The sequence below is a fragment of the Ascaphus truei genome, chromosome 11 (assembly GCF_040206685.1).
Source record: "Ascaphus truei isolate aAscTru1 chromosome 11, aAscTru1.hap1, whole genome shotgun sequence".
NCBI lineage: Eukaryota > Metazoa > Chordata > Amphibia > Anura > Ascaphidae > Ascaphus > Ascaphus truei.
This window is the reverse complement of record NC_134493.1, coordinates 41,944,003-42,004,950: the sequence shown is the minus strand read 5'-3', so window position 1 is coordinate 42,004,950 and position 60,948 is coordinate 41,944,003. Positions and strand designations below refer to the sequence as shown.

At 48.1% G+C, this 60,948-nt stretch overlaps 4 protein-coding genes across 12 annotated transcripts in view; 3 read left to right on the top strand and 1 right to left on the bottom strand.

The window, feature by feature from the left end:
* The first annotated feature begins 254 nt into the window (after positions 1-254).
* COPS3 (COP9 signalosome subunit 3) lies at positions 255-9,600 on the top strand. Its single transcript, XM_075565856.1, has 12 exons — positions 255-433; positions 3,215-3,344; positions 3,984-4,096; positions 4,187-4,236; positions 4,926-5,018; positions 5,731-5,910; positions 6,090-6,230; positions 6,336-6,509; positions 7,057-7,143; positions 8,011-8,124; positions 8,271-8,351; positions 9,296-9,600. The coding sequence occupies exons 1-12, from the start codon at positions 379-381 to the stop codon at positions 9,347-9,349; spliced, it is 1,272 nt and encodes a 423-aa protein (XP_075421971.1). The 5' UTR covers positions 255-378; the 3' UTR covers positions 9,350-9,600.
* A 1,068-nt stretch (positions 9,601-10,668) lies between these two features.
* FLCN (folliculin) lies at positions 10,669-23,594 on the top strand. The gene is made up of 13 exons (XM_075565855.1): positions 10,669-10,876; positions 11,910-11,960; positions 13,625-13,896; positions 14,604-14,750; positions 15,104-15,325; positions 16,272-16,432; positions 17,308-17,399; positions 18,028-18,209; positions 19,032-19,145; positions 19,426-19,549; positions 20,441-20,572; positions 20,930-21,035; positions 22,877-23,594. The coding sequence occupies exons 3-13, from the start codon at positions 13,657-13,659 to the stop codon at positions 23,076-23,078; spliced, it is 1,722 nt and encodes a 573-aa protein (XP_075421970.1). The 5' UTR covers positions 10,669-10,876; positions 11,910-11,960; positions 13,625-13,656; the 3' UTR covers positions 23,079-23,594.
* Positions 23,595-24,818: 1,224 nt separating this feature from the next.
* On the top strand, positions 24,819-27,099 carry PLD6 (phospholipase D family member 6). The gene is made up of 2 exons (XM_075565857.1): positions 24,819-25,251; positions 26,179-27,099. The coding sequence occupies exons 1-2, from the start codon at positions 24,849-24,851 to the stop codon at positions 26,439-26,441; spliced, it is 666 nt and encodes a 221-aa protein (XP_075421972.1). The 5' UTR covers positions 24,819-24,848; the 3' UTR covers positions 26,442-27,099.
* A 14,294-nt stretch (positions 27,100-41,393) lies between these two features.
* The window catches only part of MPRIP (myosin phosphatase Rho interacting protein), a 123,214-nt gene continuing 103,659 nt past the window's right edge, over positions 41,394-60,948 (bottom strand). For 6 of the 9 annotated variants that reach the window (XM_075565846.1, XM_075565850.1, XM_075565847.1 and 3 more), the window contains 8 exons: positions 60,193-60,340; positions 54,951-55,068; positions 53,413-53,572; positions 52,090-52,203; positions 51,457-51,543; positions 50,763-50,925; positions 49,799-49,884; positions 41,394-47,924 (listed from right to left, as the gene is read on the bottom strand). In XM_075565846.1, the coding sequence (XP_075421961.1) occupies positions 47,853-47,924; positions 49,799-49,884; positions 50,763-50,925; positions 51,457-51,543; positions 52,090-52,203; positions 53,413-53,572; positions 54,951-55,068; positions 60,193-60,340 (948 nt within the window). In that variant the 3' untranslated portion in view covers positions 41,394-47,852. Of the gene's footprint in view, positions 47,925-49,037; positions 49,104-49,798; positions 49,885-50,762; positions 50,926-51,456; positions 51,544-52,089; positions 52,204-53,412; positions 53,573-54,950; positions 55,069-60,192; positions 60,341-60,948 lie in introns of all 9 variants that reach the window. The other 3 variants (XM_075565848.1, XM_075565854.1, XM_075565849.1) reach the window with 2 other exon arrangements.

Genomic DNA, 60,948 nt, shown 5'->3' with positions numbered 1-60,948 from the left:
GCTGCTCACACCTCAGGTTTGCACTATCAGCCTGGCCCTGCTTTTTATGGGAGTTCTGCGCCTTTAAGAGGAGGACGCCAGACGTCTTGTGACGTCATACGCATACCAAGCCGCGCCTCAACTCCACCGGTCTCCCAGAGCTCTCGTGAGAGTTGCCGCCGTGACTGTGCACGCCTGCTGTAGCTCTCGCGAGATGTGGTGCGGAAAGTGAGCGCGCCTTCTGCTGCTCTCGCGAGACCTCTCGCGGAGAGTGAGCGCGCCTTCTGCAGTTCTCGCGATACTTGCCACGGCCTGTGCTCCGCTCCCTCCCCGGGCTGCTCCGCTCACCCTCCCCCGCCAGGCACCGACCTCCCAGCGGAGGGAGGCGGGACCCGCAGCATGGCGTCCGCACTGGAGCAGTTCGTCAACAGCGTGAGGCAGCTGTCCGCCCAAGGTGAGGGGAGACTGGGGGCCTGAGGGGGAGTGAGTGACTGTGGAGCGGTGCCTGGGGAGGGTGAGTAGGGGATTGACTGGGGAGGGGAGTGACCGGGGAGCGGAGCCTGGGGCGGGGGGAGTGACTGGGGAGCGGAGCCTGGGGGGGAGGGAGTGACTGGGAAGCGGAGCCTGGGGGGAGGGAGTGACTGGGGAGCGGAGCCTGGGGGGCGGGAGTGACTAGGGATCTGGGGGGGGGGGGGGTGAGTGACTATATCTGGGGGGCGGATGAGTGACGGGATGTGGGGGGCGGATGAGTGACTGGGGATCTGGGGGGGGGGGGGTGGGGTGGTGAGTGACTGGGGAGCGGTGCCCGGGGGGAGAGTGACTGGGGGGGGGGGGGGGGAGGTGCAGGGTCTGAGGGGGAGGGGGGAGTGGCTGGCGGCCTTAGGTTACATTTCTCCCTGAGGTTAAATTTCTCCCTGTGTTTCTTGTTCTCGGGGGGGGGGGGGGGGGGAGGGAGGTTCTGTATAGGGCAAGGGGTTTGTGTGTCTGCATATACACAGCGAGGGATAGCTTTGCAATTATGTATTGGCTGTCATCTTTTTTTTTATTCACCTCAGCGATTGTGCTAATTAGATTTAACATTCCCATTAATGTTCTAGGAGAATTCCTGCTGCTTTCAGCTAGGAAACATTGCTAAAATACGCCCTGTCCTCACCGTGCAAGTCACCAGCATTCAAATTCATGTTCATCTTAACATTCGAACTAGCTACGGTAACCCCCATCCTAAAGGCTGCTGCCAGGCTCCGACACTTCACCAACCGTTCTACGTCTGCTACTTCACTATGCAGATCCCTACACTGGCTTCCCATACCCAGAACCACCAAATTCAGGGTTCTGATTCTCGACTACGAAGCTCTCGGCAACATTGCAAAAAGACACCCCTTCTGTCCCACACTACTACAACAATAATACATGCCCTCGTTCTCTCCCTTATGGGTTACTGCAACATTCTTTTATCTGACTCCCTTACAATCCATTCACACTGCTGCTGCTTGAACCACTTTCTAGTCTTTTCGATGCTTCTGTCCTCATGAAATCTCTGCCTGCTTCCTATACATTTCTGTGTAAATTATAAAATTCTCCTATCCTATGGCCCCAATGGCACAGCGTGCTCATGCGATCGCTCTCAAGAGGGTCCTTAACCCGCAAACCGAAGAGTAGCTCTCGTCCACTTACCTATACTTCACATCGCGTCCTGTGCGCCAAGCTGAAAAAAAAGCACTCTCTTTTTTGGGGCATGACGTATTCAGTACGTCATGGGACTCCTGGAGTGCCAGACCCCATGTCTTCGGGCGCTCAACGGGTTAAGGCGCTACACTCTTCTGCACCTCCATATATCTTAATTCTGATCTCTCATTACACCCCTACTTTCCTATTAAGCTCAAACTAAAGCGTTCTCATCTCTGCACCTTTTCCCGAAAGTCTTCCACACAATTTTCATCGAGCACCTTCACTTCCTGCTTTCAAAGCCCAGCTGAAAATTCACTCCTTTAAAGAAGCATCTCATTAAATGATCTGCACTTTTAATAACGAACTTTTACTCGTACAGTGTGTGTTAGTCTCCCCATATACCACTTAAAACTGTAAGCTCTTCAGAACAGGGGCCTTCCTTTTCCTCAAATTGTTATGTACTTGCTGCTCTTAACCCCACAGTTTGTACTTTATTTTCCTTACATTGTAATTTTGTCAAGCGCTGCATTCACCGTTGGCGCTACATATAAATAAAAGTATGCGTGACACAGCCCCTCCACATTTCCACTCTAACCCCCAAGTACTCTCTCACACACAGTCTCCACTCGGCTCTCCTACCTCGTTACTTCCCCTCCTCACCTCCAGGGCTGCACTCTACATGTTGGACTCCCTGGCCCGTGCAATCAGACTCCCCTACAGTCTGAGGTTACCATAGTGACGTTTAAACTGTGCTGGGTCTTTTGGGGAGAGCTCTATTTTACCCTTCCAGACACTTAATAATTCAGACCATCATGTTTCCTGAACGGAGCATCAGATTTGAATAAAATCCGTGTTGGAAAAGACAAGAACATATTTCTTAACGTAAGTAAAATAAAAATAGAGACGAGCACGGACTGCTGCTTTGGGCTGCGCTTATAGTGATGCGACATCGTGTCAAAACAAATGCCTTGCTGCCATCGCGTGCGCTTATAGTAAGCGTGACGCGGCGGCTTGGTCAAGATCGCTGGAAGTCATCCCAATTTGATTTTTCCAGCGATCGTAGCCTACCGTCGCCGACACTATAAGCTTAGCCTTAGAGACCTACCCAGCACCCCCCTGGCTGACGCACCTAGGGTTAATGCTACGCAGAGTGGCCTTTGTGCCCACCTGTTTTTGTCGTCATCGCACCCATACCATTCCTCGTAAATTGTACACTTCTCAGAGCAGGTACCTCATTACCGATTCATTATGTCTATGTATTTTGTGTTTTTAACTTGTCCTTACCCCCACACTGTGTTGTGCTGCGGAATACGTTGATGCCATATAAGTAAGACCTAATAGAGAGGGCTAAAACTTTAGGCGAGTGCCTATAACCAATTCCAAGATAAACTTTCAAGAATAATTGTAAGATTAAGGTTGCGGTACTAAATGGTTCGTGCTTTCAGTGTATGAGACGTGGGGCTGCTGTCTGAGGTGACAGTGTTGGCCTCTCGGAGTAATCCTGCTCCTTGTATCCATATGATAAACTCCTCTACACAAGGACTTTCTTTCCCAATGTGTTTTTCAGGACAAATGACCCAGCTGTGTGAGTTAATTAACAAGAGCGGAGAGTTGCTAGCGAAAAACCTCTCTCACTTGGACACGGTCCTGGGAGCTCTCGATGTGCAGGAACATTCTCTGGGGGTCCTTGCTGTTTTGTAAGTAACAGTTGAATTCATCTATAGGCACATTGGTTCTTTTTTTATTTTCTATTTATCCTGGCCAAGAGAAAATATAAGAGGGAGGGGTAGGTTTGGTGACATATTTTACACAACCAACGGGTAGTTTGAGGTGTGTAAGTGTTAAAACCTTGGGGCTCTTCAGATACTGCCGTGTGTGCAAAAGATCAGCAGTAAACACATTACGAGGGAGCACGGAGAGATTAACATTTTGGATAATGTCATATCGTCTTCGGGAGGAATAAGGATTTCGCACGGATGTATTTCCTGCTTATGGGTCGGTCTGTGATGAAACGTGTAATGCTGTTTTAAAGATTTTAAAACATGTAACGAGTTGCTGAACTAGTTATGGGGGGCTCATCTCCAGTCCTCAAGACCCCCCCCCCCCCCCTCCCTCCCCACCCAACTGGTCAGGTGTCTTTGAGAGCCACCTGTGCTGAAGCTGGGATATCCTTAAAACCTGGCCAGTTGTGGGTTCTCGAGGACTGAAGTTGAGCCCCCTGAACTAGATGAGCAGCACTCGCATTAAACTGTTTGTTATTTAGGTGTCTTCGTTTTGTTTCTCGTGATATTTTCAGTCTTCTTGAGGTCTAAAACTTTTCTTAATTGTTTCTGAAGGTTTGTGAAGTTTTCAATGCCCAGTATTCCTGACTTTGAGACCTTATTTTCTCAAGTCCAACTCTTTATCAGCACTTGCAACGGGGAGCACATTAGATACGCAACAGACACCTGTAAGTACTTTCATTTTGCAAGAGTTTGAGCTTCTTCCTTTAATGCAGAATACCTGACGTTGGCTTGTTCACTCTTATTTTTATACGTAGTTGCTGGTCTCTGCCATCAGTTAACAAACGCACTCGTGGAAAGGAAGCAGGTAAACGGCAATGATAATTGTATTACACGATTAAGCCATATAGTATTTCCATGAGGCTGATTGATCATATACTGTAAATCGGCATTAAACATTTTTAAAGGGTTTTCCACACATGCCATAAGTAACTAGGGTTCCTCTGGACAGAAGCTGGTTCATATTTGCCAGAGTTAAGGCCCCTCTCGCCTTCAGGCTGCTGAAAACATCTGTCTCCTTACTATTTGTTGGCAAGCGTCAGAATACCTAGAATACAAGAAATAACATATACACGTTCTTGCCTATTTCACTTTCTGTACATTTGTGTTGAAGTGTCTAAATACGGAGGGGAAAAAAAACAATGTTCAGAAATAAACTCCTCCTTGGAATTTTTGTTGTATTTTCCGGCAATCATTTGATTTTGTAACCTTGGCCATCAGAACCGGTCAGCAATGTCTGTGCCGTTTTTGTTGTATGGATTGTGAAGGAAAAAAAGTTATAAAAACCAATTAAGAAACGAAGATTAAAACTTTGATAGAAGTAACCAATAGTATCTTTTAACGAGCACAATCTGTACAGAATAAAATAAACAAAAAGTAAGAAAACTAATTGTTAAAAAGCGAAAATAATAAATGGTAGTTTTTGATGATTGCATGTGTGATGAATAAACGTGCATCTCTGTCATGTGTTCTGATAAGAAGTGTCCTTTCTGACAGCCCCTGCGAGGTATCTGTGTTCTCAGACAAGCCATAGACAAGATGCAAATGAATACAAACCAGCTGACCTCAATTCACGCAGATCTCTGCCAGGTAGGAAACACATTCACAGCTGATACCCTGGACTATGCGAGTAATATTAATAGTGCACAGTGTTAATAAAAGCTATTCCTGATGTGAGTGCACTTTGACGCCACTTTCTATAAGTCTTGTGGTGTCCTGTCTACTGTGCGTTTTAAAAATATGATTACAACGGTGCATTAAGGCAGGGGTGCTCAACTCCAGTCCTCAAGCCACAACAGGTCAGGTTTTCATGATATTCCTGCGTCAACACTGTCCCTGCTTCAGCATACATAGGTGGCTCAATCAGATGCTGAGCCTCAGATTGAGCCACCTGTGCTGAAGCTGGGATATCCTGAAAACCTGACCTGTTTGACGGGGAATTGAAGACTGGCGTTGAGCCCCCCTGTAGTAAGTGTTACATTTCAAGGCTTTACTGACTTGTACATGTGATTGTTCTTTCTGCTCCTAATTTACCCACATTTACTTTTGCTGCTAAAGCCATGTGGTGGCATCGTTTTTAAAATCACAGATCACATGAAACTGTACTCGGTAAAGCTTCCAAGGATGAATTAGTTCATGGTTTTCGTTCTGTTTGATTAAATAAGTCATACAATTTGGTGTTTTGTGTAATTGATTTGTTTCCATTGAACTGGGAGAGGGTTTTCTATGCAATTTTGACATGAGAAATCGGAATGACTATATTGTGAATTATTCCCTTATTCTCTTTATCCTCTCCTCACAGCTCTGTTTGTTAGCAAAATGTTTTAAGCCTGCCCTGGCTTACCTAGATGTGGACATGATGGATATCTGTAAAGAGAACGGTGCATTTGATGCAAAGCACTTCTTATGTTACTATTATTACGGAGGAATGATCTATACCGGTCTGAAGAACTTTGAGCGTGCGCTTTATTTTTATGAGCAGGTACAAATGGTTTAATTTACTAATACTTTATTTAATCTGAACCTTAAGTGTGATTTTGGCACCTTTGTCGTCCTGTTAAAACCGCACGCCCTGATGTGTACCCTTTACTAATTCTATTGAATGATTTGTTGCCAAGTTCCTTGTTCATGACGTTTCCTCCGCTCTTGTCTTTGGTTCAGGCGATTACAACTCCGGCCATGGCTGTTAGTCACATAATGTTGGAATCCTATAAAAAGTATCTTCTAGTTTCTTTGATACTCCTGGGAAAGGTTCAGCAGCTGCCTAAATATACCTCACAGATTGTCGGTCGATTTATCAAGGTAAGCTAGAGGGGAAAATGTGCCAACCTAATTGCAGCTTTAAAGAAGTACAAATGATTAAACTTCTTCTAATAATACTATTCTCCTCTTTCCTTCCACTTGCAGCCTCTTAGCAACGCATACCATGAGTTAGCACAAGTCTATTCATCAAATAACCCGGCAGAGCTTGGGATTCTGGTGAACAAACACAGCGAAACGTTTGTCCGGGACAATAACATGGGGCTGGTGAAACAATGCCTGTCATCTCTGTACAAGAAGAATATTCAGAGGCTCACAAAAGTAGGACACATCCTTCTAATCCGTCTTTATCACTGCAGATACAGAGTCATCAATACACTTCACTTCTTCTAGATCCTCTGCTGGAGTGGGCAAGCGGTGTAGTCAGAACAATTTGAGTGAAGAACACAGAGATTAAAGCAATTGTGTAGAAGAGAGCTAATAAGAATTCTTTATTCATCTGTGGTGTTTGCTGCCTCCCATACTATAGTCTTGTATGTTATCGGCTGCTTACAAAGATCGCTCTGCATAGCTTTGATGAGAAATTTTGCTGGTACCATGATGTAATAGTGCAGGAGCAGCCAACTCCAGTCCTCAAGGGCCACCAACAGGTCAGGTTTTCACAATATCCCTTCAGCACAGGTGGCTCAGTCTGCGACTGAGCCACCTGTGCTGAAGCAGGGATATCCCTAATACCTGACCTGTCGGTGGCCCTTGAGGACTGGAGTTGGCCACCCCTGTAATGGTGCATATCTACAGTGATGTGTATCAGATAACATAGTCGTCGTGTTTGACTTCCTTATCTTATAGCATTTGGTGTTTCTTTCAGACGTTTCTAACCCTCTCATTACAAGACATGGCCAGTCGAGTTCAGTTATCTGGTGCTCAGGAGGCAGAAAAATATGTTCTCCACATGGTAGGCATTTGTTTTGCTATTATGGTGCACTCCGTGAAATAATATACATACGAAAAAATCTAGTGCTGTGATCCTGCAGTAAGACCCTTCCCTAAACAGGACGGCTTGAAATCTTATTTCATTTTGTTTTTAATTAGCATGCATATTTAGAACTGCTGCTTTTAGACCACATTTAAATACTCTGTGAGACTTTTTTTGATAGTCTATTGCGGGGGTGGCCAACTCGGGTCCTCAAGAGCTAACAGGTCAGGTTTCCCTGCTTCAGCACAGGTGGCGCAATCTTCGACTGACAAATTCTTGAAAGTGCAGTTCTCCTCTAGGACAGAGATACAGAGTAGCGCTCTACTCACACGTTCATAATGAAGCTCTCCGTTTAATGTGGCAGCCAAGAGCAGTGGGATAACAACAACGTTTCAGGTCCTATATGGACCTTTCATTAGGTACATAGTAACACACAATGCACATTTACATAGTGTATTTTGGCACCAAAACCTCCCACAACAGGGTGTGCCAATTAAGTGTAAAACATCAGCATAAATACCGTAAAAACACACAACCGCATATCAAAAGTGAACAGTGCATAATTGTATCAGCATAACATGTTGCGACAAAAGAAACCGTGCAAAAACAAATTCCCAATGCCTTGGAATATCTAATGAAGTCCCTGCTTCAGCACAGGTGGCTCAATCCCTGCTTTCAACTGAGCCGCTGATTGAGCCACCTGTGCTGAAGCAGGGATATCCTGAAAACCTGACCTGTTGGTAGCTCTTAAGGACTGGAGTTGACCACCCCTGGACTATTGGCAGAAACATGTTTTTGCAAATGTTTTTTGTTTTAAATGAGATTTCATTTCCCCTGCTCTTTCAGATAGAAGATGGAGAAATATTTGCAAGTATTAATCAGAGGGATGGAATGGTGTGTTTTCATGATAACCCAGAGAAATATAACAATCCTGCAATGCTTCACAATATTGATCAGGAGGTAAAGAATATTTATGATGTGGGTAATCTGTGGTATTATTCTTACCTGGTATGAAGTGTAACTGTACCTACCTGCGACATTAAAACTGACAGTGTTTTCCTAGCAGTGTCGGCATATAAAATACAATCTTCCCCTCCCTCCCCCAGATGCTGCGATGTATAGACGTTGATGATCGATTAAAAGCAATGGATCAAGAGATCACTGTAAATCCTCAGTTTGTTCAGAAGGTAACTATTCACGGTCTGTGTCTGCTAGATTTATTTCAATTACTTAAAGCAACAGTCCAAGCTGACAGGGTTTTTCCCCCCTTTAAAATGTGCATCAATACAAGCCACACAATAAGTAATTAGCTAAGTTGCCGATCTGTTCTCATGTGATTGATCAGTGAAGATTCGGCTCGGGGGTTCACTAAATTGCTGTCGGTGCAGCAGTAGAGGACCAAAGATGCAAAGTTCTGTGGGGAATATCATGTGACTAGGCAGTCACTAGATACAATTGGTGCACTGCTAGAAAGGGCAGGGCTCAAAAAGGGGTGCCAGAGCCTGTTTCAGAAGAGCAAGGGGATGTGACTTTGTAAATGGTTGCAATAGAAACAAAACATGCTTGTAACATTGTAATACATCAAAATTAATTTAGAGGTTTTTTTTTTTTTTTTGTTTTTTTAAATGCTACAAGTATTTTCTTATGGTAAAAGACTGATTTATTTAAAAAAAAAAAACACGTAGGATATTGCTTGGTCTGCAGCTTTAAGGGGACAAACCATTTCTCAAACAGATGGCTGCTGAAGAGTTCACAATGAGGTGTGGTGTATGCATAAAAAGGAAGGTTGGGGCCATTGGGATATGGTAGTAATGGCACTGCAGGTGCATCTAATCCTCTGATTATTTTTAGCCCTATTAATGAGGTACAGGTTCTGTATAGTCTGCTATTTATTTGTTGCTGTACTTCTCACCAGTAGACTTTCAAGGCTAAATTTGTAATCCTTTTAAAGTACATCTAAAATTATGAAACCACCATTACAAATGGTAAAGGTGGTTTTAGCTGGTAGAGTGCTTTTACAGTGCTGCACTTCTAGTATGTTGCCAAGTAATGTTGTTTTAAAATCTATTTACCAAATAAAGCGTTCCATATTATTATTATTATTATTATTTATTTATTTATTTTTTAACAGAGCATGGGCTCCCAGGATGATGACTCGGGAAGCAAACCATCCAGTTACTCTTGAAGTGAAGATTCCCCTGTGAATCCCCCAACTCCAGGAAGTGAATGGTCCACAATGCAAAATCTTCAGAATTCAACCTAAAACATCTTTGAGAAAAAAAAGCCGAGAGAAATGAGATCTTCTGCTTGGACATTTACCTAAAAAAATGATAACAAATATTTATAAAGTCTTCTCTCAGTTCTATATGCGTTCACAATTACTCTCCAAGGAAAGGAAAAAACAATCCTAAAGAAATAAAGTCTGTTGTGAATTTATCTGAGAACTTCATTAATACACACACTTGCCTGGTTTGCTTTACTGTATTGGTGTGGGGCTGCTACTTAATGTTTGTAAGAATTAAAACCAGTTCCTAGAGTAAAAGGGAACTTACATTTTCTTGTGTAAAGTAAGGATACTGTTAGTGGGTTGATTTCCAATACATCCGTACAAACGTGTGCTGGAGAGACGTATGTGCCATCAACTTTTTGTTCTTGTGTTCTACATCAGTCTTGATGACTTGAGTTACAGTATCGAGAGATCCATACTCATGAGCTATTTGTTTTAAGAGTGGGGTGGGGGTGGGTCTGAAAATTGCTGCTAAAATGATATGCAGTGTGACCTGACAATACAAAAAAATGAAGGTATTTAAAAAAATAATATATATATATATATATATATATATATAGCCCTTTAATATTTCTCAGACTGCATTATTTAATCATCGGCTAACAAAACAATTTTTGTTTCTATGAGGGGATTCAGTAGCCGTTTTTGCATCCCAAGAAGGGACCCTGTGCGGTTTGAATGATTTGTATACGGCAAACCATTGTTGGTCCAACATCATAATCTTGGTGATAAGGATCAACACATAAGTGAGATACCAGATACGGTTTTCTTGGGTACTGTTGTACAATAAAACTTGTTTTTTTTAATTATACACAAATGGTAAGTGTAGGAAACGCTGTTATACAAAGAAAGGTTGTTGGGGTTGTTTTTTAACCTCACACTTGTACCAAGTCATGTATCTGTTTCTCTTGGAGCAAAACATTCCTTTTACATATGAGAAATGAACTAGAAAATTAAATTGCACTGAGTCTTGGGATTTAGCCATTAGATAGCTTATCTTTGTCCAGCTTGCCCCTGTCCCTGAGTGTCCTAGCGCAGAAATGTGTATGTATGCTGTAAACGCTGGGAAATAATGAGTACTATGCCCCAGGAAAAGGAAAAGCCTGACTGTGACTGACAGCAGCACGTGATAACCACGTGCTCAACCAGCTGACACATCAGGCGCTTCACGCTGATCTGTGGGATAAACCATCCACCGCCTGCACGGAGGGGTGTAATGGAAGAACCTCCTGTTAATACCCTAGATCCTATTCCCTGGGGTGCACAGCCTGGCCGCCTCTTCACACACAGCGGGGGTTGTAGTGATGTTGACACGCGCAGTGTAATATTAGCGACGGCTCTTTCACCCCCGGGGCACATGGGCTCTCCCAGAGAGCAGGAAGTCCCCCCTGCCTGTCATGTGATGTAAATATGGCGACCTAGTAGGTGAGTATGTGCTGCATCTATGTATATAGAGACATACTACAAGGCAGAGATATTCTAATATATAATACAAGGCAGAGATATATTTATAACAAGTAGTTACAATATAAGAGAACATATAATACCAGAAATATGTATATATTATAACGTGTGTGTATATATATATATATATATATATATATATATATATATATATACACATTAACAATGATATACTTATAACAATACAACACAATACAAGAGAAAATATAATACCAGAAATATGTACATATTTAAATATTATAACATTATATACATACACGCAGAGATGTGTTAACAGTGACATAATTATACCAAGTATATACAATACAAGAGAAGATATAATACAAGACAGATGTATATATTTATATATTATAACACTTATTAAGGTTATGGTGGGTAAAAAAGTGACAAAAACCCTCCACAGTAAAGCATATAGCAACTGTCACGTATACAGTATGTGTGTATCATATATATATAGATATATATATATATCAAAACAGCTATATTAACAGTGATAAGTATAACAAGTAGATACAATATAATAATATATAATAAAGATATGTATAAATATAACAGAAGAACTACTACAGGTTCTGGGATCTATATGGAATATCCTCAGCTGTCATATATTGTCTTTATCAGACATCTAAATCTCATGGGGGTCATGTCTTTCTGCACTTTGTGTAATTACACTAACACTCGCCATATTTTTGTGTTATTTGCATATATATTGTTTGCATTGCAGAATTGTTTTTATCATTTGCTACAGCTCATTTCTAAATATCAATAAAAAGAAAGCTCTTTCCTTGATGGAAATCTCAAACCGTTTTTGCAGTCGCTGCTTCTATGAATCCCACTTCCAGTTGCTGCAGGTTTCAGCTGCTGAATAAGGCAGGATTAGGCTCCCACGTGTTTAACAGCAGTGGCAACACATTCACCTGACTCGTAAAGTCAGGGGGGGGGGGGGGGGGGGCTCCTTTTTTGACTGAATGGCCGTGTCTTGTTTTTTTTCTAGATGGCCGGACTGAATAATTAATCTGACTCAAACTAAATGCTGTGAGAGAAGGTAAGCGGTTCCCCCAGAAACCAATACCGGTTTAACTAACTGTCCTGATAAATATATATATATTAGCATGTTCTTCTATAGCGCTGCTAGTTTTTACGCAGCGCTTTACAGAGACATTTTGCAGGCACAGGTCCCTGCCCCGTGGAGCTTACAATCTATTTTGTGGTGCCTGAGGCATAGGGAGATAAAGTGACTTGCCCAAGGTCACAAGGAGCCGACACCGGGAATGAGAGAGAGAAAATATATTCAAACATAAAAACAGCTCCAGAAGATGCATAGAACTGTATATTCATCAGGACTCGCCTGGGTACGCTATGGAGGCTGCGCTGTCTTCTTTTGCTTTGCAGTGAATCGTGGCAGGTGGTTGATCCTGCTGACCGCTGCATGGCATCTCCAGCGATTTATTTCCTATTTTGGCACATTTTTGCTGTTCTAATATCCTCTTGTTTCTGTTATCCATTCCCTTGTCACTTATCCTTGTCATCTACGGTTGTTTGTCTGTTTCTGTTTGTTTCATGTTGAGCTCATGGTCTGAAGCACTTGGCCATTGCTTACTCTCTCATTAGTGTTACCCTTCCTATATATTTGCGCTGTAAATGTCTTTCCTTTATTTATTTATTTGTGTGTGTGTGTATATATATATCAAAAACAAATAGATAATACCCTTCTGTGGCTAACAAAATGCTTTTATTTGTGCGAGTTTCGAGATACGCTGATCTCCGATCTCCTCTTCTTCCGGCGATGTTACAATGTATAAAGCAAGAAAGGTTTTTTTACTTAAAAACAGTTCAACTTGGAATGTTATCTGTGACTGAAGCCTATCCCTCCCCCTGTTGCAATTTATGACTTAAGGTGTTAAATGGTCCCTGAATGTTAGTGATGGGAAAGAGAGAATATATAACTTTATAAAGCGCGCACAGTGTATACAACGCTTTACAAAAGGTGTGTGTGGCGTGGGAGTGTATACCAATGGTGTGGGTAGGTGTAGAAATGTAAGCGGGTATTGCATTACTATTTGTGTGTGTAGATACTATGTGGTCCCTATTGGGGGGGGGGTGGGGGGTGTATTCTAGTGTTAAATAAAAATCATAATTTTTTCCATCTTTACCATGGTAACCTTTAGACGACAATGGGCTCCGGGGAGAGCTTCATTTTAACTTCCTGAAGGAAGCATCAGATCTAAAAAAAAAAATAAAAACCGCTTTTGGAAAGGGCAAGAATAGATCTGAAAAGAAGTAAGAATACACCTGTCGATCAGCGCTGCCTGCTGCTTTCTTTGCTCACCGTTCTTATCAAGAGAATTTTTGAATCCCCCAAGAAGGTGATCGGTTTCTAACGTCTACAACTACCAAATAATCCAAATCGGATATTAACATGGTGCCAACGCTAAACTAAGTGAGCGAGACAGACTGCAAGCATGGCTCCCTGGAGCTGCACCTGGCACGGATGGGTAGGACTAACTGGCAGTAAGGACAGTTCAATGTAGGGGTGTTTTTTTAAAATTATTATTACAAAGTACTAGTGTTAATCCTTTGATAATATGTACAAACAAATATTTTGTGTAACCCTGCAGCGCTGATCTGTTGATGTCCGTTCCAGGATTTATTATTACTCCCATGCGACCGTAGTTACGACACTCCCCAATTCTTACATTGTTTTAAAAGGTGCAGTCCCTGAATCCCGCCCGGCCCACGCCATGAACGCCATCGTGGCCCTGTGCCACTTCTGCGAGCTCCACGGTCCGCGCACTCTGTTTTGTACGGAGGCTCTGCACTCCCCGCTCCCGCAGGGGGCCGGCGGCATGGACAGCACGGGGCAGGGAGAGGAGGAGGAGGGGGGAATCCAGATGAGCAGCAGGATCAGATCACACAGCCCCTTGGAGGGGGTGAGCACAGAGTCCAACAGCCCCAGGCCCAAGAAGTCGGAGATGTGTGAGGCACGTACAGTATACCCGCTGCTGCATGGCTACTGTAACTTTATTACTATACCATTATTGGTTTGTATGGTGTTAGCACACTCGTGATTCACTCCAAAAATATTGTTTTCATTCCTATCATTTATTTAATGGAGAAAATAGACAAATATGAAGGACGAGTATCCAGCAAAAAACACCCCAACCGTCTGTACATTAGGAAAGTAGATACATAAAGACACAAAAAAATACGGCATTTGTATGTATGTCTTTATTTGTGTAGCGCCATTAACGTGCACAGCGCTTCACAGCAGTAATACACGTGACAATCATATAAATAACACATAATATAAATAACACATAATGGGAAGAAGTGCTTCCGATATAGAAGTGACATTTAGGAAGAGGAGTCCCTGCCCCAAAGAGCTCACAGTCTAAGTGGTAAGTAGGAAGAACGTACAGAGACAGTAGGAGGGCGTTCTGGTAAGGGCACCTGCAGGGGGCCATGGTCGATGTATGAGGTGTAAAGTTTCAGCCACGGAGTTACCTGTATGCTTCATTAAGCAGGTGTGTTTTATAGTGTAATGAAAATGTACCAATGCACTGACGACAGCAGGTAATTAACCCCTTCGCTGCAAGCAGTGGTTTGCTGTTCCTGGTTACAGTAAAGGGGTTGAAATGTAGGGCAGATTTTACCCGTCAGATAATGACGTCCCCTTCTCTGTCCTCAGGGCTGCCAGTCTCTGGCTGCAGGACACCCGGGCTACATCAGCCACGACAAGGAGACCTCCATCAAATATGTCAGCCACCAGCACCCAAACCACCCGCAGCTGTTCAGCATCGTGCGCCAGGCCTGCGTGCGCAGCCTGAGCTGCGAGGTAACGCCCGCACAGAGCACGTGGAGGGAAGGGTGATTAATGTCCGCACGTGCACAGAGGAACTCTGCAGTGCTGACACATTCAAACATTGGGACAGAAGTAGAGAATCGCCACGTTTTTTTGCTGTAAATAATTATGGTATGATTTCCCAGAATCCCTGGCTGCAGTGGAAGCACTATGCCAAGAGATAACGGGGAAGGGCAGGGTTGCAGACCTGTCTGAGACGTGTGACTGCTCACATGTGGGATTTGTATTTGCTATGATTTATTGGGATATCTTGGGGGTAGTAATTCCACTTTGCAGATTATTTGATAAGACCTGTGACCCCTGATGTTCCCCTCCCCTTCCCCAAGGTCTGCCCTGGCAGGGAGGGCCCCATCTTTTTCGGGGACGAGCAGCACGGCTTCGTCTTCAGTCACACGTTCTTCATCAAGGACAGCCTGGCTCGTGGCTTCCAGCGGTGGTACAGCATCATCGTCATCATGATGGACCGGATCTATCTCATCAACTCCTGGCCCTTCCTGCTGGCCAAGATCCGAGGAGTGCTAGACGAGTTACAGGGGAAGGCGTTCAAGGTGAGTTCGAGGCAGAGTGTCTGACCCTATATATATATAGATAGAGATATATATATCCGTTTATAATACAGCAGGGGTGGGCGACTCAAGGGCCCCCAGCAGGTCAGGTTTTCAGAATATTCCTGCTTCAGCACAGGTGGCTCAATCAGTACAGGTGATTGTGCCACCTATGCTGAAGCAGGGGTAGCCTGAAAACCTGACCCGTTGGTGGCCCTTTGGACTGGAGTTGGACGGAAAGGGTGGTGAATTGGGGGAACACCCTCTCAGCAGAGGGGGCAGAGACTAATATAGTAAGGGATTTAAAAAATGCCGACTATGAAAGAAAACCAAAGCATGTAACGGGGTCTGTGGTTTCACCACGGTTCGGAAATGTGGCAGACGGGGGTGGAGGCACGTGGTTTCCTATATGTCCCCTTACTGGAGAGGCCAGCAATGTTCTGGAAACACAGTATATATCTGTTCTCTATGTGAATCAATGTTGCTGTGTCCTCCTGCACTCACGGGGTTAAAGCAGCAACTGCTTTCATTTTTTTAGAGTAACCGGATTGACACAGGGGTCTCCGGGACCCTCCTGCTTCCCGAGATACTCACCTCAGTAGCGGGTGCCGGCAGCAGCTCCAGCTGAGCTGCGTGGGGCTATTGAAATGGCGGTTTAAATGTCCCGTGGGCCAATTGAAAGCAGTCATGTCATCCCTTGCAACTTCCTATTGGCCCACGTGACCAGGACAATTAATCCCGCAGAGAGGATACCGGCACCCCCTACCGGGTACGTATCTCAGGAAGCAAGGGGTCCCGGGGCTGAAATAACAGCACAGGGGAGACCAGGGACTGGCCTAATATCACACACGGCTGTAAATGATTCTCCAATCTGAGACTCCCACTTTAAGGGCAGCGCAGTGTTCCACGGTTGCCCTGTGGAGTCACAGGCCTGCTCTGTCACCCGCAGGTGTTTGACTCGGAGCAGTTTGGCTGCCCTCAGCGTCCCCTGCGGATCAATACGGCGTTCACGCCCTTCCTGCACCAGCGAAACGGGAACGCCGCCCGCTCCCTGACCTCGCTGACCAACGATGAAAACCTGTGGGCGTGTCTGCACACATCCTTCGCCTGGTAACTCACGTGTAACATGATGCAGGACACGCGACTGCTCTCCGTGTACAGGGACTTGGGAAGACTAACACGGACAGACGTGTGCCAGAGCAGAGGCACCAACACAGGGGTGGCCAACTCCAGTCCTCAAAGGACCACCAACAGGTCAGGTTTTCAGGACATCCCTGCTTCAGCACAGATGGCTTAATCAGAATGACTGCACCACCTGTGTTGAAGCAGGGATATCTTGAAAACCTGACCTGTTGCTGGCCCTTGAGGACTGGAGTTGGCCACTCCTGTCCCAGAGTATAACATTCAAACGTGTGTGTGTGCTTGTGCTTGTGCTTGTACATACACACACACACACAAAATACAAGATGTTCAGGGCACTCATCAAAAAAGTTAAAGGGAAGAATAAATGAATGATCTTGAGATCGGGGTGCTTGCAGAGCATCTGGGACCACCATCCAGCAGCGAAATAGATAGCACAAAAATCAAAGAATTCTGCAGCACTCTCCGGTAGATATAAATCAGGTTTAATGCATCAGGCAAGCATAAGGGGTCAGTACAAGAAAGGGGGAGCGACGTTTCGGACCTCCCGGTCCTTTATCTCGCTCCGAAACGTCGCTCCCCCTTTCTTGTACTGACCCCTTATGCATTAAACCTGATTTATATCTACCGGAGAGTGCTGCAGAATTCTTTGACTTTTGTGTGAGATGTATATATAGATATAGGCAGATAAGCATTTACAGGTCCATCTAATAAAACAGGCCTATAGATTGACAGTATAGATCTTAACTCCTCTGCTAGAGGGACGTTTAACGCTGGTGGGGAAAAGGTTAATGTCCCCTGAACAGAACAGGAGACGAGGTGCTCAGCGGTGTTATGTCCTGCAGGCTGCTGAAGGCATGTGGCAGCCGTCTGACTGAGAAGCTGTTGGAAGGAGCTCCCACAGAGGATACCCTGGTGCAGATGGAGAAGCAAGCAGGTACGTGTCAGGGTGGGGGAGTTCCACTGGAGCATGGCAGCCCTCTTCTGCTCCTTACTCACTATGTTACACTTCATGTGTCAGCTGGATGGAGGGGAGACCACAGATAACGCGATTAGTTTTACGTAGCGCTGATGGGTCAGATGGCAAAGGCTCCCTCCTAGGACCAAAGGTAAGTGGCATGGCATAGTTAAATAGTTTTGGTTCTGTGTAAAGCAGGGGTGCTCAACTCCAGTCTTCAAGATCCCTCCAAACAGATCAGGTTTTTAGGATATCCTTGCTTAGGCACAGATGGCTCAATTTACCTGTGCTGAAGCAGGGATATCCTGGAAACCTGACCTGTTGGTAGCCCTTAAGGACTGGAGTTGGCCACCCCAGGTGTAAAGTAATTACGATGCCGTCATCTGTCAAACGGACGAACATCGATAGCCGCCATCCTTGGAATTTAGTGGATCCGGAGAAAAGCGAAACGTATTCAATGTGATGGAGAATCCAGAAACGTAATCCTGTTCCTGCGAGGGCGGCCCAATCGTTCTAGGGAAGTGGTCTCCTCTGTGGCACAAGTTGTAAATCGCGATGAAAGGAGCTTTGTTTGTTTCCCGGGGGGGTCTTTGCTGCTTGTTTGCAGACTTGGAGGAGGAGTGTGCAGAATGGGAGGGTCCGGAGGGGAGACCCCGACCGCAGCCCGATGTGCTGGAAGGACGTGAGCTCTCCAAGTGTCCCACAGACTCTTCCGTGCTGTCGGAATGCAGCTGGAACGCCCCTGCCAGGAGGATGCCTCTGTTCCGATCTCTGAGACACATAAGGCAGGTGGGACATGAAACAGCGGAGCGGAAGCATGAAAGGGCAAGGCCAGCAGGTGCAGGGTGGGGAGGTCCCTTCTCCAGTCTTATGCTGATATGTATGTAAATCTTTATTTAGATAGGGCCATCAATGTATACGGTATAGCGCGTCACAGCAGCAATACACGGGACATCATAATATAGCACGTAAGCGCTTGAGACATAACAGTAACACTAGGAAAAGGAATCCCTGCCCCCAAGAGCTTACAATCTAAGGGCGCCTCCACAGGCATTCCGTCGCCACTGGTTCACCGCAACGGTAACGCCTAACCTTAACCCTAAAAAGCTTAACCTTCATCCATTACCCCAAAGAGCTTAACCTTTAAACCATTACTGTAGCCTTACTCATTAAAGCTTTCTTTCGCTGGTGGACAGTCAGCCGCCGGCGCAACGGCCGGCGGGTGACTGTCCTTGGCGGCTGAACGGCAGCAGCGGAGGCGGAAGGTCCCATTCCGCGATGGAGGGGGTGAGAAGCACCCGGGTTCACGGGCCTCATGATGGAACCTTAGCGCTCCTTAAAGATTTCAACTTCATCCACTAGGAGGCGCTGCAGTGTATTTAAATAAAAACACTGTGACCAAAACGCAGCCAGGCTTCCCACATCGGCAGCGGTGGCGGAGCGGTTCCAAAGCGCCAGAAATGTTGTTTTTTGGAAATCGTTCTATAGTCCTATTGTTATAGGGCCGCAAAATTGTACATCAGTGGGCTGTGTGGGTGTGCTGAAGCGTGCTGTGTAGTGGTACGCCACGCTGGGTTCTGATGCTGATAACGATGGACTCGCTGGTTTCAGGTGCTGGGCGCCTCTGCTTTCCACATGCTGGCCTGGCATGTTCTGATGGGAAACCAGGTGATCTGGAAAGGACAGGACCGGGAGCTGATCCAGTCGGCTTTTGACGTCCTGCAGGTGTGTGTCTGTTGTGGGAGAGGAAGGGTGAAATCCCATTGGGAAGTTGTGTAACGAGGAGTCACCTGGATATCTTCTCATTGTATAACAACTCAACCCCCACCCAAAATAGCAGGGACACCACCTCCATGATAAGAACCTCAGCCAATCAGGGTCCCCCATGCATGAGCTATAATGATGTCTGTGAGCTTCGCTGAATGTAGCAATCTGATAGGTCGGTGTCTGCCCTGATTGATCGCGATATAAGATCAATTGTGCCTCCCCTGCACCTCACTCCTAGGCCATGCTTCCCGTGGGCTGCGTTCGGGTGATTCCATACAGCGAGAAGTATGAAGACGCGTATCGCTGTAACTTCCTGGGGCTGAGTCCCTACGCAGAAATCCCCCCTCACGTACAGTCATCTGGTGAGTGTGTGTACCCTAAAATTAGGTGCCCCTTACTCCTTTTGTGCACAAGTGTGTCCCAGGGAACATGCTGCTGCGGACATGGGAGAGGCTTATCGCTGTATCTCCTTGTGCTATGGGCATCAAACATTAGACTGTTAGCTCTTCAACCAAGGAACTCATGTCAAAATGATTGTACTATATTGTGAAACTTGCAGATTCTCTCTATTTTCAGTTTTCAGACTCTGCAGATGGTTTCTGTGTATGTATATGTGTATATATATATATTTTTTTCAATGTATTATTATTTTATTTGACGGCACCAGGATGAATCCCACAGTTTGTGCATTTTAAGGCCCTCCCCTTTAAGCAGAAATCCAAGCAATTTTTTACATTTTTGGGGATTGAAGCAGGGGCCCCCGGAGCTGAACCTGGGATACTTCCTTCCATAGTACTGTAGGTGCCGGTAGTCGCTCAGCCAGCAGGGTTCACGTAATGGCGGCGTTTCAAAGCTCCCGCGTCAATAATAAGCCGTGACATCATCCGGTGCGTCTTCCTATTGGCCCGTGTGACGCGGGAGCTTTAAACCCGTTGGCCCAGAGGGCGCGGCTCCTGGCACCCCCTACGGAGGTATCTACGGAATCGGGGGTCCCTGGAGCCAAAATGAACGGGGTTCAGCTCTGGGGACCCCCCTGCTTCAAACCTGTGTTAAAAAAAAAAAAAAGCCAGCATGAATGGCTCCTTTAACCCCAGGTATATAGCCCGGTATATAGCCCGGTATATAGCCCGGTATATAGCCCGGTATATAGCCTGGTATATAGCCCGGTATATAGCCCGGGAAAACACTTCAGGCAGCAGCACAGACTGATCTGCACACATCCTTTCTCCCCACGCCTGTTCTTGCATCCCCAGAATTTGCGGTCATGGTTGACGTCCGCACAGCGCCACGCTCCAACCTGTATCCTGTCCTGTTTGTGGACGACGAGCCACTCAGCAAGTACGAGTTTGTGGTGGCCAGTGGGAGCCCGGTGGCCACTGATCGAGGTGAGTATACTGGGGGGGGGGGTTGGGGTGAGAACAGGCCCCGGCAATATCACCCACTCATCCTGGGACTCCCACAGCTGCAGAGCCCCTAAATAGAGGGATTAACCCATTAGCTGCAAGAGCCTGGGCCGTGCAGATGTTAACGGTTCCATTCAATAAACACGGGGTAATAAGGATATGGAGATGGGGGCGCACAGCAAATGCATAATGAACGTGGCCATTATGTGACTGGGAGCAATCTGATACAAGAATCTGTGTCGCTCTTAATTAGGGACCGTGTGGATCTGACAGGCGAGTGGTTACCTGGGGTCTCTGAGGTGACGAGCCCAGGTACCAATTCCTTTCTGTCTTTGGCAGTTGGACTCACCATTCTGAACAAGATAGAAGCTGCCTTGACCAATGAGAACCTTTCTATGGACGTTGTTGACCAGTGCTTGGTCTGCCTGAAAGAAGAGTGGATGAAGTAAGAACGTCTTGAGTATCTCCCTTCGCGGGTTAAGGGGTCTTATGTGGTATGAAGGGGTCTCATCAACGGGACTTGTGAGTTCGAGGGGAGGGGAGGGTGGCGGCCAGCTGAGATCATGACCTCCAGGAACCCTGAAAGTGACAATATTATCACCTGAGCCAGGATCTAACTCCAAGGTGATAAGGTCATTAAACTAGGGGTAACTGTTAATGTATGCATCTATCTATATATGTATGTATCTAGGTCTGTGCATCTTTATATGTATGTATCAATGTGCACACACACCTCCCTTCTGACATGTACTGAGAGATCAGAGCTAAGATATATGTAGGTGCAGACAAGTGTAGAGTCTTAACCCTTTGAGCGCCCGAAGTCTGGCACTCCTGGAGTCCCATGACGTACTGGATACGTCATGCCCAGAGTGCTTTTTTCAGTTTGGCGCACAAGACGCGATGTGAATTAGGCCTCGTACAGGGTGACGCTGAGCGGGCGCTCACGCTCAAACACATTGCTACAATGTGTTTGTCCAGTGTGTGCCCGTGAGCGCACGGCACTCAGTTGCTTGGCGAGACAAATCAATTTGATTTGCTGCTCGCTGGCGTGTCATGTGAGCGGTTCACCCAATGAGGGTGAACCAGCTGTGACATCATGGCCGCGCCCCCCCCCCCCCCCTACACACCAGGCCCAACCAGCAGGCCACGAGCAAAAACGTCACGAAGCTCGAGCACCAGCGCGCACGCTTTCACCCTGGCCGCAGCCTTATAGGTAAATGGACAAGGGCAGCCATTATATACAGCCACAAAAATACAGCTCAAAATCATGCAGGACGCGATGTGAAGTATAGGTAAGTGGACGAGGGCTACTCTTCGGTTTCCGGGTTAAGGACCCTCTTGAGAGCGGTCGCATGAGCACGCTGTGCCATTGGGGCCATAGGATTGGAGAATTTTATAATTTACACAGAAATGTATAGGAAGCCGGCAGAGATTTCATGAGGACAGAAGCATCGAAAAGACTAGAAAGTGGTTCAAGCAGAAGCAGTGTGAATGGATTGTAAGGGAGTCAGATAAAAGAATGTTGCAGTAACCCATAAGGGAGAGAACGAGGGCATGTATTATTGTTTTAGTAGTGTGGGAGAGAAGGGGTGTCTTTTTGCAATGTTGCCGAGAGCTTCGTAGCCGAGAATCAGAACCCTGAATTTGGTGGTTCTGGGTATGGGAAGCCAGTGTAGGGATCTGCATAGTGAAGTAGCAGACGTAGAACGGTTGGTGAAGTGTCGGAGCCTGGCAGCAGCCTTTAGGATGGGGGTTACCGTAGCTAGTTCGAATGTTAAGATGAACATGAATTTGAATGCTGGTGACTTGCACGGTGAGGACAGGGCGTATTTTAGCAATGTTTCCTAGCTGAAAGCAGCAGGAATTCTCCTAGAACATTAATGGGAATGTTAAATCTAATTAGCACAATCGCTGAGGTGAATAAAAAAAGATTGTCAGTCATTACATAATGGCAAAGCTATCCCTCGCTGTGTATACAGTACACAGAGGTAACCCCCCCCCCTTCCCCTAGCTGTATATATGCAGAAGTGCCCCCCTTTCCCCTCGCGTTGTATATGCAGGTGCACACCCCTCGCTGTATACATGCAGAGCCTCCCCCCACTTCCGGTATATACACGCATAGTCGGGTTTCTCAGGGGCGGACCCGCCCTGTTGCGGAGCGGAGAATACCCCCAGGGGACTCAAACAAGGGGATGGATATATATATATATATATATATATATGTATGTGTGTTTGTACACGTCACACACTGTGCATGCCTAACACTGCTTCTGGTTTCCTGTGCAGTAAAGTAAAAGTCCTCTTCAAGTTCACCAAGGTGGACAGCCGCCCCAAGGAGGACACGCACAAACTGCTGGGGATCCTGGGGGCTTCGGAGGAGGACAACGTCAAACTCCTCAAATTCTGGATGACTGGACTCAGCAAGACGTACAAATCCCACCTCATGTCCAGCGTACGCAGCCCCACCTCCTCCGAGTGTCGGACCTGAGACGCGCAAGTTCGACACGGCGAGAGCGCAGAGTTCTGGCACACGTGTGGGGGGGACATTAGTCCAGGGAGTAGAAGCAGTACAAATACAATCAATATTGTAGCACTATTCCAATGGTTCCATTACAACCCTGTGGAGACACCCCCGGTGCGACTCACTGAGAGACTCTCTCTACCCTCCCAGCTCTGTTCCTGGAGGGAGGAGGCGTGAATGTTGGCCCGTGTGCAATTATTTGATGACCTAATATTTTGGTACTTTATTCTCTCGAATAGATGAACCTTTTTTACGCGGTGCTGCACTTCCCTTGAATATAACCCACCGGGTTCTGTTCTGGTCTAATGATATCGTATAATATTCACTTACTGTGTTTTATATAAACTTCCATTAGCATCTTAATTCTAGTGTTTTGGCCAAAATAACAAAAACGTCATAACTATTTAACATGAAACATTTGGTTTGTTTTTGTCCAGTCCGTAAAGTTTATTAACTGGGAAATTAAAAGATATTTTTGTAAAATGGAAAACCTTGCAGCGTGTTACTGGCGGCGTGACTTGTTTCCTAGGACGCGGCACAGTCACTTCCCCAGGGTTCTGCGCTGAGGTTTATTCTCAGTCACCAGCACGGACTCCAATGCTTGATACGCGGATTTGAATATTATTTTGTGAGCAGCTTAGGCTGGTAAATCCTGGGAAAACGGAAGGCGGTTTCCATGGATTGCTGACGCTGAATCAGAGTTTCCCACGAGATCGGATAATGAGGTCACTGGAGGCCCCTATTCAGTATGCTGTGAAGCCGCTTCCCTGCGCTGGGGAATATTGGAATCCCGTTCATTATCTTCTCCATCGCTGGGAAGAAGGGCCTAAAGGGCGGACGGTCAGTGCAGAGGAGCAACACCGGCCGCTGAGAGCGCCTCTAACAATGAAAGTTACAGATCACAATCTCATTCTAATAAGAGCGGCCATTCTCCTCGCTCTCCCCCCAGGCGGTCTTCCTCTCCCTTTTGGTTCTCCCCCAATCTCTCTCCTTGGTTCTCCCCCCCAGGCTCTGTCTCTCTCCCTCTGGTTCTCCCCCCCAGGCTTTATCTCCCTGTCCCCCTGGTTCTCCATCCAGACTCTCTCCCTTTGGTTCTCCCTGAGGCGCTCTCCACCTTGTTCTTCCCCCAGACTGTCTCTCTGGTTCTCCCCCCCAGGCTGTCTGTCTCTATCCCCCCCTGGTTCTCCCCCCCCCCCCCCAGGCTGTCTCTGTCCCCCTGGTTCTCCCCCGCCACCCCCCGGCTGTCTCTCTCTGTTACCCTGGTTCTCCCCCACCCCCCGGCTGTCTCTCTGTCCCCCTGGTTCTCCCCCCTAGGCTGTCTCTCTGTCCACCTGGTTCTCCCCCCAGGCTGTCTCTCTCTGTCTGTCCCCCTGGTTCTCCCCCCGGGCTGTCTCTCTCTGTCTCCCTAGTTCTACCCCAAGACTGTCTCTGTCTGTCCCCTTAATCCCTCCCCTGGCTGTCCCACTGTCTCCCTAATTCTCCCCCCAGGCTTTCTCTCTGTCCCCCTGGTTTTCCCCCCAGGCTGTCTCTCTCTGTGTCTGTCCCCCTGGTTCTCCACCCAGGCTGTCTCTCACTGCCCCCCTAATTCTCCCCCCTGGCTGTCTCTGTCCCCCCTGGTTCTCCCTCACAGATGGTCTCTCTCTCCCCAGGCTGCCTCTGCACGTGTTCACTTGGAGGATGGAGCACCTGCGGCCGCTTCCTGTCACGTGGTGCTCCGCGCGCGCGCACGGTTCCGCCATGCTGCCCTGGGTGCAGTGGCGGGTGCTCGGCCTCGCGGCCCTGGCGGCCGCCCTCAGCCTGGAGCTCTCGCTGCGGCTGTACCGGCGGTGGCGGCGGCGGAAGTCGGTGCGGGAGGTTCTGTTCTTCCCGGTCCCGGTAACTTGCACGGAGGTTCTCCTCGGCTCCGGGGGGCCGGCCTGCTCCTGCCGCCTCCCGCACACAGAGAGCGCCCTGACCCGGCTCCTGCGCCGGCTCCTGGGGGCCCAGCGCAGCCTCGAGCTCTGCGTGTTCACCCTCTCCAGCACCCCGCTGAGCCGCGCCGTGCTGCTGCTGCACCGCAGGGGGGTGCGGGTCCGGGTCATCACCGACTCCGACTACATGGCGGCCACCGGCTCACAGATCGGGGCCCTGCGGAGCGCGGGTGAGGAGGAAGGAAGAACTGGTGAAGGGGAAGCCATGGGGGGGTCGAGTGGGCTTGGAGGGAGAAGGGGGATTGGGTGGGCTTGGAGGAGGGGAGGAGAAGGGGGATGGGGTGGGCTTGGAGGGGGATGGGGTGGGCTTGGAGGGGAGGAGAAGAGGGATGGGGTGGGCTTGGAGGAGAAGGGAGATGGGTGGGCTTGGAGAAGGGGGATGGAGGGGAGGAGAAGGGGGATGGAGGGGAGGAGAAGGGGGATGGAGGGGAGGAGAAGGAGGAATGGGGTGGGTTTGGAGGGGAGAAGGGATGGGGTTGGCTTGGAGGAGGGAAGAAGAAGGTGATGGAGTGGGCCTGGAGGAGAAGGGGGTTGGGGTGGTGAGGTGAGACTGTCAAGCGGTGAGAACGGGGAGGCTGGGGTATGAGGAGGGCGAGGGGGGTTGTCAGGGGGGCGAGGCTCACAGATCGGAGTTCAGCGGAGCGCGAGGGAGGAGGCCGGAGGTTTGTGTGCGGCCTGTTACAGTGGGGGATCAGGGGTTTGACACCTCCCCGCACACAGGGAAAGGAGACCGAGGGTCAGGACAGGGATGGAAATGACCAAAATCCAATCCAAATACGGACAGGTGACCAGAGGCATCTTGTGTCCTATGTATGTGACCTGGGGTTGGGCCCTCTTGTTATCATTGGCTCCTCAGGGCCAGAAATAAGAATCAAACTTGGACACAGAGGATGGAAAAACTGGGACAAAACCAGAACAGAATTGCACCAGATTTATCCAATTCCCGCAGCTCACGTAGATCCCTCGTTGATAAATATGTAGATGGTGATTTTTGCCCCAGTTTGGCAGCCGGGAGACTTTAATAAATAACCCCTATCTGCTTGTGGTTGGATCCTGCGTCAGGCGGCGTGTGTGAAGTGGTTTCTGTTGTATTTCAGGTATTGAGGTGCGTCACAACCAGAGCGACGGCCTGATGCATCACAAGTTCGCGGTGGTGGACGGGATGATCGTTCTCACCGGCTCCCTGAACTGGACTATGCAGGCCATCCAGACCAACTGCGAGAACCTCCTCATCACGGACGACCGCGTCTGCGTCAGCGCGTACCTGGAGGAATTTGAGCGGCTCTGGCAGGAGTACGACCCGGGGACCTACGACTACTTCTCTAAGAGGACAAGTGACCCGGGAAATTCCACAGGGTGATCTTTGCCGTAACCCCTCTGCTGCCAGAGCAGTTTGTTCCTCCGTGGCAGCAAAAATGTTAAAGATAAAATCCCACAAAATACCCCATTTCCATATAAATTCAGTAGAGAAACTCTTTATTTCTCCTGTCTACATTTCTCAAAAATTCTGGAGTGACGCATTGTAAAATAAATTTATATATATATATATATATATATATATATATATATATATATATTTAACCCTTCTCTCCCTGACCCGTCTGTCCATGCGACAGGATTTGGGCGACGTCATGCTAGACTGTGTCGGTCTTGGAGAAGTGTATGTTAGTTGTTGGTCGTGATACTTTTTAATGAATCAACATCACAGTTTTTTTTTTCCCCTTTAGATGTAATAATCTGTTTATAACTTTCCAAACCTCACAGATCTGTTCTTTATGTATTTTGCCTTATAGAATCCCAGTGATCGCTTCCGAGCCTTTGCTAAGCCGTGTTCGTTCATGTGTTGTGCTGGTTTTAGTGTTTTTAGTTCCTCATTAACGGGCAGTCTCGCATACTAACGTATACAACAATTGCATTCAACTGACAATGCTCAGAATCTCTACCATTGTTTAAAATCTTTGGAAATTAAGTTCTGAAACCCATGTCTGGAAAGCTCAGTAAAGAAATCTAAAACAAAAGTGACATGTATTGTCTATTTTGTGATAAACATTAATAAGAAACGTGACCTCATTCTGGAAAGAACGCAGCAAATATTCCACACTCGTACAGATCATAGTTATAAAGCTGTTTTTAAATGGATGGCGGTGAACCTCATTAAAGCTGCAGTTCAGTCTTTTTTTTTTTTTACATTTATTTTTTTACTTCAATAGTTTCATGTGTGCAATCTCTAATTACCTAAAGAACTGTATAGCTGCAGGTCAATTCGTTCTCCATGTATTGATAGCTCGAAATTTGGTGACATAATTAGTGAAGGGATCTGTTTATATTCTGCTTCTGTGTCTCAGTGGAAGCTCATGAATATTCATGAGCACTCCTGCACTGACATGTGCTAGAGGGAGGGTAGGGCTGACAAAGGGGTGTGCCAGGGCTTGTGACAGGACATGAAGGGGCAGTGCCTTAGCAAATGGCTGTTAAAATAGAATACAAGAAAATTGGTCTTTCAAAGTTGTTTTTTTAAAAACAGAAAATGCTAAAAGTATTTTTTCTTACTACAGAACTGATTTATTAAAAAAAAACACACATGCAGGATATTGCCTGAACTGCAGCTTTAATAAGAACGATTGGCTACCTGAACCAATCAGTTGAATTGTTATTTACATCAATTGTTCTTCCTAACATAAAATAATTAATTCATGGTGGAACATGAGCTTGGTGAAAAGAGGACAGTCTCTTGAATCCTAATTCAGGGTCAGATTAGCAGAAGAGGCTGTTTCTATGTTGCAATGTCGGGATCTTCAGACATATGTACTGATTTACAAAACATTTTCTTGGTACCGTAGACAACACAATGCAAACATCAGCTCAACGCGTAGCAGCGACGAGGAAGGGAAATTAAACATTAGGGATAATCAGCCAAGGTTTTGAAAAGGAAACAAAATATGATGGCGTCATTGAATAATACCAAGGTTCACCCGCAATCTGCAATACTGCCTACAGCTATGGTCCCCTCGGGCTAATAACCACGTAATTGATCAGGAGAAATGTTAAAGCAGAGACAAAAATGGGAAAAGGTTTAGAGCAGGGGTGGCCAAATCCAGTCCTCAAGGGCTACCAATAGTTCAAGTGTTAAGGATAACCCTGCTTCAGCACAGGTGGCTCAATCAGTGGCCAACATGGTCATCAGACGGTGTCTTGGGGTAATGCTTTTACAGTACTGGTCATCATCTCCGCTCCACCTCTTTATACCTTCTTGATAGAAACCCACCTTACCGACCACCTGCCTTAAATAGACCCTTTGGGGGGGAAAGAAGGGGAGCATATACAGAAATGAGAAAATAGGCAGACTACGGTGAGCCAAGTGGCTCTTCTCTCCCATCAAGCTGTCATTGGCAGCGACGGCACGCCTGTGGACCAAATGTATGTGCCCTCATGGTGCCCCCCATAGAGCGCGCGACCGAAGAAGCACGTGCAATTCTCTGCAAGACAAAGAATTTAGTCTTTGCAGCTCGATGGCCGGGTCATGTGCGCATGGGCTGAACAGCACACGTGACATCACGGCCACACCTCCCTGTCGCCGCAGACCTCGGTGCAGGTTTCGAGCAAGCGGCAGACGTGTGTGACGTCATTGTCACGGTAGGACCAGCTTATTACAACTTTTAATTACCAAGATCATTGATTGAGCAAGCAGAGAGATAAAAAAAAAAATAGTTGTGTGCGTTCATTAGGTGAATAAACACTATGTTACATAAAAATACAGTAAAAAGACACACTTTGGAAAACTGGGATAACAAAACTAATCTTTCCTAATTGCAAACACACAGCAAAATATTTCAGGCCACTTTTCATTCCTCTGACCTGGCTGTTGAATTCCGGTCACTTATCCTCTGAGAAATGTAGACGATTTACTCAGAGCTGGAACTTCTCCAATGGGACTGAATCTCAGGTGAATCACACAAGGTGGAACTGATGGAACTCTAAGAACAGAAAAATCAGACCTGTGTCAGGGCTTTTCAAACCTCTGGTGTCCAGGTCCCAGAAAACCTGCAGCCCAATCAAAAAACCTTAGCAACCGCATAACGACCAATCTAAAACAGTCATACAGGGTTTCCCACCCCTGAGCCTTTTCCCCGGGCAGGTGAAATATCCCCCTCTGCCCCTTCGCCCCCCCACGGTGCGAGGCTCCACAGCGGCTGGCTGTTTAGCAAAGGGTGTTAGGTTGCCTTGTTTCATGCCAGGATATGGGTGCTCTATAATAATGGCAGGGCCCATATGGCCTCACACCTAGGCATCTCTGAGGCCTTTCAAGTATGGCCCCTGGACAGACACACCGGAGCCGAGCTTGGTAACCATCTGTGCCTTCCAGAGTCTATATCTAGAAAGCCCCCAGCTCATATACAGGTATCTATACATATTAAACTATTCCCATTTAATAAAAAATGTGGTGTCCTGTCTGCTGCATGCAAAAAGTTATGAGTTCCTATTCTGGTGTCATGCATGGAGGGAGGGTATATCCTCTACAAATCACTAGCCTCATTCCTGGCACACATTAGAAACATACTTTTAAACACTGCAAATCTGCTCAGCTTCATAACCTTAGCGTGAGCATCTTCCTGAACCTCTACTCTAGGCTCAGGATACCTGGGCATGTACAGTATGTGGGTACCTCTGCTATACTGGGGATCCCCATGCTATACTAAGGACTCTGTGTATACCTGCAGATATCTTTTAACCCCTTCATCTTACCTTGTCTGGAAGATGCTGCAGCAGGGACTCTGGCAGTGAGTCGTAGGAGCGTTTTCAGTGTACAAGGTTGGCGGAGTAATGCGCGTAACAGTATCAGAGGCTATCACTCAATCTCCGTATATAACTTTTGGGGTATCCCATAACCCGGAACCTCGCTACATAGACGCATTCTGCAAAGACTTTCTCCGCCAAACCAACCTTGAAACTTCCAGCCTAGAAATCTCCCGATCCCAGCATCCCCGGAGAGGAAATAAAATCACATCATTCTTTAATGTCGCAAAATCAGTATACAGTTGCAGTAATACATTTTTGACATCTGGGTCCCAGAGCTGACACTCTAAGACCCTAACACATGGGTCAAGGTTAACCAAGTGGGCCTGAACTTTATTATAAGCCCAGTTAACCCCTTCCCCGCCACAGTCATGCGCTCCGTCTCGCACGCTGAGCAACTATAATCGCAACCATTTACAAAGTCACATCCTCGTCTGAAACAGGCTCTGGCACACCCCTTTTTGAGCCCTGTCCTATCTCTAGCAGTGCACCAATTGTACCTAGTGACTGCCTGGTCACATTATCTTCCCCACAGAACTTTGCATCTTTGGTTCTCTTCTGCTGCACTGACAGCCATTTAGTGAACCCCCAAGCTAAATCTTCGCCGATCGATAACTTAGCTAATTACTTATCGTGTGGATTGTATTGATGCACATATTAAAGGGGACCCCTGGTGTACAGAATAACTTTGGAACATTTTGCTTTTCAGTTCAATGTTGAACCCCCTCTCTTTGTAATATGTTGCAGACCTCTCTGGCCTCAGAGGGGTTTACCAAGACACTGGTTAAACAACCTTATGATAAAGGGATCTTATGATAAAAGGGGATCCTGCAATTAAGGGGTCTTATGATAAAGGTGGTCTCGCAATTAGAGTTCTTATGATAAAGGTGGTCTCGCAATTAGAGTTCTTATGATAAAGGGGATCTCGTGCACAGGCTTTCTGCACATGAGTAAGATGAAGCAAAACTGGTCTGATGGGTATCCCTAAAATTCTGTGGCACCCCATATGCACTTTATCAGTTTGTTCAATGCAAATTGTCAGGCTGTGCTGTTCCTTAGGGTGAAATTATGCTAGACGTTTATTATGAAGGTTACAGTTCATTTTCCGGCGTTGTAATCTCTGCATTCGGCGGTTTATAATCAGTGTTTATATTCTGGGTTCCCAATTACCCGCCTACTCCCTGCACATGGAACTGCAGCGACATCAATCATATCCCGTGCTCCCCTGGATCCAGGGAGTTTTAACAATGTTTACATTGTGCGCTTGTCTTTTCCTACTCCCTGCCCAAGAAACTGCAAAGAGAATGTTTATATTGGGGGTTCATCACCATCTCCCACTCCCTGCCCAGGTAGAGGCAGTAGGTAATGACTGGACTCTCCCCTGCCAAGTACAACAGATTTAAAACACACAAGAATGTCCAAGCACCATGTGGCTGAAAGTCTGTCACAGAACAGGATCAGGAGGGGCAGCATGTTACAGGTGTTACAAAGTATTATTTTGCAGCAGTGGATGTCAGCATGTGGTCCATGAAAAGATGGGAGCGCTGTGGATGTTCAGCACGGGCTAAACTCCTTAGAAATGTCAATTGTACCATTTATTGATGTCATAATTCAAGTGATTTCATGTTTTACTGCGTTATAAATACAAAGCGAATACATTATTTACAAAAATGTATGCCTCATCACAGTAATATTTTATGCATACAGGATAAATGTGTTAGGATTGCAATTAGATTGTAAGCTCCTCGGAGCAGGGACTCCTTCCTTAATGTTACTTTTACAGTATGTCTGAAGCACTTATTTCCATGATCTGTTATTTATATTTGTTATTTATATGACATGTATTACTACTGTGAAGCGCTATGTACATTTTATGGCGCTATACAAATAAAGACATACATACATACATACATAAAATCTATTTACGAATTCACCAGACATTTGTGAGGATTTTTCCTGACAAACTGGAAAAGGGGAAAAAAAAAAAAAAAAAAAACACAATTTTCCAGTATTTTATTTTATTTATTTATAAAATATTTTACCAGGAAGTAATACATTGAGAGTTACCTCTCGTTTTCAAGTATGTCCTGGGCACAGAGTTAGGACAAATAATACATGGTTACAAATACAGTTACATAAATGAGCAGGGTATACATTATATACAAGACATTGCATGCACAGTTACAGATCTTATACTATATTAGTGAAAGCACTGTATGCTTGCCTGCCTGCCTGCCTGCCTGCTGGATGTCCGGTGTCCCTAGGGGAAATCTCATTGGTCCCTTGGGCCGCCCGCCCCCGCACACCTCTCATTGGCCTGAGGCGGAGTGACGGGCCAAAAAAACACACACTCACTCCACCCTCCTCAACGCGCGCGCGCACGCACGCACACACACACACACACACACACACACACACACACACACACACACACACACACACACACACCTCAACTCGTGCACACACACTCACTCCACCCTCCTCAACGCACACACACACCCTCCTCAACACACACACACTCCACCCTCCTCAGCACACACACACTCCACCCTCCTCAACACACAAACACTCCACCCTCCTTAACGGCTGCCCGGCCTTGACCCCCCCCCCCACCCCGCGGCTGGCCCGCAACAACCGAACCTCCCCCTATCACCACTCCGCGGGACCTCAACATCACCCTCTCTCCCGGTGCTCCCTCTCCCCCGGTGCTCACCCTCTCCCCCGGTGCTCCCTCTCCCCCGGTGCTCACCCTCTCCCCCGGTGCTCCCTCTCTCCCCCGGTGCTCCCTCTCTCCCGGTGCTCCCTGTCCCCCCCCCCCCCCCCAGAGCACGCTCGCACCTTCAGGCCTAGAGGCCGCGCCCCCAGCTCACCATCTCCGCGCGCGCTGCTCCGGCTCTCTCTGCACGGGCCACGGCCCACACCACCTCCTGTCCTGAGCGTCTCAGCTCCGCCTCGCCGGGGGGAACGGAGACCGCCGAGGAACCCGAGTAGGAGCGCGGCCCGGTGCGAGGTAAGTTACCGCAGGGGAAGGGATCTTTCACCCCGGCCCGGCGCTTCACCCCCCCCCCCGGCGCTTCACCCCCCCCCCCCCCCGGCGCTTCACCCGGCCCAGCCCTTCACCCCCCCCGGCCCTTAACCCCCCCGCCCAGCCCTTCACCCCCCCGGCCCGGCCCTTCACCCCCCCCCAGCCAGGCCCTTCACCCCCCTCCCTGGCCATGCCCTTCACCCCCCCCCTTGGCCATGCCCTTCACCCCCCCCCCCCTGGCCATGCCCTTCACCCCCCCCCCCCCTGGCCATGCCCTTCACCCCCCCCCCCCTGGCCATGCCCTTCACCCCCAACCCCCCTGGCCATGCCCTTCACCCCCCCCCCCTGGCCATGCCCTTCACCCCCCCCCCCCCTGGCCATGCCCTTCACCCCCCCCCTGGCCATGCCCTTCACCCCCCCCCCTGGCCATGCCCTTCACCCCCAACCCCCCTGGCCATGCCCTTCACCCCCCCCTGGCCATGCCCTTCACCCCCCCCTGGCCATGCCCTTCACCCCCCCCCCCCCTGGCCATGCCCTTCACCCCCAACCCCCCTGGCCATGCCCTTCACCCCCCCCCCCTGGCCATGCCCTTCACCCCCCCCCCCCTGGCCATGCCCTTCACCCCCCCCCCTGGCCATGCCCTTCACCCCCCCCCCTGGCCATGCCCTTCACCCCCCCCCTGGCCATGCCCTTCACCCCCAACCCCCCTGGCCATGCCCTTCACCCCCAACCCCCCTGGCCATGCCCTTCACCCCCCCCTGGCCATGCCCTTCACCCCCCCCTGGCCATGCCCTTCACCCCCCCCCCCCTGGCCATGCCCTTCACCCCCCCCCCCTGGCCATGCCCTTCACCCCCCCCCGGCCATGCCCTTCACCCCCCCCCCCGGCCATGCCCTTCACCCCCCCCCACATGCCCCGTGCTGCTCTCCCCCCCTCCACATGCCCCGTGCTGCTCACCCCCCCTCCACATGCCCCGTGCTGCTCTCCCCCCCTCCACATGCCCCGTGCTGCTCTCCCCCCCTCCACATGCCCCGTGCTGCTCTCCCCCCCTCCACATGCTCCGTGCTGCTCTCCCCCCCTCCACATGCCCCGTGCTGCCCTCCCCCCTCCCCCCTCCACATGCCCTCCCCCCTCCCCCCTCCCCCCTCCACATGCCCCGTGCTGCACACACACACACACACACACAATATATATCTCTATACATATATATATAGGGGGGGAGAGCAGCACGGGGCATGTGGAGGGGGGGAGAGCAGCACGGGGCATGTGGAGGGGGGGTGAGCAGCACGGGGCATGTGGAGGGGGGGAGAGCAGCACGGGGCATGTGGGGGGGGGGTGAAGGGCATGGCCGGGGGGGGGGGGTGAAAGGCATACATATATATACACACACACACACACACACACACACACACACACACACACTATATATATCTCTATACATAAGACACACACACACACACACACACAAACACACATGTAGACACACACACATGTAGACACACACACACACAGATGTAGACACAAACATGTAGGCACACACACACACCTATACAGACACCTATACAGACACACGTATACACACAGCAGACACACGCAGACACACGTATACACACAGCAGACACACGTATACACACAGCAGACACACGTATACACACAGCAGACACACGTATACACACAGCAGACACACGTATACACACAGCAGACACACGTATACACACAGCAGACACACAGACACACACACGTATATACACACACACACGTATACGTATACACACACACAAGTAGGCATACGTATACACACACACACACGTAGGCACACGTATACACACACACGTAGACACACGTATACACACACATACACGTAGACACACACACGTACACACACGTCTACACACACGTGTACACACACACGTACATACACAGGCACATGTTCACACACGTATACACGCAGGCACACGTATACACACAGGCGCACGTAGACACGCAGGCGCACGTAGACACGCACACGCACGTAGACACGCACACGCACGTAGACATGCACGTAGACACGCACACGCACGTAGACATGCACGTAGACAAGCACACGCACACGCACGTAGACACGCACACGCACGTAGACACGCACATGCACACACACACACACACACGTACACGTATACTCACAAACATGTACACGTACACACACACATGGAGTCATACACACACACACATGTAGACATACACACACACACACGTATACACATGTACACGTATACTCACAAACATGTACACGTACACACACATGGAGTCAAACACACACACACACGTATACATACACATGTATACACACACATGTATACACACACACATGTATGCACACGCACGTACACGTACACACGTACACGTATACTCACACACATGTACACGTACACACACATGGAGTCAAACACACACATATGTAGACATACACACACACATGTATATACACACACACACACACACACATGTATACACACACACACATGTATACACACACACACATGTATACACACACACACACACATGTATACACACACACACACACACACACACACACACACACACACATGTATACACACACACACACACACACACACATGTATACACACACACACACACATGTATACACACACACACACATGTATACACACACACACACACACATGTATACACACACACACACATGTATACACACACACACACACATGTATACACACACACATGTATACACACACACACACATGTATACACACACATGTATACACACACACATGTATACACACACACATGTATACACACACATGTATACACACACACATGTATACACACACATGTATACACACACATGTATACACACACATGTATACACACACATGTATACACACACATGTATACACACACACATTTAGACATACACACGTACACGTACACGTACACACACACACACACACACAATGTATACACACAAACATGTATACACACACACAAACATGTATACACACACACGTGTGTATACATACACACACACGTATACACACACACACACTATCCCCAGCACCACCACATCAGCACACCGGTATCCCATGCCCCCCCAGCACACTGGCATTCTCGGCTCCCCACCATTCCCAGCCCCCATCAACACCATCAGCACCCACACATTGGCACCTTCGCACCTCCCCCATCGGCACACCCACATCCGCACCCCCACATCAGCAACAAACCCTCCCAAATCAGCACACCGATACAATCACCATCAGTACAGCCACAGCAGCAGTACCACCGCACACCGCCATGGGCCGCGTGGACCACTCCCCACCCAAATGCCACACCCACACCACAAACATCCCGGGCAACGCCGGGGCTCTCAGCTAGTAATATATATTATAGGCGTATGAAACAGTTACAGACCAGGTTAAAATGTGAGACAGCCTTAGATTTGAAAGAACTTAAACTGGTGGTGGATGTGAGGGTCTCTGGTAGGTTGTTCCAGTTTTGGGGTGCACGGAAGGAGAAGGAGGAACGTCCGGATACTTTGTTGAGCCTTGGGACCATGAATAGTCTTTTGGAGTCTGATCTCAGGTGATAGGTGCTGCATGTGGTAGGGGTGAGGAGCTTGTTCAGGTAGCTGGGTAGCTTGCCCATGAAGAATTTAAAGGCAAGACAGGAAAGGTGAACTTTGCGCCTAGACTCGAGTGTTGACCAATCTAGTTCTTTGAGCATTTCGCAGTGATGTGTGTTGTAGTTGCATTGGAGAACAAAACGACAAATTGAATTGTAGAGGGTGTCAAGTTTGCTAAGGTGGGTTTGAGGAGTCGAGCCATATACTATGTCTCCATAGTCAATAATTGGCATTAGTATCTGCTGTGCGATATGCTTTCTGACCAGGAGACTTAGGGAGGATTTGTTCCTGTAAAGTACCCCTAGTTTGGCATAGGTCTTGGTTGTCAGGGTATCAATGTGCATCCCGAATGTTAAGTGGGAGTCAAACCATAAGCCCAGGTATTTAAAACTAGTGACAGGTGTTAGGGTGGTGTTAGCGGTGGTTCAAATCAGGAGCTCAGTCACTGGGAGCTTTACAAATTTAGTCTTGGTCCCAAATACCATTGTTACAGTCTTGTCAGTGTTTAAAAACAGTTTGTTTTGGGAAATCCAATTTTCGAGTCTCAAAAAGTCAGACTGAAGTATGTGTTGAAGGTCAGAGAGGCTATGGCTGTGTGCATATAGGATTGTGTCATCTGCATACATGTGTATTGAGGCTTCCTTACAAGCTGTGGGAAGATCATTAATGAACACTGAAAAGAGTAGGGGGCCCAGAACAGAGCCTTGCGGGACACCACAGGTGATATCCAGGGGGTTGGAGTTAGAGCCTGAGATGGACACATGTTGGGATCTTCCTGATAGGTAGGACTGAAACCAGTTTAAAGCATGCTTCCCTATTCCAGAGCTCTGGAGTTTGTTAAGCAGGATAGCATGATCAACTGTGTCAAAAGCCTTTGCAAAATCTAGGAATACTGCACCAGTGAGTTGTACCCGTTCCATTCCACACTGGATTTCATTGCAAACTTTTAGCAGGGTAGTTACGGTGGAGTGTTTGGGACGAAAGCCAGATTGGAATTGGCTAGGGAAATTTGTCTTGGTATAGAAATCGCTTAATTGGGAGTGGACACATTTTTCCATGACTTTGGATAGAATTGGGAGAAGTGAGATTGGCCTGTAGTTTGAGACAGTGTTTTTGTCCCCACTTTTGAAGATTGGGACAACTCTGGCAGTTTTCCAGGTCTAAGGGATATGGCCTGCAGACAGGATAGAGTTGACTATGGACGCAATTGGTTTGGCAATGGCTGGGGCACCAAGTCGTAGGAACCTAGCTTGTAGTAAGTCAGGTCCACATTGGCTGCTTAGTTTTAGTTTGAGGAGCGCTTGTATAATCTCCTCTTCAGATACTGGGCCATATTGAAAATTGTGGGCAGTTTTGGGAGGGGGTGGGACTATAGGGGTACTCCCAGGATGATTCAGGTTTGTGGTTTGGGCTGCGTTTCGCTAATAAGTTAGTGGCACACCCCACAAAGTAATCATTGAATGCATTTGCAATGTCAGTGGGGCTTGTCAGAGTATTATCCCCCTTAGTGATATTACTTGGTTGTTGATGGTTAGGAGGCTGGAATATATTGTTGATAACCTTCCAGAAGTTAGCTGCCACAAGAGTGAGCGAGTGCCTGTTTCTTTATCATGATTACTTCTCCCCAGCTAGAAGTCGGAGGAATTTAAATAGATTCACTTATTCAAGCTGTTCCCCTCTGCTTCCCAAGCATAGCAGTTCTGCTGGGTGTGAATATCCTCTCAATGAGAGAAACACGCCGCACAGCCGATAATAAAACAGTGAAGGCTGAATGTGTAGTATAAAAGAAGCTTTATTTGCACAAGACATGTCTTTTGTTGCAAGCGGATCGCTCTTTGAAAAAGGCCTGACAGGCTGAAACGCGTCAGAGGATCCGCTTGCACCTTGTGCAAATAAAGCTTCTTTTATACTACACATTCAGCCTTCACTGCTTTATTATCGGCTTTGCGGCGTGTTTCTCTCATTGAGAGGATATTCACAGTGCCGCTCTTCATCGCTTGCACGCCGAGTCGCTGCTGGTCTGCTGGTTCCTGCCACTTCATCCGGAAGTCCCGTTGCTGCCGCCGGTCAGGTGACCACCCACCGCTATCGCGGGTTTAGGGTTGGCGGTGAAGACATCAGCTCGTGAGGCTGAGGCACCGCATCTTCACTTCAGGAGGGATTAACAAGCAGGCGCACGAATACATCGCCGGAGGACCTGACAGGCTTGATATACACAACCCTGACAATCATCATGTGAGTTTTCTCTGTCCCAACCCTATGGTGCTCGCGGTGAGCCGGTTGTGGGACAAGACATTTCATAACTTACCTTATTTGTGGTTGTCCATAGCCTGGGTCCCAATATTATTAGCTGACTTTTCTTTTCCATCTACCAGCAGGACTGTGTCTATTTCTGAGCGCCTGGGGGGTTAATCAATTAGATTCACCCGTGTGCATACAGTTCTGCTGGGTCACTGGTGCAAAGGCATTAACGGGTAGACAAACTTAAGACAGCATCTAGGGCCTTCAGATGTGGGGATGTAGTGCAAGTCGAAAACCGAGCCACCTGTGCTGAAGCAGAGATCCTGAAAACCTGACCTGTTGGTAGCTCTTAAGGAATGGAGTTGGCCACTCCTGGTCCAGAGGCAGGCACACACACTTGTGCCGGTTCAGGCGAACCAGTTGCTAAAATGTTCCTAGTTCGCAGAACCATTGTGACCACTCCTACCTTCCCCCCTCAAGAACTCGGCTCTGTGTCCTGCTGCTGCTTCATAGCTGGGCGAGGACCCCATGGGGAGCACTTAGCAGCCACTGTGCCTCTCTCACCTTCACAGCACCAACTCAAGGGGCATATGGAAGCCCAGAGCATGGATTGCCCAGTTGCGCAAGCGCTATGGAGGGGAACCCTGGCGCCACTCCAAGCGCTTGTAGGAGAACCTGCCCGCTACTGCTCTATTCCCCAACCAATCTTCCGTCTACCATAACTGCCCCACCCCACCCCACCCCCCAGCCTCCTGTACAGCCGACAGAAAAAAAAAAAAAGCTGTGTGTGCTGTGCACGCGCATAGTAAGTGAAACTTCTTTGACTTTGTCACAGAAATTGTGTTTGTGATGTTTTAATTAAAAATCAAAATACAATTTGACAAAACACAAATAAATTTGGACTTAGAATGTGCGTGCTCGGCACACATCCCCTGTATTAGCTATTTGCACTAAGCATGAATTCCTCGTGCGTGTGACTGTGTGTGTGTGTGCGCGTGTGACTGTGTGTGTGTGATTGTGACTGTGTAGTGTGTGCGTGTGCGATGTATGCGCACCCATCCTGCACCTCGCATATGCCCCTGCACCTCGCATATGCCCCTGCACCTCGCATCACCCCCCTGCACCTCGCATCACCCCCCTGCACCTTGCATCAAACCCCTGCACCTCGCATCACCTTGCATCATCTCCCTGCACCTCACATCACCCCCCTGCACCTCACATCACCCCCCTGCACCTCACATCACCTCCCTGCACCTTACATCACCCCCCTGCACCTTACATCACCCCCCTGCACCTCACATCACCTCCCTGCACCTCACATCACCCCCCTCCACCTCACATCACCCCCCCCACCTCACATCACCCCCCCCCGCACCTCACATCACCCCCCCTGCATCTCCTCACATCACCCCCCCTGCATCTCCTCACATCACCCCCCTTCACCTCCTCACATCACCCCCCTTCACCTCCTCACATCACCCCCCTTCACCTCCTCACATCACCCCCCTTCACCTCCTCACATCACCCCCCCTTCACCTCCTCACATCACCCCCCCTTCACCTCCTCACATCACCCCCTTCACCTCCTCACATCACCCCCCTTCACCTCCTCACCTGCACCTCCCCTCACCCCCTGCACCTCCGATCACCCCCTGCACCTGCGAGCACGGCGGCAGAGCAGTGTGGTAGGAGGAGGGATGGGCACAGGTTGTGTTGCCCCGCAGTGCCAGGGATCAGGGCAGGGAGGACGGCACATACGGCGAGGAGGCCCATGCGAGTGTGACGGCCCCCCCCCCCGGGGAAGAACACCATGATGCCGGTGGGGGGGTGTGGGGGGAGGAATAGAGGGGGTAATTGGGGGGAGAGGGGTGGGGGAAGGTTGAGACGCGGCCGCACCGGGCCCGCCGTATGCGTGGGAAGCGGCGTGCTCAAACCCCCCCGCTTCCCACTTTACCCGAGCAGGAGCCAGGAGTCACTGGCGCCATCGCGCATGCGCGGCACAGCAGTAGGCAGCGGGCGGGGAACGGCGGCCGTTATGAGCGGCGCCGGCGGCGGTTCCGTTATGAGCGGCGCCGGCGGCGATGTCAGCGGCTGTGTGGGGGGTGCGGTGGCCATTAGGAGCGGCGCATCTGATTTGTGGAGCGGGTGTGATGTCAGTGTTGGGGTCGGGCTGAGCCAGAACACAGCCCGGCCTCAACTGCCAGCACTGACGTCACATCCGTTTCATTTCTGTCTCCACAATCCATTTTTGCCCCATCACGAATGAGGTGCCACTAAGGAAGTTTCACTTCAAAACTTTCACATTTGTATTTGCACTGGTTGCAGGTAGCACTTAGTGCAATACAAATGTCCGTTTCCCCCTGGTCTCTTTCCTCCCCTCCTTCTCCCCCCCCCCCCACTCTTTCCTCCCCTCCCCCCCCCCCCCCACAGTCTCTTTCCTCCCTTCCTTCCCCCCAGTCTCTTTCCTACCCTCCGTCTTTCTTCCCCTCCTCCCCAAGTCTCTTTCCTCCCCCCTCTCCCTGGTCTTTTTTTCTCTCCCTCCGACAGGCAACAGGCTCACGGTTCTGTAGACTTGATTCGAGAACACAAGTGACAAAACACATCGGGCACAGCATGGAACGGGTGGTGCAAAAATAGTTTATTACGATATAGTTTATGTAAAGTTAGGTAATTATATTTACAAAATAAAAATGATCAGCTACATCCACAGGGAACCTAGTGAGACGCATACATCCAGCAGGAGAAAATATTGTGACCAAAGTGACTTTAGCTGCAGTGAACCATTAATCAAGGACTTAAAAATATCACACATAAAAAGAACAAAAACAGGGAAATATATACCATTCATACTAAATATTGTACTGAGAAACAGGAATATAAACAAACCGTTATTTTTCACCCATTTGCGGTCAGGGCTGATACAGCAATAACCCCTGAAGCTCTAGAGCAGGACTGGGCAACTCCAGTCTTCAAGGGCCACCAACAGGTCAGGTTTTCAGGATATCCCTGTTTCAGCACGGGTGGTGCAGTCTTCAACTGAGCCACCTGTGCTGCAGCAGGGATATCATGAAAACCTGACCTGTTGGTGGCCCTTGAGGACTGGCGTTGGCCTCACCTGGTCTAGACGAACTTGCCACACACCGCTCTTTACATTAGCTGTAACACTGCTTTACAATGCCCCTTTACAAGCACTGAAGGGGCTCAAATAGCTACAGGTGGCAGCAAAAGTGTCAGAGGAGAACAGGAATATTAGGGAAAGACAAAGCCATCATTTCAGATCCTCAGCCGCTGTCACTTCTGCAGCTAGTTATTTAGGGAAAGTTGCATATTTCATTGGGCTGCTCATTGCGCACGTGGATCCTGACACATTAAATACTGTAGCAGAGAGAGTATCCCACTAAGTGCTACAATGCCCGAGTGGCAGACCTGGGAACCTCAGCCCCCAGCTGTAACCCTGACACCTTCTGTGGGACCGGTCACACCCAGCTCTGAAAATTGTTAAAATTATTATTTTGTTTTTAATATGACATTTTAGAAAAGTGGAGAAACATGTTTTGATTTTATCCAACGCAGACGGATTTTGCCTGCTGCTCACGTGGCTACAGTCCGATTCTCTCAATCCGACTGTAAAGTCTGAACAAGCAGATACCCTCCCAGGCTTGATACTGTAACCACAGGCTTTTTTTTTTTTTTTTTCAAAGTCCTAAGTCCCCCGATGAATTCCCAGCATTACACAATGCTTAACTACAAAGGATTCTGGGAGGACAGAAAATGAACCATTTAAACATTTGTGCTGCTAGGAGGATGCAACACATTGCAGAGCTCTACACAATGTGTTGCAGGTCGCCTGGCGGCTAAACTGTTCAACATCCAGACCTTTCCTTAGTGTTAAAACTGGGAGGCTGCATGTGTTATTGTATAAAATGTCTAAATAGTATATATATATTTTTTTAAATATTAGGTGCTTTTGTACAAAACGTGACCCCCTTTTTCCACGAGTTAATTATTGCAGTCTTACATCTTACTAGTCTTGCATTACTTCCCCAACGTTCAACTGGCCTCAGAAATGGGAATCAGTAAGAGCCACACGAGGACTGCTATCTGGAACTCACCCAGGGAAAAGCCCACCTCCCCAACCTACATCTGGTGGTTGTAAAATAATCAGGACACACAGGGGCACTGAACCTCCGAATATTACACTCCATCCACAAGCTCAATGCAGAAAATGAAACATTTGGTTTAGAGAACAAGATCATTAAAAACACAAGTCAGACGCAAAGAAACCTCACTATCTCTGGAATTAGAAATATTTACAGTGTTCTAAATACTATACAGGTTTTAAATTATCTGGACTTTTAAACAGAAAACGTATGTTTTGTATGGAACCTGTGCATGCGTGGAGGCAGCCACCGCTCAGAGCTGGGGACCCCATGGGCTTGCACTGACCTTCTAGTGATGGACAGGAACCACAAAATGTTAAGTCTAAATACATTCCGACTATATATACACTTCCATGTGACAGGGTTTACACCACCTCCTTCTCTTGGTCCAGATAAAATAGCGGTGTGTATAAAAATCTATGTATAGAGACGGAACATACAGATTTACTCCACTCAAACATTGTTTTATTTCTATTTTTTGCTTTTAGACTTTCTCTTTAAATCATCCTGGGTCCAAACTTCACTGTGAAATTATTCCAGAATTACCGGTTTTGAGGAAATATTTATGCACGTTAATAAATATAGGTCTGATTAAAGATGCCATTGGAAATGTTCTTAGAATTGCTGTACCACGCTCCCAAAATCCCAGAACTGAGAGACATGCGAGGATTACATTTAAAAGCCTTCCAAACATCTCAATATGAAACAAATGTTAAAAACAGCGCAAAGTGTGTTGCTTGGGCGAGTGCTTTTACGTCGGTGGATCATTAAAGCAGGGAGGCGTTGTGTTTGAAAATCGCAGAAGTAAACCGGCAACTAAAACAGTAAATATCTTGGGGACCCAGGAGCTAAAAAATAGTGAGGTTCAGCTCAGAAGGACCCCGTAATTCAAATTCTGGGGGTTTGGTGAGGGGGGGGGGGGGGGGCTGGGGGGATTGCTGCTGTAATATCTATAAAGGTGAATGAAATAACTGCGAATGGTTACAGGTAACCCGCCAGGCTTGGGTGGCTTGTGCAGACGTATCTATGAAGGTGCAGTGATAGGAATGCCTGGGCTTTTCTTCCCGGATGTTGATGAGCTCCAATTACTGTATATATTTTAGCAGCAGTTGCTCTAGGAAATGATCTGCTTCACAAACCAGACACCTGTCGCAAGGTTACCTTAATGTCTCAATCTGCCCGGTTACCTTCACATGCCCAAAGAGCCTGGCAAGAGCCCAGCAGAGCCTGTGAGGGGGACACTGACCAGTTATCTGAAAACACCACCTGGTACTTTAGGGCACAGTCCGTGTTCCCCGCTGTGCAGCTCTGACTGGTTATACTATATGGGAGGCAGTGAGGGGCCCTCCAGCGCTGCATGGGGAAAAGTGCAATAACCACAAGAAGTGTTTGAAAAAGATACAACGGAGCACCCGAAAACAGTCCAGCACGGAGCGTCCAGCACCCGGCAAAAACGTCCGGCACAGAGCATCCAACACAACGTGTCCACGCCCGGCCCAAGCACCCAACGCCCGGCACAAGACACCCAACGTCCAGCAACCAGCACAAGACACCCAGCACCCAACGTCCAGCAACCAGCACAAGACACCCAGCACCCGGCCCAAGACACCCGCCACAAAGCTTCCAGCACAAGCACCCAACGCCCGGCACAAGACACCCAGCACCCAACGTCCAGCAACCAGCACAAGACTTCCAGCACCCAGCACAAAGGGTCCAGTGCCCAGCACAAGACACCCAGCACCCAACGTCCAGCAACCGGCACAAGACACCCAGCACCCAACGTCCAGCAACCGGCACAAGACACCCAGCACCCAACAACCGGCACAAGACACCCAGCACCCAATGTCCAGCAACCGGCACAAGACATCTGGCACAGAGCGTCTGGGACAAAACGTTCGGCAACTCATTTATCCAACTTCTATTTCTCCACCGAGCACGTTATCCGGTTTGTATCATTAGGCAGCAAAACTGGCATTTCCTGTGTATTAAACCTGTCTGAACATTACAAGAGTCTCCCTAATAGAAAGACCAGTCACTATACACAGCATAACATGTTTTACCAAAGGGTTTTCTGTTTTTGTTTTTTCATATAAAGTATCTGAGACTGTTCTCTTTAAATGTGCAAATATATTATACTCTATAAAAGAAATCAGCCTCTTCCTCCTCTCTGTGGTTTGGAGCTCGTAATCTTCAGTATTTTGGGGAGTGCAACAACTAGCTGTAATTTTGTCCATAAAAATAGTAATAGTTTTTTTCTGTGTTTTGTAGAAATACAATTTCTAATGAGCAAATAAAGCATCAAAATAAAAAAAAACCCACAGCATTAAATAGCTGCACGAGATCCTATATCAATCACTAAGAATATATATACATGTATACACACACTAAATGAATGCCTTCAGTTAGTGGAGCAGTGCATGGAAGGGGTTAAACAGAATGATTGAGACGCAGACCAATTAGTTATTGCTGGTGAATCTCGGTACAATGCAGCCTCTAACTCTGCCCCTAATGACACCAAAGACCCCGGGTAGGACCAGAAGCCCTCACAGTTTCTATAATTATATATATTTTTATTGGGGGTTTTTTTTTTTTTTTAAAGGCTGCGTCTCAAGCAGGCAGTTTTTTAATAAGGCGAGAGCCCTTAATTAATCACCAGGGTCTTAAAAACAACAGAGTATATGGGCCCGAGAGGCACAATCTGATGTCCGTGCTGTAGTACATTGAAAAGGAATTCATTGGCAGTCCATGACGGGACTCGAGGGGTTAATGTGACATTTCTGAATGTCCTATACAGTCACAATCCAAAGCACCTTACAGATCAATACAAGGTAACACGTGTTATTACAGCGGAGATCTCTCTATAACAGGGGGGCTCAACTCCAGTCCTCAAGCACCTCCTACTGGTCATGTTTTTAGGCTATCCCAGCTTCAGCACAGGTGTCTCAATCAGTCCCTGCTTCAGCACAGGTGGCTCAATCAGAGGCTACGTCTTTGACTGAGCCACCTGTGCTGAAGTTGGGATATCCTGAAAACCTGGCCTGTTGTGGGGGACTTGAGCCCCCCTGCTCTATATAACCTCATCTCATCACTTAAACCTTCAGCTTCTCTGCTCTCGCATCCTCATCTGTGGACATCCTAAAACCAGCCTGCACGTCACACGCATGTCGCGCACGTCACACGCATGTCGCGCACACACACGCACGCATGTTACACGCGCACACACACCTTCTGCAAGGGACAGGAGCCTGAACAATGCATTCTCCTTCAGAAGGACAAACCCATTCCTCCTCTTCCAGGGAACAGGAATTAACTCTCTCAGCGCTGGAAGAGACAATGACATGGCCTCAGTCAGCTGCACAGGCCTGTCCCATGTCTGCTGTCACTCCCCCCAGTCTCCGGGGGGGGGGAGACCTGTCCTGTTACCGGCCACTACAGCTGGTACATACCTGCAATTACAAATACACTTTCCTTCCTCCCTTCAAGTCTAACCTTCCCCTTCCTTCCCGAGTCACCGCAGACCCCCGCAGTATCACTACCACAGCAGTTATGCATCTAGCAGCAAATTACATGCAAACACCTCACTTGGACGTTAGGGTCATTATATGGAGGTGAGAAAACCCTACACCAGGGCCAGCCAACTCCAGGCCTCAAGGGCCACCAACAGGTCAGGATTTCAGGATATCCCAGCTTAAGCTCAATCAGTCCCTGCTTCAGCACAAGTGGCTCAGAGGCCAGGCCTAACTGAGTCCCCTGTGCTGAAGCAGGGATATCCTGAAAACCTGATCGGTTGGTTGACTTTGAGGACTGGAGCTGGCAACCCCTGCCCTACAGCTGTACACGTGTGACATCTTAACCCCATCTCTGACAGAGGGAAGCAATGTGCTATATTTTTTGATCATGTTGCCTTCTCTGCCTGAAATAAATAAATAATTATATATATATATATATATAAAGAATGGCTGCCGTTTCCTCTGACCGAAGTAAAGCATGCAGCAATACATAGGAGGACATGCCGGACGTCGCAAAAGAAGTGCTCAACCACACCTACAATGTCCGTTTCCTACTTCCCGATGCGTTTCGCAGCTTCCTGGAATAACCATGGAAACAGAGCAGCTGTTAAACCTACGCGACACGTATCGCTCAACCACGGCGCGGCGACACGGTCAGAACCAGAGACGGGATGTTACAACCACTGCTTTGGACGTGTGGTTACGGGCTGTGTCCGGCGGTGGCAGAACACGGCCGCGCCCAGATGTCCGATTCAGTTCCAGCGACGAACATTTCCCAATGGCAGCTGGGTATTAAAGGAGCCATCATGTATAATTCCGGATTTCACAGTGAAATGTGTGAGCAGGACAAGCCAAAGTAATAGATCCCTGCTGCCTTAATCTCTAGAACAAGGTGCGTGCGTGATAGATATATATATATATATATATATATATAACACATATACATACACACGTGGAAATAGATCTCTATACACACGCTTTTAGGGGGGACTCCATGAGGTTGCTATATGTGGTACTGGGAGAAGCTGCTTCTGTCGGACCCTTTTGGGTTTTCAGATTTCCCAGTCACATTATCCTGTCTGTGGTCCCCAGTGAGTGACCACTGGGACGGGACGGCACAGGTCCCCGGAGCTGGGAGACCTGCTGCTTATCGATGGGCGACGGGGCCTTAATACTGACGGTTCTGACCATACGAGGAGGAGGGGGGAGTGCCCGGTCCAGAGGGAAGGGTGTTGAGCTGGAGAGGTATCCACAGGAATTAACCACTTCAGCACCACAGGTGCCTGCAGCACATTGTGAAGCCATATACCATGCAGTGTGTTGCACTACAGAACCCTCTGGTGCTGAAGGGGTTACAGGGCTGCGCGTCTCCGCTCCGCACACCAGGGGGAGACAGAGAGCGAGACGTTAGTGTTTCTTCATGTCCCGGGATTCGAAGAGTTTGAGGCGCTCCTGGACTGTCAGTCCCTCCTTCAGGCTCTGCGCAAAGAGAGGGGACAAGGCATGAGACACAGACCCGACAATATGCCACCAGCAGCCGGACACAAGCTCACAGGCATGACAATGTGCCACCAGCAGCCGGACACCAGCTCACAGGCATGACAATGTGCCACCAGCAGCTGGACACAAGCTCACACGCATGACAATGTGCCACCAGCAGCCGGACACCAGCTCACAGGCATGACAATGTGCCACCAGCAGCCGGACACAAGGTGCAAGGGTTCACATAGCACGCGTGAAGCATTATTAGTGCAACATGCTAAAGCAGGGGGGGGGGGGGGGAACACCAGTCCTCAAGGGCCGCCAACAGGCCAGGTATTAGGGATATCCCTGCTTCAGCATAGGTGGCTCAGTCAATGGCTCAAAGATTGAGCCACCTCTGCTGAAGCAGGGATATCCTGAAAAGCTGGCCTGATGGTGGCCCTTGAAGACTGGAGTTGCCCACCCCTGTGCTAAAGAGAGCGTCATGAAACTGTGGATGGGTCACGCGTGATGAGAGCAAAGGGGGGTGAGGGGGGTGAGGGGGGTGGGGGGGTGGGGGGGGTGGAATTAATGATCATATACAGTACATTGAAAATAAAAAACTGTTACATCTGAAAGCTGCACAGAAACTGATCGTCTCTTCCCACGGATAACTGGCCGCCACGGATAACTGGCCGCCACGGATAACTGGCCGCCACGGATAACTGGCCGTGGGTACATTAGGGAGCAATGTAACGCTGTGAATACATTGCTAATACAGAAAAGCCCTAAACTACTAAACGGCACAAGGAACATGTCACAAAACAAATCCTGGCTGTCCCCTCCAGTGCCACACCCCCATTCTCTCCTCATGTCCCCTGACGAGTCCGATCAGTTCCTGTCTCCTGGTGTCACTCGGGATATTAAGTGTCAACCGGTGACGTTTATCTTGTTACTATAACTGTGTCAGTCCGCGTGCTCAGGCAGACGAGAGAGGGGAGCGGGGACAGAGATCCGCCCTGGGCCTGTGCATCAGTGGGGGCAACAGATACACACTGAGACACCCACACACACGCTTAGGAGTGAGAAGTTTCATGCACAGTTTGCAGCCCTTGTGTGTGTTTTCTTTACCTACGTGTCAGGGAACCTGGTACCTGGAGCGTTTCAGTTATCCCATGAGACCTGCTCAATTACGGACTGCCAGGGACAAAGGAGGGGGGACACAGACAGAGAAAGCACATAAATCTTAAATGCCATACCCCAACCCCCGCCACCTCCACCCAAAGCACAGAGGGAAAATGCATGCAGGGACTGACCGGACCCCCTCCCCCCGTACTGCTAGGGAAGGGACTCCCAAGCTAATGGGTAGGGCCTGGCCAGCACATGGCATATACGATAGGGGGGGGGGGGGGGGGAATCACAGATCCCGGGAACACACGAGGGGCAAAACCATTTGACAACAACAAAGCTAAACATAGGTTTATCAACAAAAAGCCTCAACATGTTGGGTAGGAAGTATCTAGATTCCAACAAACCTTCTGTGCTTGTGCAGCAAAACCGTAAGAGCGGGAGGGGGGTTTGTCAGAGACGCTCAATGGGACAGTAAGAGGTCGGAGGCTAAAAATATCAAACATTACACCAGGGGGGCTCAACTCCAGTCCTCAAGAACCTGCCCCCCCCCCCCCCAAACAGGTCAGGACTCCAGGATATCCCTGCTTCCGCACAGGTTGCTCAATCAGTGGCTCAGTCTTCGACTGGGCCACCTGTGCTGAAGCATGGATATCCTGAAAACCTGACCTGGTGGGGGAGGGGAGGTCTTCACTTAACTCTTCTCTCCCCCCCCCCCCCCCCTCCCCAGGATCCTGAATATTTCACGGAAGAACCGGGCCCACCTTGGAGCGGAGGTTCCGCAGCTGTCTGCCGACGCCGGGCCGGTCTTTCTTCAGAAAATCGGGGTTGCTTTTTGATTTCATGATATCTGGGGACAGGAAAGAAGACTGCTCACAATCCCAGTGTCCCCTCCTTGTGACCGTGGACAAGTCACTTTACCTGCCTATAAGTTTATGCCTGCCGCATTGCCCAGCTTCTCCGTATAGCCTGGGTTACAGGAGGCTTATTCAGGTTTTAGCATGAGCTTTACCCATGTTAAAATGCATAAGTAAAGCGTGACACTGTGTGCTCATTCATGTCATTACCCAGAATCCCTGGCGGCAGGGAAAGCACTGTATGCTAAGAGATACTAGGGAAAGGCAGGGCTGCAGACCTGTTTAAGGCGATGTTTTTATTTTCTGCACACAGTACGGTGGAGGGTTTGTCACTTTTTTTACCCACCATAACTTTATGAATGTCTGGTTATTTAGTTAAAAATGTCCGTCTCCAGTTATTCTTCTCCCAGCGTTCTCTGCAGCACGTCCCATGTGTGCTCTCCCAGTGGGTGCAGCTCTGATGCTGGCAGCTGTCCTTGGGAGCCGCACAGTGGGAGAAATGAGCGGTGACTGAACATGCAATTTAATGCGACTCCGATTTATGGTAAATACTGGGGCTACAAGAGGAGCCGTCAACGCATTCTCTCTGGAACCAAAAGGGGTTAACAGCAGGAGTGCCCAACTCCAGTCCTCAAGGGCCAGGCCTTCCGGCTATCTCTGCTTCAGCACAGATGGTGCAGTTATGACTGAGCCACTTGTGCTGAAGCAGAGATATCCTGAAAACTTCGCCTGTTGGTGGTCCTTGAGGACTGGAGCTGGCCACCCTGGAGTTAAATCTATAAAAGGCACCACAGGGCAGCTGCTGGGACGGGGTGCGGACTGATCTTGGGGTGACAGCGATACTGGTGAGGTCAAACAGGAAGCTACCCACCGTATCCAGACACCGCCGTGCTCCCGGGGGACTTGTCCCCTAACATTTCGGTGGCCGTGCTCAGCTGCTCCTTTAGCCGGCTGATGTCACAGTCGGCTTTGGCCTTGACGATGCTCAGCTCCGTGTACATATCTTTGTATTTGTCGCTGGCGTATTTCTTGTCCTTTGGGGAAAGTGACAGAAGCCGGAGCCTTAGGCTGACACGGTGTAACCGTTCTGTGACCTGCCATCAAACAGCTCTCTCATCCCAGCTGCACGAGGGCGGTTACATTTTTTGGGTGCGGGAAATCCAGACCCCTATAAAACCCCCGCAGAGCTGCAGATGTGCTTCTGTTGGTAATTCTAGCTTATTAGTGTGTGTATTTGTAACATTTATATATTAAACACACTGTATATAGAGACTTGAGACCGGGTGTTTCAGGAAACCGCAGGTACCAGACAGTAATAGTGTAACTACACTTACTATAGCGGCTTTTACACTACTTAAGGGGCAGAGCACTGTTTCATGTTACAAATGTAAACAGACGCAAAGTTTAATATATAGATGCAGAGATTCAGAGTCGTAAAAATGGGCAAATCAAATATGGCCGCTGCAAGGTCTTCACAAGACATTATTTTGCAGCTCTAATATCTTCCCCGCACTGTGTGTGTTGGAGCGTAAGTACTGCTAAGGCCACGCTCATGCCCCCGTTACCCTCAGTGCCGTGTGAAGCTCGTCCTTCAGAGAGCTGATCTCCTGCTTCTGGTACTGGATTTCCGACTCTTTCACTCGCAGAAGCACCTGCATTGGGGAAAGACTCCGTCACACACGGCACAGCTTCCCCAAACCCCCACCCCCACCCCACCCCACCCCCATTTTGGCCAAAATGTTAAACTAAAAGACCATTTTATTTAATAGATATCTATACATATATATTTAGGCACTGTACCATGTATAGGTTTCACTGGATGTGCACTGAGCTCTGTCTGTGTTTCATGTTCTGTCTCTGGTTTTAAATATATATCGCCATGCTCAGTAGCACTCCTCTGTGACACCTATATGCTTATATATATGTTGTGGTTATTTTGGGGGTTTAATATGAGCTTGCAGGTGTCCTCTATGTTTTATCTAATACATAACTATGCAACTACATTACCAAATAATGTAACACAGGAGTTATCAAATAGTAAAATAATATTACCGAATTACTAAATAATAAAATAATATAACAATGCATTACCAATAAGCTAACAGAACACATTGTTACCAAATAGTAATAGAACACATTGTTACCAAATAGTAATATAACACGGAGTTACCCACATCCCTGTGTGCGCTGAACTGTACCTCTAACTCGTAGGCGTCCTTCCCCTGTGAGAGAGGCGATAACGACCCTCCTCCTTCGCCTGTCAGCAGCATCCGTAACCGCGTGATCTCTGTGGCCAGGCGGTTATTTAACTCCTGAAACCGAAACACAGGTCAGTGTCAACCGCAGTTGATCATCAGGCCGTTTGAGCTCCTTATGCTGCTTGGCAATTGTGTGCTGTTTGAGATCCTCATTTCATCTGGCACCGCCGTGTGCACCCATTGTATGTACCGTCCAATAGCATTGCTGACTACACTGCATTTTATTCTGCTCTGTTTATTACTTTGTGCTGTATTATGCATTTAGAGGTTTAGATATTGCCAGCACTACTTGATATGGATATTCTTGCATAGACATTGGTACATTGCTATTTAAGCATTAGCACCATTACACTGTCTTTTGCAAATCACTATCTACAGTATACACAGGCTCAACCCACATACTACTAACCCATGATTGTGTTGAAACCTCCGTGCATACATTATAGTGGTAAGGCGTTATTACCTTACACTGTCTTGTGATATATGAGGGTACTATTTATCTATTATTCCATCTGGGTCTGCCATAACCTTTACACTTGATATCATCATTGTAGGTCACTATAGCAGGTTGGTTCCACGTCAAGCAATCATAGGTTGGTTTGATCGGTATGCTGTGCCAGTGACTGCATGTCATACCTGTACTAGTATTGGACACCTCAGTAATATATACAGAGGCACTCATGAGGTACAGCTGCCCTATCATGGATAGGTGTCTTTAGGTGGAAACATTGTATACTTGCCCTTCCTATTTGGTGGTTAGTATACACTTGGCAATAAACCTATAGCTCAACCCTACCACCCCTGCCTCACTCCCACCCTATTTTTATTACATCAATTACACATTATGACTTTCATGCATGTAGACTTTATTTTAATATGATATCTAATAAATGCTATGTTTTAATAGTCCCGGAGTGCATCCACTAATGAGCTTCTAGCTAGAGAGATGGTGACAATACACCTTTCTCTCTATTTTTGATCAGGCCGGACCTTGCAGCATGGAGTTGCTGAGGACCTTGTTTTCACCGATTTAGAAGTTCCTCTGATACTCAAGTCTATTCATTAATTTGTTGATGGGGCATCTTCTAAATGGTCACTACTGCGATACCCCTTTTCTAAAAACGGCTTTGCGGCTCATCCCCAATCACTGCCCCCTTGGAACCCTGCACCTTCCTGTTCTTGGCTGGTGGCCCCTCTCTGTTCTTCTTTGGAAGCTACTAAAAATGTCGTCTATGCAACGTCACCGGTGTCTTTCCCGCTCACCTGGTTGTGCGCGTTGAGCTCCTGGTTCTCGCGCTGACACTGCCGCAGGGCCTGACGCTCCGCCTCCAGCGCCTGAGCGAGGTGCGCATTCTCCAGGCATTTCTGGGAGTACTGCTCCGAAAGCACTTCCAGCTCCCGCTGCACGGACTCCAACTCCTCCCTGCGGACATACCCAAGCATCACCACACAGTGGCCAGAAACGTGGATGCCCTACCAGCCAGGGGCCACGGATCAGGACCGCTGATTACTGAACACCCACCAGGATCCCCAACCCTGTAGTGTCGCCCACAACTACAACACTTCACTTTATTTTGACAGGCTCCTTGGATCGGACATCTTAAATCAGGGGGGAGAGATGAAGTAGAATCAGTTTCTCGCCAGCTCTATATAACAATGAGCAGCTCTGAAATAACAGGCTACGGTGTAAAATAATACAAAGTATCTCTTCTGTAGAGGCGACAGTGGCAAATACAGCCGAAAATGCCAGTAAGAGACAGGAGAGAGATCAGGGAGCTGAGCAGGGGCCCTGCTGGATATTAACTGCAGGTACAGTATATATACTGTATACACATATCATTAGTCCTTGTCAATCCACTGCTGGGTGAAATCCTCCACAATGATCTTCCAGGTACTGCGGTTACAGCATCTACACAGCGTTGCTCAACACATTTTCTTCATTTCATCTTCTCATTTTACTTTTGGCCGTCATCTTGGTCTTATAATTTCCCTTGGAATCCATTCAAGTCCCATCTTTGCACAACGATGGGCATTTCATCTTGCGATATGCCCGGCCCACTGCTATATTAATGCCTTCATACTTGTGATGAGGTCACAGACTTGTTTGCTCTCTTAACCCATTCCCGTCTCTTCCCAGCATGCATCTCTCCCACACTTCTTTGAAGTCTGAAGCTTCTGAATTATCTTCGCATGTAGCGCCCGAGCTTCCCATTCTTAATGGAGCATAGGCAGAAAACACCGCTCAGACACTTTCCTGTTGAGTCACGGTGGCCGGTTCCCTTGAAAGATTCTCATTCATGGTCATTAAGAAGTTGCTCCATCCCATCTTCATTCTCCTAATTATTTCATTTGAAAGGTTCCCCATCTATTGTTACTTGCCGGCCGAGATCGGGATAGTCGTCAAATTCTAGTTCTACTCCATTTATTGTGATCTTGGCAGAGGCGACATTTGTTGAACTTCACTTTGTCTTGCAGGGGTTCATATGGAGGCCCACCTTCATTGCTTCGGCGAGTTCTCCCATTCTAAGCTGGAGGTCTTCTGGACTTGTGGCAGAAATAATGTCAAGAGAAAGGTTACTCAATTACCAACCACCGATTATGATTACTTTTCCTTCCCAATCTAATGTTTCAAACAACTAAGTGTTTCTGTGACAAGCTTTGGGGACATGGACTCTCTGTCGCACTCCTTTGCCGATCCTTAAACTTGCTTGTATTTTCATGTAATCTAGTGGTCGATACGTCACTCAAATGTTCCTTATAATAATGTGTGTCAATCTGTGTGAAGCAAGGAGGAGACTTACAGGTATTGCCTTCGCAGCGACTCCACGTCTGCATTAACACTGCTAATCTGCGAGCGATGCGTCTTCTCCAACTCTCTCCCCATCTCCTCCCGGTGTGCATTCTTCATCGCTTCGATGGCTGCAGGGAGGGGCAGAGAGGGGCGTCAGGCACGGAATCAAGATACAGGCAACTCACCCCATATTTTCAATGCTATAGCGCTTATTCCCATGAGGTCTCCTGTTACTTTGCCGTGTGTTACTGCTGTGAAGCACTTAGGAACATCAGTGGTGCTATCCAAATCACGAAATGTAGCTATGAACAGGACACCTTAACAGTAATATAATATATAGAGCCCAGAAAACTGGAAGGGTTTTCCAAATATCAAAATACTCAAGTATGCATTCTTAATCAAACCAGCAAGCACTCCTTAATAGCAAATACGGATCCTTTATTACAAGATATATATATATATTATTTAATCTTTTCAAGCTCTAAGGCTTCATTGTTCCCAAATGGAAGAATCACTGGAGTAGGCTTCATCGTTAAGCGATGGAGACAGGGCCGTCTCAACAGCATTATAGGCCCCTGGGCAAAGCAGTGCACTGGGCCCCGCCTACACAACCACTCACAGGAGTAAAAATGTAAATTATCGATAAAATAAACTTATATTTATTGGTACCTCCAACAAAATCAGTGTTTTGACATTTAAAAAAAAAAAAGATTTGAATGTTGAGGCGGGTGATCGGAAAATGAGTGTTAAATTCTGGTCTGTGCATAGATTAGCATGGGGCCCCTATGCTCGTGGGGCCACCGGACAACTGCCCAGCGTGCCCATGCGTTAAGACGGCACTGGATGGACACACAGAATATTGGAGTATGAAAGCTCATGGGAACGAGCATTCAAAATTGTTATAAGGTTGACAGAGAGATGCAGGCTTCAAATGATCCAAGTGTGTGGCGTCAACATCAAGTCACGCAGACAATGAAGTGGAAGACTTCTACCATGAAATCAACCGACTTAAAGGAAAGTGTCACCTCAATATCATCACGGGAGATTTCAATGCAAAGATTGGTGCCCGGCAGAAAGACGAAGCATCGGTCGGTAAATATGGTTACGGTAACCGGAATGAACGTGGGGACACCGATAGAATTTGCAGAATGTGAGAAAAACGTTTACACCACAAATTCATTCTTAAAGAAGAATCCAAATACAAAACAGACATGGAGCGGAGCCAATGGAATAAAGAATGAAATGGACTGTATCCTCGCTAACAAGAAACACGTGATCGCAGACTGCACAGTACTCCACAGGTTTGACAAAAGGAATGATCACAGTTTGGTTCGCTGCAGATTACATCTGAATGCGAGGAAGAAAAAGGCTTAAAACGAAGATATAGACCAACAGCAACAGCAGAGCGTTTCAACGACGGCTGAAAAATCGCTTCAGCTTGCTCGAGATGCACAGGCACACTAACACCATTATGCAGAACGTACGAAGATTGTAGTAGAAAGCGCGGGAAAAAACAAACCTGGAGGAATCGCTAACAAAAACCGCGAGACAATATGAAATGAGAGAAAGCCGTTACTGAGGAAACTATCAGAAATTAAACTATCCCAAGATAAGAGAACAAGAATTTAATATGTAGAGCCGTGCAAGACGATCCGCAAACATATAACTGAAGATGAAAGAAAACATAACTGTGACATGGTGATTAAGACCATCAAATGTAACAAAAGATTAAAAAAGGAAGATGAAGCAGCGGCTTACGATTGGGAAGAAGCAAATCATTGCACTCAAACAAGACAATGGATCAACAATAAGAGTGTGCACTGCTCATAAAGGAGTGGCGGGTTTACACAAGTAACTACACGAGAAAACAGAGAACATAGTGTAGTGTAGGCTATAATCCAGCACAGGAAGAACTAGAAGGAATCGCCAATTCTGTACCATGTGTCCTCCCAGAAGTGGCAAAGCAATCAAACCCATGAAGAATGGGAAGGCTCCAGGGAGGGGAGATGGAATTACAACTTAAATCTACAAAGAAGCTGGGGCAAGTACAGGAAATCCTTGATAAACAGGAAAATCCCAGAGCAATGGTGTAACACCATAGTTATCATCATCCACAAGAATAGGGGTTCCTTGGGATAGGGAGAACTGGGGAGCTAGGGAATATGATACACTATGCCAAAGAAGAAAACTGGTGGTAGCAATAATGGAGTATCCTTCAATAGTAGATATAATAATCTTTGAGACCTGACCCTTTTAGCAAGTAAGTATGAGAACTGCATATGTCTTGTAGAGGATAGTGTTGGACTAGGCCCCAACTCTAGATAGAGGACTTTTTTTGAGCCAAGTATGTCCCAGCACACAGAAACACCTCCAATAATATCAAGACTATCCAGAATAAATGAGATCATTCTCATGTTGAGATGATTTCCATTGTTCATGAAATTCCTACTTTCAGGGCATCGGTCCGGTGTGCGTTGAGCAGGAAATGGTAAACAGGAAAAAAATTCGTCAGGATGCCAAAGCGTCACACTGCAAAAATAAGCCAGTGAAAGAGGGCGAACTAAAAAAACCATTTCATTACAAATGGTAAATCACATGTTTCACTCTGAAGACACTTTGATAAAGCTCTTCTAAGTGTCATCATCCACAAGACAGGAGACAAGACCTCTAGAACTACAGACCTATCCGTCGACTTCCGATCGCTTACTTGCACGATTTTGAAGAAAGATACAGTGCTCACTAATCGGCTGCAACAGACTGGACTTCGCCAGTGTAGAGCAGGGGTGCGCAAAGTTTTTTGGCTGCGCCCCCCTGTGTCTCGGTCCGTGCGCTCACACCCCCGAGTCACCCAGCATCAAATTACGCAGAGTGTCACGTGACCCCCCACAGCGTCATTTGACGCGCGTCGTCATGGCGACGTGAGCAGAAGTCAGCTGAATCCCGGTAAGTACAGGATGCAGAGGCCTCGTGCGGTCCCCTGGCATTTAATGTAAATGCCTCGGAGATGAGTGCAGGGCCTCTACAACTGCCCGCGCCCCCCCTCAAACATACCGCCCTGGGGGGGGCGCCCCTCAGTTTGCGCACCGCTGGTCTAGAGAACAAGCGGGATTTTGCAGTGGATACAACACACTGGACCACATCCAACTTGCACAAGTGATTTCCCGAAGTAATGAATACGATCTAACACTCATTTTAAGATGACAGAAAAGCAGTTGATTCTGTCTACACTGCAGCGGTTTTAAAGGCATTAAAAAGACAAAAAGTCAAAGAAGTGTGCATTGAGAAGGAACATTTACGAGAAGGCCACATCAACCATTAGATTACAAGAAGATACAAGCAAGATCAGGATCAGTAAGGGCGTGTGGCCGGGAGACACCGCGTCACAAAAGCTTTTCACAGCAACATTTGAAGAGTTGTGCAAGACATTACTGTATATTGGGAAGAAAAGGGAATCAAAATCGTGTGAATACTTGAGTCCCCTACGATGTGCAAATGACTTATTTTTGCCACAAGTCCAGAAGACCTCCGGCAACGAAGGGAACTCGCTGAAGCAAGTCCACAGAATCTCGACAAGACCCACGTGATCCTCAACAAATGTGTGAACTCTAAAAATAAATTACCCTAAATGCAAAGACAATTCAAAAGCATCAGACAAACGCAAAGTAGTATGGAGTATTACCGGGAGACAGGAAAAAGAATAAATGGGGTTCAATCCGATGAAAAGTCTGTGACATTGTCACGTAGGGGTAGCCAGCCCCACATAAAGGTGAAGTCCGGCTAGCTACCACAGTACCGTGTGTAATGGCCGCCTCTGTGAGGCTCATTTTGTCCGGTTTATGTAATGTTTGGTGTAACCCCTTCCAGAAAAGAGCTACTCACTGTGTGATACCTGGAAGGGGGAAAACTGTATGAATTGGGAAACGGGGATTGTATTTGAATAAAGAGCACTTTTATTCCCCATGTTAGAATGTAGCATGTTCCCCGTACAGTTTGTCAGCAAGCCAGTAATGTAATTTATGTTATTAGCATTTCTCTGTATGCAGACCCAGTAATTCACTTAGCTGGGCTGCAGGCAGAGGAATGTCGGGTTGTGACAAAGGCTGGGAGCGGCTTAGGTACCTGAACAATGGTGAGTGGGGAAGGGCTGTGATTCAGGTCTGGGGACCTGGTTCTCGGTGGTACAGAGCCTTTGTTTCCCCTACACACTGAGGCACCTACCCCGCATGGGGTATGGGGCTGGCTAAGGGAACCGTTGCTGGGTCTCAGTCCCGTAGGCACGATTCCCATTGGCCAGTTCAAATTGCCCGATTGCCAACACTTCCCTCCCTAGGGACGATTCAGAGTGCCTAAGCTGGCCACATTCTCTGATTGGCTGCGCCGTCACGATCCGTGTTCTGATTGGTCGGAGGCTCCTGCTCCATGTTAAGTATAGCAACCGAGGGCTATGTAAGGAGCGCAACCGATTAGGGAACCAGAACAGTCTTGGAGTTTGGACGGAGACGGTGACATCAGGACTGGTGGGCTATTCAAAAGTGCTATTGGAAGAAGAGCACCGAGAAGCAGGACAAGAAGCTGTTAGGGCAAGCCTACCGAAGCAGGCCCCTGCACCTAGTTGAGGCTAGATTCTTTCCCCGCAGGCCCCAGTTGGTGAGTGTTTCATTGCGATTGTGTAATTTGTATGTTTGCCAGAATAAACTTTCGTTTATTCCATTATCGTGTCTTGTCTGGTGATGGTGATCCCGGTGGTTTCGGTGTTAAAAGTTCTGGTCTCCCGTGACAATCGTCACAAGGATGAAGATATTCAAATTGAAGTGGACCGCACATATCGCAAGAAGAAATGACCATCAATGGACAGGGATAGTACGCTACTGGATTGCAAGGGATGGCAAAAGACAAAGACAATGACCAAAAATAGGATGGAAAGATGAACTCAGAACATTTGTTGGAGCAACGTGGAGCAGAGAGGCTTGCAACAGCAGTACCTGGAAGATCATTCGGGGCGGCCTACACACACGTGTTTGTGTGTGTATATACAAAGAGACACACCCCAAGGCGGTCTTCAGGGATAACAGTTTGAGCTCGGTTCATGGGATGTCAGCTCTTCAACAATAAGTGTGAATTTGTCATGGAAGATCATGAGGAGAGGGCAACAGACCTGCCACTGACCACAACCCACTGATGCTCTCCGGCTCTGAGACACTGCTCGTCTAGGTGACCTCCTCCCTGATCAGTTACGCTCTGTGTTTCTGCACCTGAGATGGTTGCTGCGGTTTCCTCGGCCAGCAGACGTTCCTTCTCATCTCGCAGCTTCTCCAGCTCCCGGTGATGCTGCCGCTGCAGGTCCTCGATCTTCTTCTGATGTGTGTCCTCCATGGCTGCAAACCCTCGCTCACATGTCGCCTGGGAACAAAGTAACTTTTCTTTAACGAATACAACTACCACTTTCAGCCCGAGGCAGCCCTGTGCATCTATCGAGAGAAGAAACGAGAGGAAGGGGGTGGGGCAGGAGAGAGAAAGAGAGAGAGACAGAGAGAGACAGAGAGAGACAGAGAGAGTGAAAGAGAGAGAGAGAAAGAGAGAGAGAGAGAGAGAGAGAGAGAGGGGGCAGAAGCGAGCGAGCAAGCGAGAGAGAGAGAGAGAGAGAGAGAGAGAGAGAGAGAAGGGGGGCAGAAGCGAGAGAGAGAAGGGGGGCAGAAGCGAGAGAGAGAGGGGGGCAGAAGTGAGAGAGAGAAAGGGGGGGGCAGAAGCGCGAGCGCGAGAGAGGGGGGGCAGGAGCGCGAGAGAGGGGGGGCAGGAGCGAGAGAGGGGGGGCAGGAGCGAGAGAGGGGGGCAGGAGCGAGAGAGGGGGCAGTAGCGAGAGAGGGCGAGAGAGAGGGGGCAGAAGCGAGCGAGCTAGAGAAGGGGCAGAAGCGAGCGAGAGAGAGAAGGGGGGCAGAAGCGAGATAGAGAGAAGGGGGCAGAAGAGAGAGAGAGAGCGAGAGAAGGGGGGGCAGAAGCGAGAGAGAGAG

What these genes read in the sequence shown, in the direction of transcription:
- COPS3 (XM_075565856.1), top strand. Translation starts at nt 379, where the DNA reads ATGGCGTCCGCACTGGAGCAGTTCGTCAACAGCGTGAGGCAGCTGTCC. An exon ending in TTGTCGGTCGATTTATCAAG is followed by an intron (nt 6,231 to 6,335) that starts GTAAGCTAGAGG and finishes TTCCACTTGCAG; the next exon opens with CCTCTTAGCAACGCATACCA. An exon ending in TTCACAATATTGATCAGGAG is followed by an intron (nt 8,125 to 8,270) that starts GTAAAGAATATT and finishes TCCCTCCCCCAG; the next exon opens with ATGCTGCGATGTATAGACGT.
- FLCN (XM_075565855.1), top strand. Translation starts at nt 13,657, where the DNA reads ATGAACGCCATCGTGGCCCTGTGCCACTTCTGCGAGCTCCACGGTCCG. An exon ending in AGAAGTCGGAGATGTGTGAG is followed by an intron (nt 13,897 to 14,603) that starts GCACGTACAGTA and finishes CTCTGTCCTCAG; the next exon opens with GGCTGCCAGTCTCTGGCTGC. An exon ending in TGCGCAGCCTGAGCTGCGAG is followed by an intron (nt 14,751 to 15,103) that starts GTAACGCCCGCA and finishes CCCTTCCCCAAG; the next exon opens with GTCTGCCCTGGCAGGGAGGG.
- PLD6 (XM_075565857.1), top strand. Translation starts at nt 24,849, where the DNA reads ATGCTGCCCTGGGTGCAGTGGCGGGTGCTCGGCCTCGCGGCCCTGGCG. An exon ending in CGGGGCCCTGCGGAGCGCGG is followed by an intron (nt 25,252 to 26,178) that starts GTGAGGAGGAAG and finishes GTTGTATTTCAG; the next exon opens with GTATTGAGGTGCGTCACAAC.